Source organism: Dipteris shenzhenensis, chromosome 23, assembly GCF_047967505.1.
Source record: "Dipteris shenzhenensis isolate YYH24624 ecotype China chromosome 23, Dip_SZ_1.0, whole genome shotgun sequence".
Taxonomy (NCBI): Eukaryota; Viridiplantae; Streptophyta; class Polypodiopsida; order Gleicheniales; family Dipteridaceae; genus Dipteris; species Dipteris shenzhenensis.
Genome location: NC_141618.1, coordinates 22,133,398 through 22,205,486, shown reverse-complemented (window position 1 = coordinate 22,205,486; position 72,089 = coordinate 22,133,398). Strand labels below are relative to the sequence as shown.

General features: G+C 41.9%; 1 protein-coding gene and 1 long non-coding RNA gene across 3 annotated transcripts in view; one reads left to right on the top strand and one right to left on the bottom strand.

Annotated features, from left to right (window-relative positions):
- The window catches only part of LOC147887119 (uncharacterized), a 694-nt gene extending 525 nt beyond the window's left edge, over positions 1-169 (top strand). The window contains exon 3 of the long non-coding RNA XR_015543254.1: positions 1-169. This exon is cut by the window's left edge and continues 11 nt beyond it. This is a non-coding gene — a long non-coding RNA (uncharacterized LOC147887119).
- A 14,745-nt stretch (positions 170-14,914) lies between these two features.
- ING2 (PHD finger protein-like protein) lies at positions 14,915-46,611 on the bottom strand. Of its 2 annotated transcripts, none has more exons than XM_087394469.1 (7): positions 46,447-46,611; positions 46,159-46,230; positions 45,856-46,047; positions 29,758-29,821; positions 17,106-17,389; positions 15,536-15,574; positions 14,915-15,411 (listed from the first exon to the last, which is right to left on the bottom strand). In XM_087394469.1, exons 2-7 carry the CDS (start codon positions 46,171-46,173, stop codon positions 15,283-15,285), a joined length of 723 nt encoding a protein of 240 aa, XP_087250595.1. In that variant the 5' UTR covers positions 46,174-46,230; positions 46,447-46,611; the 3' UTR covers positions 14,915-15,282. The 2 variants fall into 2 exon arrangements, with proteins under 2 accessions (XP_087250595.1, XP_087250594.1); XM_087394468.1 differs by having other exon boundaries at positions 45,856-46,043.
- Positions 46,612-72,089: the final 25,478 nt, after the last annotated feature.

Sequence of the window (72,089 nt, the reverse complement as noted above, 5' to 3'; positions counted from 1 at the left end):
TGTTGAGAGCTTCACGACTTGCAGGAAGGCTTTCGTTGGAAGCAGTAGGGAATAATATATAACATGACACTACGAAAATATCCTTCTCTTCAATTCTACATTTTGAAGAAGTTTAATCTCGTTTGAAACTTCATTTTCTGAATGCAAATATAACGAGACTAAACATATTATGGTGACTGTCTCGCCTCAAGCCATTATTGCAATTTCTGTTTTCATTTTTTAAGTAGTGACTTTATAATTATGGTCTTGTAAATTTTTAAGTAGTGATGTTGTCCTTGGAATCGAGTTTAAACCACCCTTCATGGTGTCACAAACTCTCACTAGAAGGTTCAAGCAAAGAAGCAATGTCATGCAAGTACATCAACAACATTAGCAAGTTGGTGGTAGCTACACACATAATTAAAGATTCCAAGTTGAATCAAGTTAGATCCAACCTTCATGGTGTCGTGACAAAGTCCAACCAGAATGTTCAAGTAAAGAAGCAATGGCATCCATGTACATTAGAATCTTAGCATGTTGCATGGGAGTTACACAAATAATGTTGTCCCACAAATGAAGCAAAGAGTCCAATCACAACATTCCCATCCTATTGTCATTGCTCATGTTATGCAATTCACATACTAAAGAAAGTCCGGAATTTTATGAGTTACACAATGAATCCCAAATTTTCTTGCATTCATGATTTATCAAATTACTTTTATGAATGTGAGATCTATGTGTATCACAACCATACCACAAGTGCATGATTGATGGTCCCTTAAGGCCCAAACTATAATTCTACCTTGAGAGGTATTCCCTTTAAAGTGCAATATGATTGAACTTACACAAGTAAATTAGCTGAAAACTCTCAAAAGTACAATAAAGTTAATTTTGAGATAAATTAAAAATAGAAGAAGATTAAGAATAAAATATGATAATTCAAGACAAAAGTTAAATAATATGATAATTCAACACAAAAGTTAACATGGTGTACACTAGTTTAGTTGACATCTTAAAAATCCTCTTAGATTGCCTCCCCATAAATTATACATTTTTGGCACTCCTTATGCCTCTAAGCATGAAAATTTATATATAACTCTTTCACATTGCATCCATACATGTTATTGGCACTTCTTATGGCTCTAAGCATGCAAAATTGTATAACATGTTTATTTATTATTTCCATATGCCCATAATCTTGAGCTTGTGGGTAGCCTTAATTTATGCATAGCCCTTATTATTTGATTTATAGGCCAAAATAATTTTATAAAGAATGCAAACCATAAAGACACACTAAAAGATGGTTTTTTGTTTTTGATAGTGTCGTAGTAAGCTAATCTTTTACTACTACAAAAATGGATCTAAAGTGGCTTCCATCCTATAGGTGGTGTTCAGGGATGGAATTATTCCAAAATTTCAAAATTTGAGTGTAAGAATCCATGCTTTTTCCACCTATTTGGCCATCGTTTTAGAGGTGGTTTGTTTGCCCTTTTTCCCCCACTTTTGCTCAAATAGTTTTGTTGATCTTTTAAGGGCTTGGTGGACTATTCTTTGTTTTCTCTAGATTGTGTTGAAAGGGTGGAGGCATTGATATGCTTATACCATATGTGTATGTTCACAAACGATCATGAAACTTTGCATGGAATTTTTTTAAAGGTCTATGTACTCACAATTTATGGTAAGGTTAGGACATCATTTATATGGTTAGGAAATTATTTATATGGTGGGGGATAAATGTTTTAATATTCTTGATCATGCATGTGACAATTGCATGTGTGTCTTAAAATGCACATCAATATGCTTATACCCTATGTATATGAGTTTGAGACTTTTCATTAGCCTTTGTTTGAGTAGGATCCATATACTCACAAACTGTAATAAGGTTGTACCTTGTTTTTATGGTGGTGCCATTATAGACCTTGTTATGGTTTCCTCCCAGATTCACTCACGCTAGCTCCAAAGGGAGATATTGGAAATCGGAGCCATAGGTTTGTGAAAGTGCTTTAGTTAGTGTCTCTAACTATGTGGGTATGAAGGAGGGTCATTGTTTTCTTGGGTATAGCCATTTTTGGTGAGGTTTAGGGACTTTTTTGTATATAGGTATCTTGCATTACCCATAACTTATGCATTCCTCGATGGAATTTGGCAAACTTTGTCTTCAAGTTGTAGTACACATTCCAAACTTGAACATAAGAGCAAAAAATTATGGAATAAGCATTTAGAATGAGAAAGACAACCATGTTGCTCTAAAATGGAGGAGATTTTTAAATGTCAATGTTGAAGGATCCGATAAAAAGAGATGGCTATTATCATATAAGAGCACCCAACCAAGGGAGCTTGTAGGTCACGTGGTTCAATCCATCCCAAAATATGTGCTTCACAATTTCACGGCCAGATGCATAGGATAAGTAGTTTAGGACATGCCTTGCCAATTTTCCCTGTGACACTATTGTATCTGTCATAGATTTTACAAAAAATTATTCATTTCAAGAACAAGATGAGATACAAAGTGCTCACTGGTACAACAAGCAGATAAAAATTCTTGTGCATATCAAGTACAATCATTTGCTTGATTCTTCCACGCCTGATGCCAATTTGCTTGCTGACTCATAGGATTCCAGGTCAGTGCAACACATGTACCATTTCTACATTTTAGATAATAGGGAACATGACACCTTATTTGCATAGTATGCTTTTCTACTACAATGGGAATGGCTAAAAAAGGAAAATCCCCATTCAAAAAATATAAAACAACATTGGGTGTGGTCAGATGGTGCTACCTCTCAATTTAAATCAGCCTGCAGATTCTACTTTGTCTTCTCAAGGTCCAAATCCTTGGCCGGTCTAGACATGATGTGGAATTTTTTTGGGTCTAGCCATGACAAGGGTGAACATGATGGATGATGTGATGTTATTAAGAAATCTCTATTTAAACACCAATTAGCATGCCCTCAAGAAAAACTCAATGATGCCCATGATGTTATAACATGGCTTACAACCAACCTCTCCACAGGTGCATATTCAACATACAATAAACAAAGCCTTAAGAATACTGTAGTACAAAGAAGCCGACATGATTGCAAGAAAATTAAAGGAGCTCGTGGTCTGCACAGCATATGGGGCTTTTCAAACAACCAACTGATTAAAATAAGAATACTTTCTTGTTTTTGCATTGCGTGCATCATAGGGGATCATGACGATTGTAAGAACATTGCAACTGTGAAGACATGGGAGAGAGTTTAAGTTTTCCCTCTATGTTCAGATGGAGTGACAAACAATGGAGAAACAAATGACTCACCACAGTTTGGGGGGAGTTTTGTTGACCTCACTGACTATCTGGAAGAGGGGAATAACTTTGCAGTTGTCGTAGATTCTAGGGAGAATGAGGAAGATGACCCATACTTTTTATTGTAGTGCACAAAACCTAAGCACAAGGTTGAGGAATCATTTAAGAAAAATTGGGAAACAACCTATGAGAAGTGGGATGTAGTACTCAGAGCTTTTTGGTACAAAAAAACATCCAAGAGAGGCTGCAATTACAAATTGCTACATAAGAGTCCACAAACATGTGTGTACTCTCATCTAGTAAGAGCTATTAAGTTCTAGATACAACCTGTGCCACAATGAAAGAAGGGCAAAAGTGTCTTCAAATTGGATTTAGACACGCATGAGCAAATCTTGGGGTGTCTTGGAGCAATGGATGAGGATGACTGAGATAGTACTAAGAAAATGTATGTAGTCTCATTGCAAGGAAACAATATGTCCACTTGTCCTACAAAATGGAATTTGTATTTGAGACTATGCTTCTTTTTAGTATATCCCAAACAACCACCGTACTAGTTTTATTACATTATTTTTGTGAATCCCAAATGGTAAATCCCATGCTTGTTTTTAGTATATCCCAACAACCACCATGCTAGTTTCTCATAATGAATCCACACATCCTACAAATCCATTAATCTTGTAATAATAGAAGCAAACCACTGCATGCTGGCGATAACTTATCCTGCACTACTACTATGCTATCCCTACACTACTGCCATGCTATCCTAAAATTTGTTGCACATTGCTATACTAAAATAGTGCCCTTTAGACAGTTTATCATTTTGTTAACCATCAAATTTCATCCCATGCTTGTTTTTAGTATATCCCAACAACCACCGTGTTGGTTTCCCATAACGAATCCACACATCCTACAAATCCATTAATCTTGTAATAATAAAAGCAAACCACTGCGCTGGTGTCTGTTAACCACCACGTTGGCAATAACTTATCCTACATTACTACCGTCCTATCCCTACATTATTGCCATGATATCCTAAAATTTTTTGCATAGTGCTATACTAAAACAATGCCCTTTAGATTGGTTATCGTTAACTATCATATTTCAACCATCGGGCCACTCAAAACATTTAAGTACTAACTTGGAAGCAGGTCAATACAAAATCAGGTATTACGAGCACCATGAGAAAGTCCACAAGTCCAAGAAATGTCTGCAAGTTTTTTATTTTTTCAAAATACGATATTTTATGGCTCAAGGAAATTCTAGACTCCCAACTTTCTTATCAGCCTCTCTATAGCAAGCATCTCCCAACTCTTTAAGCCAGTCTGATGCACAATGATAGACCTCTTCACATGCTCAGATTACACACTGCTTGCTTGACTCTGTCGATTTATACGCCCATAGTAACTCATCCTTTTGCTAGGGATCCTCTTCATCCTGGTCTTTGCACTCTATACATCTTCACACCTCTATCATGTCCTACCAAAAGAAACCTACATCATGAGCTTAACAAGTACCTTAAAGGAGCATGAAAAACAATAGCTAGGGAAATTAATATTCAACATCTCTGCCGAATCCAAGTAATACACCCACCACCAAAGCATGTCCTACTTGCAGCTATTTTTCTCCTTCTCCGAGTTTGTTTCTACAAAGATGCCATCCAACATCGTTTTCAGATAGAACAAAAGCATTCCAAAGTTATTTGGATATGCCATATATTTGCTATTACAATAGGTGGATCGGTAGTAGGTGGATCGATGTATAGAGTTTGGATTGGTGTATAGAGTTTTGGGGCTAGATTTCATAATGAGCTCTTAGTTGTGTCTGCACTGCACTTAAATAGGGAGAGAGTTCATTGAGCCTGACCTTCTCAATCTTCAGTCTCATATTAGTTGTCTAATCGAAATATTTCCTTTCACATTAGTTGACTACTCAAAATCTTTCAGTCTCACATTAGTGATCTAATTGAAATCTTTTACCTCACATTACTTGTCAAATTGAAATCTTTTGTCTCATTATTATCACCACGCTTTGCTCAAAAATCCCTTTGAGGGTAGATGCCATCAAGTGCATTGCAACTCCAGTGGGTTGAGATGACAATTGGGATTTGCCGTCGACACAATTCTTCAAATTGGTTAACACGCTCTTGGAGATCACTTGAGAAAGATACACCACATTCTTTCAATTGCTGTACTATTGCTTGAACCTACCAAAACTTGCAAGTTCCTCTCATATTAGGAAAGAAGTGAATGGTCTTTGTTAGCACATCTTGGAGGTCTGTTGGCAAGCTTGAAATATTGACTCCACCATATTTACTTATCTAAGCATTGTGGTATACATATAGAATATCCTATCTCTTCCACTGCTTCTCAAAAAAGTGTGCTTGCAAGCTGCCTCCATAAATTCCTAGAGCAGTTTCAATCACGCTTTCATTGATGGTAATCTTCTGACCTTCACAGACTAGTTGCCCCTCCTTCACGTTCACCTCCTGTACCAAGCTGGTGAAGTTTTGGAGAGAATCCAAAATTAAGCTTTTGAAGAGCGAGAGAGGAGCTCCCATATGTCATGATTTCAAGATCAGGGGAGGAGGGGCTCTCGCAGTGTGCTATAGAGGGGGAGGAAAGATTGTGTGAGGAGCTCTCGGACTATGCAAGGTCCATTAGAGAGGGGATATAAGTTGTAGGAAGAGTGCAAGGGAGATGGAAATGGTCAAGAGAGATAGAAGATGAAACAATGAAGGAAATGGAATAGTGGAGGCTTGAGTTTGCAGTCCGATTGCAAGGGAGAAAGAAATGGTCGAGAGGGATAGAAGATGAAATAGTGGAGGCTTGAGTTTGTAGTCCGATTGCAAGGGAGAAAAAAACATTCAAGCGGGATAGATGACAAAATAGTTAAGGGAATGGAATTATTTGATAGCCCGACTACACTGTCAAGGTGAGAGCCACTATGGTGGTTGGCCTGAATTGTGATTAATTCAAGGCGACAGTACTGACTTGCATGGTAATGAGTGATTAAAGGTGGTGGTATCTAAGATTCCTAGCCACATCTATGGTGGTGGCTAAGACCCACTGGGCTGGCAGTTAATTACTAGCCACTGTAGTGGACTGCAATTACTGAGCTTCCAATTACCACCACTGGGATTGCATGCATGATTACTATGAGTGTAGTAAATTACCAGTCACTAGGCTTGCATGATCAGGAGAGTACTAGAGTGCATGGTAATGAGGGATTAGAGGTGATTAGGTTTCATGATTTATTTTTGTGGAAATTACTGCTCGATGGTGGTGGCTATCATTAGCCACGTCTGTCCTAGCTATGATTTCACTAGGCTGGCAGTTAAAATTACCAGCCACCGCTCACCCACCACTGGGCTTAAGCATGCATGATCACTACGAGTGTAGTAAAAATTACTAGTCACTGGACTCGCATGCTCAATAGAGTACTAGAGTGCATGGTAATGAGTAATTACGGGCCACGTCTATCATGGCTATAATTCCACTAGGTTGGCATTTAAAATTACCAGCCACCACTCACCCACCACCGGGGGCTTAAGCATGCATGATCACTATGAGTGCAGTAAAAATTACCAGTCACTGGGCTCGCATACTCAATAGAGTACTAGAGTGCACGGTGTTGAGTGATTATAGCCATGTCTATCAGCAGGTGGCTACAATTTCACAGGGATGGTAGTTAAAATTACCAACCACCACTCACCCACCATTGACGGGCTTAAGCATGCATGATCACTACGAGTGTAGTAAAAATTACTAGTCACCGGGCTCACATGCTCAGTAGTAGATAACTAGAGTGCATGGTAATGAGTGATTAGAGCTTCATGATTTACCTTTGTGGGAATTACTACTCGGTGGTGGTGGCTCTCATCATCCACGTCTGTCGTGGCTAAGATTCCATTGGGCTGGCACTTAATTACCAACCATTGGACTAGCCTACTCACCTACCACATGGCGCCTACTTCATGATTACCAGCTCGTCTGGGGTGGTGCTTAAGATTCCACCGCAGTGGCTTGCAATTAATATGGATGGAACCCCGGGCTCCAGCCACCACGGTGGCTCAAACTTTATAATATATATAAGATCCATGGCATTTGGCATTTTACTATGTTGCTCTAATCGACCCTTGCTCTGCTGCTTCGCTCCACATGCTCTGCTACTTTGTTCCACACCCCTCCTCTAGCTCTTTTTGGCCCCTGCTCTACTTTGCTCCACACACCCTCCTCCAACTCTTGTCACTCATCTGCTCCCCTGCTCAGCCTGCTACTCACCCACTCTTCACCATGCCTACTACCACCCCCACTTGATGCTCTGTGATACTTGGAGTAGACATGCTAGCACCAGTGGAGACCCTTCGTTCCCATAGTCAATTCCCCACACATCTGCATGTCACCACCTTAGATGACATGCTCACAGAGGGCCTCTTTATGGCTGTGTTGTATGGGCTCCCCCTAGATGTCGACGAAGGCCTCAGAATTTTTAGAGCAGAGTACTCTTGACTTGTTGGGGGGGCCATAATTTGAGTCCTAGCAATGTGCACGGTGGTCTTCGACCTCTCCATTAAATCCTCCTTTGGCTCCCTAAATTTTTTAAATGCAACAACCTAGACTGGCAGAAAACTGAGTTGTACAAATTCCCTCTTACTCAAACGAGGCTCTCAGCAATGGCTAGACATAATCTTTTGGCCTCTAAGGCTCTCAAAGATCTTTTGGCTCACTGGATGTAATGTTTTGGTCTCTAAGGCTCTCAACAATTGCTGAGTTTTTATTACATTTATGTAATCTCTTTTTGTTCAATTTGAGGCTCTCAGTATGCATTGTTGTTAACTTTTATATTAGAATGGTTATGGTTGCTAGCTATAATCTTTTGGCCTTTAAGGCTCTCAGCAATTGTCGAGTTTTTATAAATGTAAGATCCTCCGTTCAATTTTTGCTCAGTATAATAAGTTATTTTTTATATAACCTTTTATTGGACGTAGATGTACATTGTAATCTCTTTTGTTCAATTTTCACTCTATAAATTGTACTTTTGCCCTCATTTATATTTACTACAACAAGGACTCAAATACCAGAAAAGAAGGACTACAATTTCCTTGGTTTATGACCAAAATAGTGCTAAAATAACTCCAACAACCCACCATTGTGGTTGCATGGAGATACATCTAGAAAAATACAATTAAACTTTCAAAAAATGCAATTGACGATATGGCCCTTGAGGGGTCCCCTCTAGGGGCAAGGGCCATATCGACATGCATTATACAATATCCAGGATGCCACTGGACAAAAATGGCATGTTGATATGGCCCTTGCCCCTAAAGGGGACCTCTCAAGGGCCATATCATCAATTGCATTTTGGTTGGTTGCACAACAGAATACCTCTTCCTTGGTATAAAAATATATAGCTCCAAGGTCCAGTGCGGTGGTTGTCATAGATCTCCTTCTGTTTGCCAGTGCGTTAGTTGTCATAGACCTCCTCCTATAATATGTAAAAATAGGTAACGGAGCTATAACTCCAAGAACCAGTGCGGTGGTCTCTCCAAGACAACCTTGAATTCTGGGCGATGACAGGTCTTTAGGCTAGAGACTGAGGCCAGAGATTGTTGTGCTGAGATAGATGCTCAGAATGATAGATTGCGTTTCATTATTACACCAAAAACCAATGTGGTGGTCTCTCCAAGCCAACTTATGATTTGCATGGGATGCAGGCAAAGATGTGGCAAAAGGCTACATGATGATAGGTGGTCAGGAGACTGCACTGCAGCGGTGTTCAAAATGATAGATTGCATCTAATTATTATGCAAAGAACTAGTGCGGTGGTCTCTCCAAGCCAACCTTCAATTTTAGTGATCTACATGGGTGCAGTTTCTAGTGACAGGTGGCCAAGCTACAACAAAAGGCTACGTGATGATAAGTGGTCAGGCAGCTTAGGCCAAAGACTGTGTTGCGTGAAGCAGTGTAGAGATGCCATGTGTCAAGCTATGTGGTGTTCAGAACAAATAGATTGTGTCTCATTATTATGCCAGTGCACCTTCATGACGTCGAAAAAATTTTCGATGAGAGCACGGGTCCATGCAAAATTCAAATATTTGCCCAAAAGCACATCGTGTCGTGGCTCCAAAATGGCCCCGAAAATAGTTTTGTAACTGGCTACACCCAAGCAAACATTGACCCAAGATCCATAGGTCACTTGTGGGGTATTCCCTTTACTAATATCATCTATGATGTAGATTTGTGGAGCCAATGGGAAGGCTTGGGCATTAAAAGAATCAAGGATTCCATATTGGCCTCCCATAGGTGGAGATACATCCCTTGGTCCCCACTACCTACCACTTGCCTCCCTCTTTTCCCCACCACCTCCTTGGGGCATTTACTAACCCCCTTGACTTTTGGATGGCCCCCCCTACCCTCCTCAAATTTGCACTAATTTTTTCCCTAAAAAGGAAAAATGAAAATTTGGAAACGTGTCCCCACCTCTCAACCTATTCCTCTTTGCTCCCATTCTTTCTATAATGGTAAAGCAATCCCCTTCCCCTAGACCAAATTTCTATCTTCAATCTTTTATAGGTCACATTTTGAAGGATGGAAGTGATGTTTGGATTGCTTAAGAGTTTAGGCTAATACCTTGGGTGACAATCATTAGGGGAGAATTGGGGTCTCAAAATGGCCTCATAAGGAATGGCTTAAGAAATGGATTAGGCCTACTGCAAGCCCTATTATGGGGTCCAAGGGAGTCCTATTCACCCCTACCTAGGTGGGTTAAGCACAATTGAGCCCACCTCCTGCAACTAGGAGTGGGCCACCTCTTACACCTCTTACACCAAGGAGGGGGCACCTCTCCCAAAGTCGAAATTTCAAATTTTGAATTTGAATTCCCTTTCTCTCCCTCCTCCTCCCCCTAATATCCTCCTTGCCTCCCAGGCTCTCTCCTCCTTCTCTTCCACATGTCCCATTCCTCCTCCTCTTGATCCTCCATCCCCCCTCCTCCTCCTCCTCCTCCTCCTTCGTTTGTCCATATGCCTCCTCCTCCTCCCTCCTCCCTCCTCCTTCCCCCTATTGCTTTTTCTTGCTCCTCCTCCTCCTTCATGCTCATCCATGCTCCTTTTCCCTCATGCTCATGCTTGCTCCTCCTTTTGCATATCCTTCCTTCTACTCATGCATGCTCTATTGCTTGTCCTCCCTCCTGCTCATGCCTATTCATCTACCCTCACATCTATTGCTTCTCCTCCCGTCTGCTCATGCCTATTCATGCTCACACCTAGTCCTCCACTTGCTTCTCCTCTCTTGTAATCATGCATGGTCCTTCTCATCCCTCCTCATCCATGACACACCTTCTATCATGTCCTATCACACTCTTTGTAAACTCTCTAACTATTGATGGCATCATTTGAGGAGACCTCCAATGTTACCATACAGTTGCAAGACCAATATGTTTTCCATGGTCTTTGTTTTCAAGAAAAGAAGCATCTTGAACCACTGGAGGTGCCCTAAAGAGGAAAATATGAGTAAAATGTTAATTCCCTATTGTTTTAGTGAAATTTATTACTTTGTATTATCCACAGTGGTGTATTGTTTTTGCCAAGGTTCCCTTTGCTCTTCTTTCAGGAACTTCATGGATGATAAGATGAGGATAGTGGGCATGGATGATATTGACTCTTCATACCCAAAGACACAAAGTCATGCATGAGCAAGTTGTTGAGAGGTGATGCTGGACTTGAAGGGAATGGTGATGCAAAGGAGATGTATGGAGCTCATGATGCTGCTAATGTAAGTCTTGAAGTCAACACCTTTCTTTCTGTGAAGAAACTTAGAAGTTGATTCAAGAAGAAGAATTCAAATGATATATTACATTTATTTAGATTTAAATTTCTAAAATGATGTTTCTTCATGTGTAGTAGCATATTCTCTATTTTGGTTATTTTTTCTATAATGTGTGCTACCAAGTATCTCAAAGAAAGCATGCATATGAAAGCCTCTAGTTTTTAGGCTGCCTTTGAAGTTTTGGGATGTGACATAGGGACCGAGGGGACATACTGGGTGTGGACTCCTTGCTTGCCCATTACATGGGATTATTTAAGAGTGACACCCTAGTTTGCATCCACTCAAAGTTCTTGCTGAGTAGAAAGGCGGGATTGTTGAAGGGCAAGGCATAGTCAAAGATGATGTCTCTTGTGCCTTTAGTTCACATGGCACACAAATGCATTTTAATCAGGTGAGATGTGGTGCTCTCTGCATTTGGGCTCAAGCTTTCTAGAAGAATTTTGGCAGATTCAAAGAGGGATACCATCTTACCCATCCCACTAGAGAGAGTACACACATGTACTTTACACTTAGAACTGCGCGTACTATAAGTTGTATTTGCATCTTATTTATGCTTAGAATTTAATTCCATAAGAAGTATCCACACGGTGCATTGCAAAAGCTAAAAAGTTACTATTAGAGATGGGATTCCATGGAGGAAATGTAAAACTTAAGGAGGATAAGTAAATGTCTAGGGCAACACAAAATCTTTCTGCCAAAGTGTCCATGGGTGGAGCGAAGGCAAGGATATATCTATCTAACCATAATCTTGACAAGGACAAACATACATTGTCTCAAAGCAGCTTGGGTTGGAAATACTGATTGTGTGAATGCACGACCAATAAGGCTTCTCATCCTCAAGTAGCAACTTTGAGAGCTAAAGTATGGACAAAGGTAGACGCATTGATAAAATTGCTTTGCCAGGTTCAAATTGATGCGATGTATTATGAGAGGTTCTCGATGGCTGTGAAAGAGTTTATGCAATTAATGGTGAAAGCATGGGAGGAGTTGCACATCATGCATTACATGGTAATCTTGTCACCATCGTAAATATTTAGCACTTGCTTTATTAAAAGTTTCTATTGCTAAAATTATACTCGTCATATTTGCAGCATATTCTCTATGCACACGGATCATGGTTTGTATAGAATTGGAGCCCTTTGTCCATTTGAAATACACAAGGCATGGTCAAGTCGCACTATAGAGCCAGCCTACTTCAAGAACTCAAGGCATGGTGGTGATGTCACTCGTAGCAATGCATTGCATGAGATGTACGATTGATTTTTTAGATGTTTACTAGGTAGGACTTTGAAGTCTAAAAAGGCAAAGGCATTAGAATTTGCAAAAGCAGTTCACATTGCATCAAAGAATAGAAGGCATAGTGCTTGGAAAGCATTCATAGCGAGTCGAGGAGTCGCACGTTGGTTGCAAGCTAGAGTGAGAGAAGGGAGCAAATGGGCCCAACCAACAATAGAAGCTATGATGTAATTGCATACAGTTATGAAATGAGTATCTTGCTTATTTTGACCACAACTTGTGTACTCACTCTTAGAGTCCAAGGTTTGTGTGAGGTAAGGAGGTTGAAGAAGGTGGGGACAAGGTTAGGAAGGCGGAAGAGAAGGGTGGGACGTAGGGCGAGACAGGGGGCGGAGTGGTAGTAAGGGTGGGGGGAAGGAGGGTGGGAGGGGAGGGGAGGCGACGGCGGGAAGGGGGTAGGGGGAAGGGCGACGGGGGCGAGGGCGAGAAATAAGGGGGAGGGCGATGGGGGTGGGGGGGTTGGAGGGATTAGGGCAGGGATGAATGATAGGATGAAACCCTAAACATAATTAAAAGTGGTAAAAAGATGATGGGCCTATATGAAAAGTTTCTAAACACCTAACTCTCATTATTTGATGGCACGACTGAAGAACACTACTAGACCCACAGCACGCCGCCTCCACCCTTCCTCCTCTAGCTCCATCTGCGCACACAAACCTCTCCGGGTCCAGTGGCACCTCATCAAACTCTTGTGAGCCCTCCCCCAACTCTCATGAGCCCTTCCCAAAATCTCGTGAGACTTCCCCCAGTTCTCGTGAGCCCTCCTCCAACTCTCATGAGACCTTCCCCAGCTCCCAAGAGCGTGATCCTTCCCCTATGTCCCACAAGCCCTCCCTTAACTATCGTGAGCCCTTCCCCAAGTCCCACGAGCCCTCTCCCAAGTCCCATGAGCCCACCTCAAGTCTTGTGAGCCTTCTCCTCTACATGAGTCTTCCCCTCCCCATGAGCCCTCCCCTAAGTCCTAAGAGCATGTTCTCTCCCGCAACTCCCATGAGCCTTTCCCAAAATCCCATCAACCAACCCCCAGCCCCGTCAAAGAGGACTCCCCCGAAGGAGCAAAACGTGTTTGAGAACCCCCCTGATATCGAGAGGCTTTCGAAGAGGATTCAACAAACCACAAGAAAGAGTACAATCATCCCTTTCCTGGTGATAGATCCCATCGTCGACATAGTTCATGTGCCCACACACAAGGCAAAGCAGACGTCGAGGAAGCCACATCACAAGGACTCCAAAAAAGGTGAAAGCTCAAGTCATCCATGAGAGGAGGATTCGAAGAAGGATTAGCGCAAAGAAGAGCAGCATAAGAAGTTCAAAGCAGACAAGAGTAAATCTTTGCTTCAAATGTCTGCGCAAAAAGACCAGAACGAGGAGTGGAGATGCTAAGGACGGGGAGTAGAGGGAGGACTGAGGACGAAGGGTGAGGGCTGAGCAAGGAGCAAAAGGCCTGAGCGAGTAGAGGAGGACTAAGTGGAGGCGGGAGACTGAAGGGAGAAGTGAAAGGCAACCAAACGAGAGGCTATAGGCGAAGGTGTTAGGTGAGTTGCACGCAAGAGGAGAGTTGCAGGCAGAAGGAAGGTAAGATGCGGAGCTGCAATAGGATGGCAGAGCAGGTAGGAGGACGAAGCAGTGGACAAGATGACGGAGCAATGAGCAAAAGGATGGAGCAGGAGGGCGAAGCACAAAGAGAGAGAGAGAGAGAGAGAGAGAGAGAGAGAGAGAGAGAGAGAGAGAGAGAGAGAGGCACAAAAAAATAAGCTCGACTTTTATAGTAAAAAGTTGAAAGATTTCCTTAACTAGTAAGCTTTTTTTACAAGGACGAAGTAATTCCCAATTCCCTAAAATAAATATAATCCAAATTAATTCACATGTTGTCCAAGGTTAGCAAACATGTTGTCCAAGGTTAGCAAACATACACCGCATGCATGCCCCCAAAATAAATTAGATGTTACTTGGGAAGCCGACATCAAGCCCACTTAAGACACTTATTTCCTTCGTTACAAGATTAGAAATAAACATCAATACAATTATAGATGTGTCTTAACTGGGCTTGTATAGAATGACTTAAACCCATACTTGACCATTCTACATTAAACCACCCTATACAATGATATATAATTTGTCTTTATAAGTAAAACTAAACCATTTGCCATCATTAGTCAGTATGTTATTGGCAACTTGCATTTGCCTCTATGTATGGAATGACTTGAACCCATACTCAACCATTCTAAATCAACCCACTCTACACAATGCTATATTATTCATCTTTATAAGAAAAATTAAACCATTTCCCTTTATACTTTTATATTGTAATCACAATCATACATCTTAATGTTTTGTGTGTGTGTGTGTGTGTGTGCACATACGTATGTACAGGCACAGGCACAGGCACAGGCACAGGTACAGGCTCAGATACACCCACACATATTGCTTTCTAAGTCATCTTATAGTCATACATCTTAGAGAGAGAGAGTGTGTGTGTGTATCACTCACAAAGAAGGAGATCACAGGATGAAAAAAGGAGCTAAAAGACGTGTTCACACAAACACACACACGTGTGTGTGTGTGTGTGTAGAAGGAAGATCACAGGATGAAAAAAAGAGCTAAAAGACTAATTCCAACACAAGTCACACCACTGTAGTGGCTTTCCAGCTTCAGGACAGCCCAGCTGCAAAATTATATGGCCATGTACAATTCAAGCGTACATTCCTTGTATGAATTTATGAATTTACATGAGTTGACTCTGCATTCCAACTTTATATTGATCCTCTAGCCCAAAAAGGCAATAGAACAACCCCATTTACCAAAAGGTTGGTGGACTTCAGGAGCTCAAGACTCAGCCAAGACAAAGAGACAGCAATTGCACCAAAAAATGAGGGGAAACCCAGCAACTACACATCAAATTGGAGGCTCGAGAAGCCCCCTCCGTTGCAAAACTTTGCAAGTAGGGCAATACCACTTCCCTTTAAACCGGGTCTCAGAACTTAAGCCAACACATTGATAATGGAACCATTCTCCACCTTCACACTGTGTAGATTATTCACAGACCAGGGACACAACAATTAGGATGGCACAATTATAAAATGCAGCAAAAATCCTGGTCACAATACAATCCAAGGCCTATCTAGTAGTTCAGGAAAACTGCACTTACATTTTCATTATCACACGCAATCATATCTCCAAACGATACCTGTAACGCCACATAAATACAATAAGCAGGAACTTAGTCTCAACAAACAGTACAAGGCCCACATCTAGAGTACAAGATCCTTTGAAATTTGCTTTAAATGTAAACCAGGTGTGCAGCCATTCAGGATTAGAAACTGCTTGGCACATGCATCCCATTAGCTGTTAAGTCCTGGGTCGCAGCCATTCTGAAGACTCCTCACAGCCTTCTGACCTATGTGCAACTGAATCATTAAGAGTCATAATGTCCATTGCAACGGAGCACCTAACATGCAACTGGCTCTCCAAATGTGCGACATTGTGAAGCAACACAAAATCTCCCAAGTGGAGGCGGACCGTGAGGAACACTAGTCCTGGATATGTTCCTCTCCACCATTGTTTACCTTGGTTTGTATCATCACTGTGCCCCTCTGTTGAACATCGCATTAAAATGCAGGCCCACACTCTGCTCCTAAGTGTAAATGAGGGACACACGCTTGCTGAAAAGAATAAATTCCGCAAAAAAAAGGAGGGGGGGGGGGGGGGGGGGTCGCCTGGATGGAAGACTTATAAAGAATGTGAAAATAAGAAGGTAAGAAACAGAAGTGCCATTTCAATAGAGGACCAAGAAGTTCTCTGAGGTGTCCTGTTAGTGACTTTCTTCAGTAAAGAGCTCTCTCCATCTTGAGGCGAGTAATGATGGCTACCAATAATGGAGAATTATGCAACAGGTTACCATCCCCATGGAAGGGTATTAGCTTTACTAAATCATGCACAAGGAGTTTGCTGGCCACAAGACTTAAATTGCTCTCGAGAAATATTGACTCCCCCGGACAAGGGCACCAGCTACAATGGCTCCTTAGGATGCTCAAACCATGAAAAAGAAAATGATAATGGAAACTACTCCCACCAATAGGATTGAGAACTAGACCCCAGTTGCCAATGAGACAGCGGAGGGTGGTCAGCTGGCTCAAAGGGTCCCAAGGTATCCTAGCCTAGTGACTCGAGATCCATCCATACAAATGAAAATAAAACTCCACTGTCATGTGCAGATGTATATGCAAAGTCATATTTCAATGTTGTATCCCAAAGTGCCCTGCAAGTCTACAGCGTGCCTAATTCATGCATAGGCACTGGGCAGTTGCCCTTCTCAATCATGTGGTCCCAGATTACCCACAGCTAGTTTACATCTTTCCAAGAGCTTGCTTAAATGGATGATTTAGCAGTCTATTGTCCCAACTAACTGACATGTAGAGTGGCCACACAATCAATGGCAAATATATATACCAAATCTTTTGAAAACAAGTACAGCAAGTGCATGGTTTGAAGGGAAAATCCAATGCATGATTTTTTTGTGATTCCTCCATTGCCGGGTTTTCTCTTCCCACATTTTTTTATTTCAATGTGTTTTTCTTTACAAAACAAATCACTTCCCACTTCTTAAAGGTATACACATTTTCCAATGGGGTGCTACTTGGTGTAAGAGTACGTGCCTCAGGCATTAGAGGGAAAGACTTTGCAAACAAAATTGGAATACTGAATTGACATGGACTGACCTGACCACAGATGCAATACGTAGGCTCATTTGGGTCAATCGGTTGGTCCTCCCCATCTACAGGAGCCGGAATGCTTTTCTTCTTATGGCTCCCAGGTGGAGGCATGAGCTCACTATCCCTATCCTTCTCGCGATTGTTCTCCCAGTCCTTGTCGCGGTCTCTTTCCCTTTCTACACGCATTTCCAACCTCTTTCCTGGAGGTGTAAAGAAATATCCCTTCCTTTTTTCGTCTCTTAAGCTGGCAGGTGGAAGAATCGCAGGTTCATCATGAGCTATCTTTCCTTCTGGGGACACGGCATCTCTGTTAGCAAGCGAGCCTTTTGAGGCAGAAATATTTTGTACTGGAAGACCCTTTTGAATGCATACTGTGGCATAAATGATTACACATCTTGCTAACAGAAAATTTATACACATCCTCCTTCACGTCTTTCAGAAAGTACATAGCATAAAGCTTAATTATTCCACCCTTGCCAATCCTGCTATAGAGAGAGAGCCTGCAGTAGAAAAGCATTCAAATTCCAACAACTTACTCATCGAATAGGAAAAGATAAAAGTTTTAATTGTATCAGCTTGGACAGGAGTATAATGCCATGCTAAAAGAAACCCTATGCAAATCACTTTACTGGTGAAAATGCAAGCAATGATAGGGATACTATGTCAGCCTTAACGAGTTGCAAGATCATGTAGGTAGTCCTCACTAGGCTTTGATTTTTCCTCCTTTAATCTTTCATGGGCAGTGTTCATCATGGAAGCAGTTAAAAGAAAAGGGAAAGCATTATGATCACGAATATTTCAGAATTGATACGTGGGGTGATGTGATTTATACTCATAAACCAGCATTCCAAACCTGAACACGTGACCTAGTGTCAAAGTTCAGTGAAACATGTTTATTTTCCCTAAAAGAGAGAACCTTCTTGAATCTTCCTCTTAAGCATGCAGAAATAAGCACTGCAGGTATTGCTTTGTAAGCATGGATCAATACTTGCGGATACCCCACATTGAGCTACGTGAGCAGTTTTCTCAATTTGCAGGAACTTTTCAATGAAAAGAGAACAAAGTCGCATCAAACAAAGAGAGAAGGGCAGTTATGGTTATGAGAGGTTACGTGAGAAGTAAGAGCAACACAGCAAGCCATATGATAATGAAGATCAGAAGTAAAAAGATGAAAGGATTACACAAGGGGGAAGACTTGCAGCTTGAAAGAGAGAACTAGAGAAGAGACTTATAAAGGAGAGAGCTGTATGGTAGGGTGACAGGAAAATTGAAATTCTTACTTCGAGATGGAATGAGAGACCATGGTCCAATCAATACTACACTTATGTTTGAACTTCTCTAAGACTATCCATTTGTCTCTTTCCTAGCATAATTAACCAGTTGCAATGTTTTGGAATGTGACCAATGGCTCAGTCCATCATAGGCAACCATCAAGGGCTTCCGAATGATAGTTATGGATTATAATAGTTACAGAATGGGTTAGAGCATTTTAGGATATGGTTGGTTCCCAGTCTCAGAGGGGAACAACTGGATGTACCTATAGTTGTACCACGGTGTACTAATGTGCACGGTGGCATGGCAACATTTGACAGTGTCATTAGTGTATCTGCATAGATGGGGCTGTGGGATATGGTACGTGCAATCTTACCTGGGAGTATTGTGGTCCAGAATGCCTAGCCTCTAGCTCAAGGATGATCCTGGTTGGGTTGCCATGCACTAGGCTACACCTATTGTGTCCCAATGTTTGTGTCCTGTTTGCAGATATACGCAAGGATAGTCAGTCCTAGACCCTCCAAGCTAGTTGAGACTAACTTTTCAGGAGGTGTTTCATTATTCACACCCTCACGGCCACTTGGGGCAGGATTCAGGGTTTCTCACGAGTCGCAGTGACCAAAAGAGCTTCTTCCAACAGAGGGGAACCGTGGTTTATTTTTCACAATATACTGCCACATGGCACTTTCAATCTTCAGATTGGTTCCAATTCTTTTCTGCATAATTTTGAATGAGGCTCTCACAGGATTTTATCTTTGATTTTTTATTTTGGTCATACCTACAGGCTACATAGAAGTTCACGTTCTAAATGTAAAAATAAAAATGAGATGCATGTGCTGGCCTTTGCAATGCCTCGAAAATCAAGCACTACATGGCCCTTTGCCATGTACACGCCTTAGCCATAGATGCTTGAGTGCTTCACCTATCCTTTTGCTCTCTAGCTTCTTTTCATGTGGGAAGTCTCACATGTTGAGCATCTAGAACAAGGTGTCTATCCAAACGGTGGAACATCGATTCTCTGACACATTCTTCCCCAATGGTCCGAAGTTCTTGTGCCTCAGTTTGAGCTGCCGTCACTGCAGCAAGGAAGGTCTAGAACAGCAGCAAGAGTTCTTCATCATTGGCTGCCCACACAGCCATGTGTCGGGCCTTTGCAATGCCTTGAAAATCAAGCACTGCATGGCCCTTTGCCATGTCGACGCCATATCCCTAGATGCTTGAATGCTTCATCTATCTTATTGCTCTCTGGCTTCTTCTCGTATGGGAAGTTTCACATGTTGAGCATCTAGAACAAGGTGTCTATCCATAGGGTGGAACATTGATTCTCTGACACCTTCCCTATCTATTTTGATTAGCTTCCATTGCGAGGAGCGTTGGCCTTAGCGAGCGACCTCCACTCTTTTCTAACACTACTATCCACTCATCCCACATCCAAGTACACTGCCACTTGAGCAGAAGGGACAAAGGGGGGATGGAAAAGGAGAACAAGAGGGATGGAAAGAGGAAAAAAGGGGGGGTCTGCAGCCTACAGCACCCCAAAAAACCTTCCCCACCAACTGTCAAAGGGCAGCTTAAAGGGTTCGAAAATGAGGGTTGAGGCCTTAGGGTAGACCACTTGATAAGCCCTTTGCAGGTCACTAGGGTAGTTGGGAACAGCTACTAGGGCTGGAAGATGCTATTACAGCAACATCGGTTTTGAGAATATGGTTATGGTTGACGTGATGCTATGAATTTCAGACTTGAAGATGTTATGTATATGTATATGCATTGAAATAGTGTGTACTCACTTGAGGAACAATTATGTGTTGTACATTAGTTTATGCAAAGTCTGTTGAAATCAGTTTGTTTCTCTGGGAGTTGCAGCAAGTTGACTCCAAGACTGGGGGAAGACACTTTGACACTTGATATTTCAGTGAGTATTGTTGAATAATTCAGAAAGGGTAACATGAGTATTCATCCAAACTAAGATATTATGTACCAAGATGGGATGCTCATATGATCACCTGATGTAAGAAGCACGTTTGGCCAAATGGTATTGAGATAAGTATACTTACGACAAAAGTATTTATCAAGGTCTATGATGAGGGTATCCTAGAGAATGATTCTCATGATCATAATTGATCCAGTACAAGATCAGAATATTTAGTAAGGCTGTCACATATTATTTATTTGGCTCTAAGGTAAGAGAGTTAGCAAGCAGTTTCTATATCTGCTCACTGGGTTCTAGACTGATACTTTGTGAAGAACCGGACTTTTCGAGAATGCAAATGTGTACAATGCATGCAGAATTCTAATTCTCGAAGAGTCTGGTTCTTCACATTTGGTATCAGAGCGGCGACGGTCCATGACCGGGACGAGAAGAAAGCGGGAGAGCAATGCACGGAATCACGGAGGGCGTAACCGCGAAAGCACTCACGCATGGCAAGGAGAAAGTACGGAGTGACGGATGGGAGACACAGCGCCAGACGGAAGACGCAAGCAACAACCACGGAGTGCGGAACATCGAAATCGAACGACTGAAGATTTGGCCGACGCGCAATTGCTGGAACAGTCTATTTTTGGTACTCTGAACACTGCGATTTTGTTTGGGGCTGCAAACAAACTTATCCTCCCCTCCAAACCCTGAATTCTTGAGGGTTTGAGACAAGGGATTTCTTGAAAATTTTGCTCTTGAACAGTGAACGGGGTGTCCTAACGGGGTGAACCCCCCCCCCACCCCGTGTGAATGCACCCTTAAAATCCTTAAACCGTGAGGAAAAGAGACCCCCCGTTCTCCCAAACAGAAGTCGGATTGGAACAAGATTTTAAAGGGGTGATCCACCCACCAAGTACTCCCTATAACGGTATCTAGAGCTCCAATCAACTCAAAATAAGTAGCCCAAACGGAGTGTACAAGTTTACAGCAGAAATACGAGAAGAAAAGCATAAAAGAGAGGGAAGAAGGGGTCATTTGAAGAGGTTTTGGACCCAAGCGACGCAGGAGTCGGATAAGTATCACCAACTCTACAACACTTAACATTTGCTGTAAAATGAACCCTTTTTTTTGAAATTACAGCAAGTCATTTTCTCTCTTGTATTACTAAAAGGAAAGAATGGAAGGGGAAGGGAGATATAACAATGAGCTTATTCCTTTTCCTCCTTTACCCTGAGGAGAGAGAGAAATAACACCTTCACCCCCTCCTAAAGAGGATGGATTAGGTGAGAGTTACACACATCTTGAGTATGATAACCCGCAAATAGATTTATAGCAATCTCTCCTTCAAGAACCTCTTGATAGGGAGTTCTCCTTTCGTAATAAAGAAAGAAATGAGACCAACTAAGAACAAGGTGATGAGTTTATGCCTTCAACTCGAAACCCAGCACACATGGATTATAATCCAAGTGTAAGAGGAAGAGAGGAGACTCCTGTTGATAAGCTGATTTTCCAGCTTAGCAATATGATTGAGCAATCCATTGTGACAAAATTAGGGACTAAGAGGACTTTAAACTTTGGGAATGAAGAGTTGAGTACTCCTTCTAAGAGATCCAAATTCCAACCACAAGAGAGAATCGAGTTACCCAAATATGATGGGACAATGGAGGCTCACAAAATCCTCAATTGGATTCGCCATTTTGAGCTATACTTTGCCCATCAAGACAAGACCAAGCAAGAGAAGCTTGCTCTTGCCACATTGCATCTCCAAAAGGATGCTCTAATGTGGTGGTCTTTGTCATAAACTAAAAAGAGCCTATTCATAAATGGGCTAAGTTTGTGGAGCAATTGAAAGCCACTTTCATGCCACCGAGGCATGAAGAGAACCTAACCTTTCGTTGGGAGAGGTTTAGGCAGTTCGATAATGAGAGTAATGCAGATTTTACAGCCAAGTTTTGGAAACTCTCTAGACTTACTCGAAAAGAGTGAGGAAGATAAGAGAAAGAAGTATTTAGCAGCCTTAAGCCCAAAAGTGAGGTACGAGGTTGAAATGTTTAACCCGACCACGCTTAAGGACCTCACTAAGCTAGCTGAAATAGCCAAGAGGAAATTGAATCCTCGTAAACCCTTCAATAAGGAGGGTGGGTCAACATCTAATCTTCTCCTCTATGTAGAGCCCCATACAGGATGAACAAGATAGAAATAGATGAGGTAGAAAAACAAATTGAAGATCTATTGTAAAAAGGCCTGATTCGACCAAGCAGTTCTCCATTTGGAGCACCTGCATTATTGGTCAAGAAGAAGAATGGATCATTCATATGTGTATAGATTATCGTGCTTTGAATAAACTTACAATTAAGAACTGGTATCCGATTCCAAGAGTGGATGATTTATTGGATATGCTTAAAGGTGTTAAAGTTTTTAGCAAATTCGATTTGAAATCTGGTTATCATCAACTTCGGATGAAAGCTGGAGATGAACATAAGACCGCTTTTCGCACTCTCACCAGACATTATGAGTTTTTGGTCGTGCCTTTTGGCCTAAATAATGCTCCAGCCACTTTCAGTAGGCTGATGAGAAGGGTTTTGCGACCCTACTTGGGAAAATTTGTCATAGTCTTCTTTGACGACATTTAGTTTTTAACCAAAATGAGAAAGAGCATAAGGATCACCTTGCTAAGGTGATGGAGCTCCTAAGGAAGGATCGATTGTTCCTAAATACCAAGAAGAGTGAGTTCTTCAAGACAGAAATAGAGTATTTGGGACACATTGTGTTTGCTGAGGGAATTCGGGTTGACCCTAAAAAGATCAAGGCCATAATTGAATGGCCAATACCCACAAATATACATGAGCTGAGATCCTTCCTAGGGATGTGTAGTTATTATCGCAGATTCATTAAGAATTTTGCACGTCTTGCTTCTTCACTAACAGATTTGTTGAAGAAGCATTCCTCCCCAAACTCCTGGTTGTTGAAGTCCCCTCCATGTATGAGTGGGGAAAGATTCACCAAGTAGCTTTTGAGGAGCTTAAGAGAACATTGGTCACTGCACCAATGGTAACACTTCCGGACATGGACAAAGAGTTCTTTGCTGTATGTACGGACGCGAGTGGTACCTCGATTAGGGCAGTGTTGATGAAAGGAGGGCATCCCATTGCTTATGAGAGTAGAAAACTTCAAGGGGCTGAATTGAAATATATCACGTATGAGAAGGAGATACTAGCAGTCATTCATGCTTTGAAGTTATAAAAGCATTATCTATATGTATCAAGCACTTATTTTCTCAACCCATTGTTTCTTCAAGGCAAATCAAATGGGCTGAATATATTCAATCCTTTGGGCAACCAAATATTGAATATCAGCCAAGAAAGGAGAATTCAGTAGCTAATGCTTTGAGTAGACGGCCCAAGTTAATCACATTTTTGTGATTAAGGAGAAATCATTAGGAGCGATGGTTGAAGATTAACCTTTAGATGAGGATTTCGCAGAAATTTATGGGAAGATTCAACGTAACGAGGTCAGGGGTTTAGAGGCTTATTCCATCGTGGATGGATACTTATTGTTGGGACGTGCCATATGTGTACCCAAAACATTTCGGTATCTAGTCATGAGTAAGTTACATGCGAGTCCATATTCTGGACAAAGAGGCATTAAAGGGACCATTGATAATATTGAGAGGTACTTCCATTGGCCTAACTTCGCAAAGAAGTTTCAACTTCTGTTCAACAATGTGACGTATGTCAACGCATTAAATCTGACACAAGTAAGACTGCTGATCTTTTGCAGCCTTTGCCTATTCCCTCTGAAAGGTGGGAACACATTACAATGGATTTTGTGTCAGGTTTCCCAAAGGTTGGTCAGTCTGAGCAGATTTTCACTATTATAGATAGGCTGAGTAAACAGGCTCATTTTCTTCCCTGTAAAAGGAGTTGTTTGCTCCTGAAACAACAAGGTTATTCATTAGGGAAATCTTTAGATCTGACACAAGTAAGACTGCTGATCTTTTGCAGCCTTTGCCTATTCCCTCTGAAAGGTGGGAACACATTACGATGGATGTTGTGTCAAGTTTCCCCAAGGTTGGTTAGTCTGAGCAGATTTTCACTATTATAGATAGGCTGAGTAAATAGGCTCATTTTCTTCCCTGTAAAAGGAGTTGTTTGCTCCTGAAACAACAAGGTTATTCATTAGGGAAATCTTAAGGTTACATGGGTTACAAAATCTATTGTATCCGATAATGATGGCCGTTGCATTAGCAACTTTTGGACAGCCCTATTAGAGAATCTCGGAACCAAACTGAAATTTACTACAGCCTTCCATCCTCAAGGAGATGGACAAAGTGAGAATGCCAATCAAACCATAATTACTTTACTTCGAGCTAATGTCCATGACCAACCTAGAAGGTGGCCAGAGTTCTTACCCATGTTAGAGTTTGCTTACAATAACACTATGCATACTTCCACCAAGAAAGCCCCATTTGAAATCATCTATGGGCAATGTTTACCCACTCCAATAACACACTTGGGGGAGCGAATTTTTGCTGCTGACCAGTTTGTTGAGGATATGTCACAGGTTATTGAGCAGGTAAAAGAACATATTAAGAAGGCCTAGGTTCAACAATCCAAGGCACCCAATAAAAAAAGAAAATAAGTTTATTACAAGGAGGATGATTGGGTTTTACTAAAGATTGATAAAAGAAGAATCAAGTCAATGAGAGGAAGTCCCAAACATGTCAAGTTAGCACCGAAGTTTTATGGTCCATTTCAGATTTCAGCAGCTTTATATCTAGAAGAAGGATCCAGAGCGTATGAGCTGAAATTACCAGCCCACTGGCGTATGAAGAATATCTTTCATGTGAGCAATTTGAAGAGATACCATGGCGATACTTCTGCGTTTTTGGATACTCCGCATCAAGAAGAACCTGAACTTGACGATGGGACTGAAGTTCTTACTCCGGAACAGATTGTGTACCATAAAGAGAAGAGTACTCGTGCAAAGAAGAGACATATGTATTTACTGAAGTTTAAAAACCAGCCAGCTAGTGATGCACAATGGATGGAAGAAGAGTTCTTTACATATTTTCCACATATACTCGCAGATTATAAAGAGGCGATGCAATTGCAGAAGTAACAAGAGAAAGTGCACGTAAGAGGAAGAGACAAGCAATAATCCAGAAGAGGACTTCTGCTCATTCAAGCAAGAGGGAGTGTCATGACAAGAGAAATGTTTATTTAGTTAATGAATAGTCATTAGAACCTTATTATTGTTAGGCGCCAATTTGATGGTGCGGTTATATGTTTGTATTTATGATCGATCAAGCGGTGTAAATAGTACCGCCAAACTATGTAACATTAGCCAATGATTAGTAATAAAGATGTGCACACACGTGTCTAGGTCCTAGGGGCAATAGGAAAGGGAAGGGTGCATTAGAGTGCATTGAATGGTAGGTGCATGGGTCGTAGGATAAGGGTAGGTATAAATGGAAAGATGGAACTTGAGTGATCTCAAGGGACATTCATGAAAGGGTATCACCCTTTCATTGTGAATCTCACGTAGCATTCTCTCTACCACATTGCATTCATCTGCCATCTCTCTCCCACCTTGCATGTAGGTCGAAAGAGAAACAGTACTCTCACGAGGGCACTCTTCCCCATTGGCGGGCCAATTGGCATTCAAATTCTGCATGCATTGCACACATTTGCATTCTCGAAAAGTCTGTTTCTTCACATACTTCTCATAACACCACAGAATTGATTGGATGATTCCATGCTTTTCACACATACTACCTTGGAATCCAATTCATATCAAAGTATAGTAACATATTGAAATATCACAACACTTGTTCTAATCTTCTACCTTAACTTATGAGGACATAAATCTATTTTAAAGGGGGAAGAATGTTACGTCCCTGATAGGACTAACCACAAGCTAACAATCTATGGATAAGACTAGAACTAACCTAAGATCTAGATTGGCTCTAGGGTTAATGGTAATCGAACCCGATGATGGCCATGGCCAAGGTTAAGACTGACTAACCCAATATCAGTGATGGCAAGGGTTAGGGCACAATCTAATTGGAAATCTGGATTGACCTAAGATTGAGACTAGAGGTAGCAAGGATGAGGCTTACATCCTTTGCATAGAGTCGGTCCAACAAAGGCAAAGCTAATCCTAGAAAAGCTAAAAAAAGCTTGGTTTTAAGGAAGCGGGTGTTTTGTGGAAATTGACCCAGTTTAGGCATGGAGTTAGGGCCAAGCCAAGCTAGGCTTATAATAGAATGCTAAAAGCTCGGTATCCAAGACATCTAGGAGACAAGTGTTCCTTAGGAATGTGGAGTTGTTAGCTTAGGAGTAGTACCTTGATGGAAGGGGCATGTGGTATGCATGACCTAATCTTCATGCAGACTAGCATCCATAATGGTCTCAACCATAGGCTCGAGGGTGGATCTGAAACAATGAACATATGGCTAGGAAGTAAGCTCGCTAGCTCAACCTTGCGGGTTAATATTCTTGTACTACTTCAATCTATCTTTGGTTCGATTAGCCAAAGGATTCTAACTGAAAGTGATTACCTTGTGTGTAGAACCTTAAAGATGTTGAATAGGCACATGACGCATTTCAACTCATTTGCCCGTCAGCTCCAAAAGCAGTTACTAATGCTGGCCCCAAACAAAAATCTTTCCTACCAATAAACTATACAGCTCGAGACTCGAAAGCCAAGTTCGCATAGGTTACATGCAACCTTTCCCTTCAATCACGAAAACCTTTCTCTTCAATCAAGAAAACCTCATTGGATCCATGGCTAGACTTATCCACACTTTTCAAGGTCTTCAAGACTACCCCTTGATAATCTTGAGATGTACACTCGCATTTATTACAAAGAATAGGCAAACCTCAGGGCAACACCATATTGCATGTGGAATGCTTTTTCGTAGTCACGAGCCAATACCATCTCAATGAGAGAAAGGATTGCATCAAATCAGCTATACCTATGTTTTTTTTAAGGATCTCACTTCTTAACAAAAGCAAGATGAATAGAGGGTTCTTCCATCACAAGGTAGCTATTGAATCATAGACATCATATCAATTAGGCCCATTAGTACTCAGCACACATCACGCTTGCGTTGACTTCGGAGTATGAATTAAAGGGGGTGTGTTCTTAAATCTACATTGGTACTTTGTGCACATGACGCTTGCTACCTACCCTTGACTTGGAAGGTGAATTGAGGCATTGACATTTATTGCATAGATGTTTACGGTAATTTTCTCCTCTTGATTGATGGAGAGATGTCCGCACGAGATAAGTGCCCATCAAGGTTACATTCACCACTTGCAATTCCCTCATCACCAACCAATCACTAGATACATTCAACAAACCAACTATGAAGGTTAGCTTTTAGCACCTGCAATCCCCATCATGATCCTTTCCTTGGGCCAAAGCACTAAAACATGCATTGTCGGCTTGATCCCATAAAGCAATACCTCATGTGTAACTATGGTGGGCATCCTATTCATAATGTGGACTGCCGTGTGCACAGCCTCTGCCCAAAAGCTCAATGCATGTACATTTCATTCATCATCGCACGAGCGATTACAGAAATGACAGTATTCTTCCTCTCCGTGACTCCTTTCTACTGTGGCGTGCACCTGCATGTGACCTATCTCCCTATTCCTTGCTCACGCAAGTATGCATCAAGCTCTCCTGAGAGATACTCACCACCACCATCTGTGCGCAAACACTTTATGTAACACCCAAGCTCCTTCTCAGCCATCATTCAGTAATTGCAAAACACTTCATAAATGTGATGTAGTACCGTGCACCTGTTGGCGTCACATGCTCACATGGTCCCTGAATATTTGATTTAACAATTTCTAAAGGATACTGACTAACTTTGCTCCTCTTCCCCCTCTTTTGAAACGGGATACGGGATTGCTTCCGAAACAAAAGTGCCTCACATACATACTCAAGATTCTGGGACCACATCGGGGTCACTCACGCACTCTCTCTCTCTCTCGACTGCATAGATTTCAACCTTACATGACCAACAGTGAGACTATCCACGAAGTTATTGCCAGTCTGTACACCTGGCACATTCTCCCATGCACTCAAAGATCATGTAGGTTTCAATGCAAGACAGAGGTTTCCAATGCTAGGACACCCAAGAGGCTCAATGTCCTTTTACTGATTACATTCACACCTTCATGGTATTTGGGGCGAATGTCAAGGTATATCATAGGCAGCTCAAGCCCTAGCATGAGGCTTTCCTTCTTCCTTGAATATAGCAATTCCTATTTTCCTGAGAGATACTCACCACCACCATCTGTGCGCAAACACTTTATGTAACACTCAAGCTCCTTCTCAGCCATCATTCAGTAATTGCAAAACACTTCATAAATGTGATGTAGTACCGTGCACCTGTTGGCGTCACATGCTCACATGGTCCCTGAATATTTGATTTAACAATTTCTAAAGGATACTGACTAACTTTGCTCCTCTTCCCCCTCTTTTGAAACGGAAGACGGGATTGCTTTCGAAACAAAAGTGCCTCACATACATACTCAAGATTCTGGGACCACATCGGGGTCACTCACGCACTCTCTCTCTCTCTCGACTGCATAGATTTCAACCTTACATGACCAACAGTGAGACTATCCACGAAGTTATTGCCAGTCTGTACACCTGGCACATTGCTCCCATGCACTCAAAGATCATGTAGGTTTCAATGCAAGACAGAGGTTTCCAATGCTTGGACACCCAAGAGGCTCAATGTCCTTTTACTGATTACATTCACACCTTCATGGTATTTGGGGCGAATGTCAAGTATATCATAGGCAGCTCAAGGCCTAGCATGAGGCTTTCCTTCTTCCTTGAATATAGCAATTCCTATTTTCCATCAATAGATTGAGTGGACAATATCCTCCACCATAATTCCTTCTTGACAGCTCAATGTGTCCCACTTACTTTGGCTTGACACGCTGTGCAGTATTTTTTTGGCATTCAGTGATTTCTCGCGTCAGCTTGACATAATACTCTTTCATGGTTGTCAGAAACGTCAAGTATGAAACGTTAGGTACGTTTTAGGGTCGAGTACCTAAAGTACCTAAACTTAAGAAACTTTAGAAACGTATCAATATATATATATATATATATATATATGAGGGGAAAGTCATCTTGGTTGCACACTTTTGGCCTAAAAGATATTTTATATATATATATCCTAAGTGGTTACCTCGTAACTCTTCCCTAGACCTATACTATCGAATGCTCATATGGGAAAGTGCGCTCCATATATATATATATATATATATAAAATATCTTTTAGGCCAAAAGTGTGCAACCAAGATGACTTTCCTCTCATATTTTTTGTTTCAACTAATAAAGAATAAAGGACAAACCGTTCTAATATACATGCTTGTCTGAGCAAGGTATTCTATAACATATCAACAAGTGTTGTCTCTTTCACCAAAGAAAAGACTATACCTTGCTTGAGGTCCTCAGCAAACTGATTCAAATCTTCATCAAGCCGTTTCAAGTGGCTGTCAATCTGCAAAGGGTAGCTAGAGGTTATTTTACATTAATCAAAATCTGCTCAAGCCTAATAATATGGCATGAAAAGATCAAAATATTTAGACAATCCTTCATATTACCTAGCATAAAATGCTTGTACCTTTTCATCAAGATTTGAGTATAGAGGCTAAGTGCAAGATAAAGATGCAACAGTGTCTTAATTATAGCTCTTAAAGTAGCTCCATTTGTTAATCATTCACAAATAAGGTGAGTATAACACATTTATTATCAAGCCTACCAAGCAATGATGGAGGTTGTGAAGTGGAATCAATAGCTTAAAGGACTTTGCACACCAGATGGTTAAAAAGATTCTTACCTCAAGTACCTCAATATACCATATATTGGAGTGACGATTTACTTATTAATAATATGCCCATTTGATCAGCTCACACAAAGTAATTCTCCCTTTTGTTTGTATGAACATGGTCTCATTGTAGCAAGCAACTTCCCTAGAGCCTTGAATCAAGGTCGTCCCTTCAGCAAGGTCACTGCCGTCAAGCTCTCACACTTGTGAGCCTCCTATCTCGGCTCTGATACCATGTTAGAAATCAACCAACAAAGGGTACGCACAGCGGAAGACTGATAGAATAGCCCACGAACACACAGTGTGTGGTGTGGGTGGAATCACAAACTTCTCTACTTAATGTGCTTCACATAGATGTGCTCCACCTCGAGCGTATGTAGACTCTCTGTCCAAAGATCTCAGCACCTTGCTGCCCTGGTAGACAACCAAGGATTCAGCCCTATGAGCTAAGTCTGCAGCACCTCTGGTCTCTCCTCCTTCACCTGGATGTAGGCTCAAGGAAGGGGCTCCTGCTGCTCTTTCCTGCTCAGCTTCATGCTATCCTGCTGGATGTGAAATGAGGCCACAAGGACCTCCTTTTATAGGGGCAAGCCCCCCTTCAAACTGACTGACCGGCACCCTTGCTGGCTGACTTTTCTGCCCTCCAACCGACCCCACCAGCCCTATTTTATGGGGCTGTGTGCTGGCCGACCTGGTTGGCCAGATGACAAGCCAGCCCAGCCCTATTTAAGGGCAAGGCACTGCCCTTTTGCAGCTCTCTTGCTGCTCCACCTGGCCACCTGGGTGCCCTGCATACCTACCCTCCTGCCAGGCCTATTGCAGGCCATAGATCTGGCCACAACCCTGTCCATAGGCAGGTGCCTTACCTGCTGCAGCATCCCGCCATGTGTCACCAGCCACCAGCGCAACTGGCCCATGTCCCAGGCCCCAGTCCTGCCCTGACATGCTGCCACATGCTTCGCATATGCTGACGCCACTTTAGGTCCACTCCTTCTATGAACATCCTCTTTTCTCTGGGCAGTTCTTGCCCTAGGTCTCCCTCCCCCATGCTCTCCTCATTTGGGGGCTGATAGATGGGGAGGTGACCTTTCCAACAGTTACATGATGGTTTATGGAACATTTATGCTTGGTGAAGAGTACGTCATTCCCATCATCACACATGGTTGGAACAGAAAGCAAGCTCTTGTAAGACCTGGCACATATTTGATACTTTTTCCCATTTTTCATGGGAAGCCATTACACATTTGATATGTAAGTGTTTAATAGAGAAACCACATGTTCCTCATCTGAACAGCTCAATAGAGATCTTTGGCATAGAAGAATGGCTCACATCTAGCTCTTCTACTTCAATTCAGTCTCTTCCTGAGTTGTTGAATTTTTCTAGGGCCCAACGCTTGCTACTACCATTACCCACTACCAAGTAACTCTTGCTCCCAAGAGCCTGTTCTAGCTTTTAATACCATCTGTCTACTGTGATTGCTAGGAGGGACTGATTGTGCACTTGTGCAAGTGATTTGTTGAACCCACAGCTGTCTACTCTTTCCTACACCTGCAGAGATCCAGCCATATGGAAGCCACCTACATCCATTTTCTGAACCTGTGCCTAGCCTAGAGAACCTAGCAGCCAGTTACAGCCTCCTGCTCCAGTTTTGTCAGCTTCCTACATCCCAAAAACTGTACCATGGGCATGTACTCGAGAGGTGCACACATACATGTAAATGTAAACCACACTCGGATCTGGAATACACAGCAAGATATTGCAAAATCAATAACTGAATAAGAACGTCCAAGAGAGGAACCAAAATGTATTACAAAACAAACCACACTACATGGCTGCGCACCTCTGATGAGGTCTTCGGCAGTTATGGGAGGAGCCCAAAACTCTGTCTGACAGTTCACAACTATGTTCCGCTTACTGGATGAACCCTACATGCGTGCTAAGGTCTACTGCTAATGCTGGTTCCTCAGTCACACCCTGCTAGAACCTCTGTCTCCACCTTCTCTAGTGCATGGATGTACTTCTGGAAGCTGGAACAGATGGCAGACTGCTGCACCCTTGCTACTGCCAGAGAACCGGCCTTTAGTTAACTAAGGGCAGTAAACCGTAACTATCATAGCATTCACACATTCTACAGCCACATTGCATCATTCCCAATCACATCCATTAATTAATTGGCACTGAAAAACACTTGGAAATAAACTGAAAATAGCTGGATGGAGGCTAGAATGCCCTTGCTGAATGAAACAACACACGAGACACCCACCGGCCCCAAATGCCTTGGCATCCCTTTCAGTATTTATTTAATTCTTCTAGGAATGGAAATTGCTATACAACAAGGGTGCACCCTTATACTGTTCTGCTTGCATTTGTTTCTACCACCAGAGCCAACACTTGGCCTCTGCTTGCATCCAGATTCCAAATTCCAGTGCACCATAGTACCCCATTGCCAGGGTCAAGGCTAAGGCATAACTCAACAATTGTGTCACCTGTCTATGACAAAGCATCAAAGCGAATCCCCGGAAATGCTCAAATAGCCTCAACGCATCAAACTGCAACCAATCTGTTCCTCTGGCACCAACCAGGCATACCCTCTGTGACTGGGTATCTACTTACAGCCCGTAAATGCCCAGAAAGAACTCCAAAAGCAACGAGTCTCCAAGATAGCAAAAACAAACCAGATGGAAGACAGAATGTCCATACCCGCTTTCCATGGAAGAGGGGCAAGCCCTATTGCTCCCCTGCTTTTTGCAATTGCTGCAGATTCACTAGGATGGCTTATTCACAATGAAACTGAAAGTCGTACCATTAAAGGCATTGAGCTCCCCTCAGGTAAGCAACTTAGCAGCCAGCAATTTGCAGATGACACTAACTTCACTCCTAAGAACACAAGACAGGACATCAAGTCTGGCAAGAGACAGGATTGGAACATAGCTTCTGCTTAAGCTCTTCGAAAGCTGCAATTTCCTTAGTACCCCATCTGAAAGACACTACTTTCTTCTGTAGGGCAAAATAGCAAATAAACGGCCTGTAGTGAGATGACCCAGTTGCCTGCATGGCAGTCCATGGGCCTGACACCATGGCTATCTGTACTATAACATATCTGTCCTGGGTCTTTAGTGGCTGCCCTGTATGTTGCCCCACATGGCATCCTCTCTTTCCCTCCTTGCTCCCCCTTTAATGCTGCAAGTGTCACTCCCCATACTCCCCTCATTTTGGGGCTTACAAACGGGGAAATGACCCTAATTCTGTGACATGGCTTAGGTGCTGAAGGGAGCTGGAGCTCTTGACCAAGAAGTCAACGCTGTCTTTTGACTTGTGTTTGTCAACTACTGGTTCTGCAAGACCAACTGACGTTGTTACTGTCCAAATCTGCATGATTATTATCCGCATGACCTAGATTTAAGTGTGACTGACATCAATCTGCTTATGGCAGCCCTTGTAGTTGCCCTGACATGGCTGAATAATAGGCAGATGCCCATGGCCTGTAGCATGCTCATGACAAGCTTCCAAGCTTTAGGTAGATCAGCCCTGGTTCCCCTGGCTCTCTATGTGGAGTCCTTGGGACAGTTATTTTTCAGCCCATTGCCATATTTATTGGAGCATGGTATGAAGCTCTTTTGCTGCCTGCTTTGCTGTATATATATTCAAGATCTGAGTAAACACAAATCCAGCAAATCCTAAACACCCTTCTTGAATCAAATCGTAGCAACTTCAGGGCTTTGGGGCAGATCGCAGCAGAGACAACGCCTCCAAGAATAATTCACAGCAAGTCTAGGGCTCAATGGAGGGCAAGAAATCCAAATCGCAGTAGGTATAGTGGTCCCAAGTGGCTGAAAACAGTTCGCAGCAGGAACTCGCCCTCAAAACAGGTCCCGCATGCCAAGAACTAGTACATATGGCACTGGAATCTGCTGTGCAATACCTTGAGAAGAGAGCAAGAGTAGAGGAAGTGATTCGCAACAAGAAAAAGGGTGCTGGAAGAGAGAAGAAGACAATACATAGCACTAGGGCCCAGAAATAACGGTTGGACCCCCCCGAAGGTCTATTGCAATATAAATAAACTTTGTACAACTAGCACTGAGAAGAGCATGAACCTGAGTACAATCTTGAATGAATCTAGGAGCTCTGAGGGGCCTTCTTTTATAGGCTTGGCCTAGCTAAAAGCTAGACCTTCTTTTCTAAAGCTACTTTTTACAAAAGCCAAGCTTTCCTGCTTTTAACCCACCTACGGACAACTTTTATGTTCTCTTTAGAACCCCATGGGTCCTTCTTTAATAGTGCCGTCTCCCGGGTGCTTTTTGCCTTGTGGGACCTGCTTTTTGCCACTTGCTCCAACTTTTTGAGCCTTGTAGCACTCTTCCGAGTCCTACACAAAGTCTAACACTTTAACCCATTAAAGGTTAGCGAAATGCATGCATTCCTAGTTCATGGACTAATCCTAGTCCCTTGTGCTCAATTATTACTTGTGTGCACACTCGAGGAGAGAGATCTAAGAGCTAGTGTGATCCGTACCCAATGAGATGAATGATGTCCATTATTGTTTTCAAGAAAGAGACTTCTATAAAAACCCGCGAGAGCAAGCTCAAAGCGGAATACATTATGAAACCATGAGGATAAATAAACCCCCTCAAAATGAGGTGGAAAACAACCAACGCTGAGGGTCATCAACCCTGTAAGAGTCTCAGAGAAGAAAGGAGAATCCTTCCATTCCCTAAAGAAAGAAGCCCTCCTAGCTGAGGCTACATGAGAGTCTCCCTGCATACTCGTCCATACGGCCATCAAGGTATGTATGGTGTCTGTCCAGATACTAGTAGCCAATGTGTGCGAGGGATGAATCTGAGTTCCCTCCAATGCCTCTGTGCATCTGGCTCTCCAGATATGCCAGGCTGCTATGCTCGCCAGTATCTCCCAAGAGGTATCCACAGAGGCATGTACAACTACAAAAGGAAGGTGTGGTACCACATCCAAAGAACATGACTCAACCTGATGACGTCGATATTAAATAGCCTGAGAAGAGTCAAGTCTCTCATAAAAGACCTGAGGCCCCATAAGAGAAAGCTAAGCCACTGAGCCCCATGTCATAAAGAATAGGGAGTGCACAAAGTGACTAAAAATCCTGGCTACCCCCATCCAAATCATCCTCGCCTGTCTGCAATCCCATAAGCAATGTTGAATCGTCTCCAAAGCAAAGAGGCAACGAGGGCAAGTAGGGTCGGCTCCGAATCTCGATCTCCAAAGATTCACTGCAATCCCACCATGGATAGAAAGCCAAAAGAAAAGAGTGATCTATCTATTCCTGTGGGATTTCCAGAGTCTCTTCCAAAAGTACCTCTGCAAATCCGCAGTGATATCAAATGCCTCCCAATGAGGAGCTCTGGAAGGTCTCCAACCTCTACTACTGAGCTGGAATCTCCTGGCATTACTGACATGTAGCGAATGAAGGGGATGCTCTTCTCTCGATGCCCTGCGTCAATCCACTCCCACTCTCCAAGGTCCCACTGCAAGTACCTAATGGGAACTCCCTCGTAGAGCCAAAGTCTCCAAGATCCAGTGGAGAGAAGCCGAGGGTCTAGGTCAAGGAACCATTCTGAATCTGATCCTTGCACCAAAAGACCTACAACCCTAATAGGCTGAAAGGCAAACTCAAGCAAGATGTCCTCTGTGGACCTGAACAATCTGCCACCATCATGCACATCAAAAACCAAGGCATCCTCATGTGCATCTCGAAAGGCCAAAACCTGAAGAGGAACACCCCCTCTTGTAAAAGCACCTCCCCAAGTGGAGCAAGTGAGTGACATGTCATCTGTGTCTACCCAATCCGCTGGAAGGGCTGCCTCAATCTGCAAGATCCTCCCTACACTCCCCCTGAGATGTCCTGTCAACTGAGATTTGGTCTCCTTTGGAAGCCTGCGGAAAGCTTTCCATGATCCCAGAGATGAGGCAGCTCCCCTCTCCCATCTGGACCACTGCATGTAGAGTGAAGCACCAAGTGGTCTACCAAGATTATCCAATATAATGTCATTCCACATGACCGGTTGCCTATCAATCTCTTCACGAGAGGAAGGGGGAATCCTCCGAAGAGTGCTCCTGAAGATGCCCATGCTTTCAGGATGGCAACCATGAGAGGGAACGAAGGAGACCTGAGGTGTGCTGCGGTGAAGATCCATCTAATACTGCCCATCCAGTCTCCTCCTGAAGAAGGTGTGCACGTCTGTATGCCGCTAATAAGAAATGCCTTCCACAGCTCTTGCCCTGGCATAAGTCCCCGCACCACCATCTTGCAGAGTAAAGCTCTACACTGTAAATCTGGATCAATAATATTGAGACCCTCTTCTTGTGTAGGGAGGATGAGGGTCTCCCAAGCCACCCTAGCTAAAGCATCTGTTGTGCCATCAAGCCCACTCCGAAGAAAATTTCTGACCGGTCTCCTGAGCTGAATGATGCAATCCCTAGAACGGCACCAGCAAGAACAAACCTACCAGGCTGTGGCCAAGAGGACCTTGTTGACCACCACAACTCTAGAGGCAAGGTCTAGCTTGGCTGAGCTCCAAAAAAAGGAGCTTCCTCCTAATGCTCTCCAACACGAGAGCAATTGTTGTGTGGAGAAAATATCCAAGCCAATGTAGCAGCCCAAATATCTGACTGGCACACCCCTCTGAGCCCAAGTGAAACCTATGTCAAGCCCCCAATCTGGAGTGTCCTCGTCACTAATCCAAAAGCCATTGGATTTATGCCAATTTATATGCATCCCCACCGCCAAGCAAAATAAATCCAATGTTGTCCTGAAAGAAGTGAGCGTCTATGGTGTGGCATCTAAGTAAACTGCCGTATCATCTGCCAACTCACTGTCCCCTGCTCTTTGATCGAGCAATGTCTGCTAATGAGCCCTTGTTGCAGCAAGGCGCTCCTAAATCCAAGCATCTGAAGGGCGTTTCTGCTCTTCCCTTTGCAAAGCTGCCAACTGCTGGCGAGAATACCAATCTCACCTCTAAGAATATCTCGTCTCCTGATACTAGCAACTGAGTGGTATGAGGCCGAGGAGCAAGTGCTGGACCTGTACCACCCCCTGTCGAGGCCGAGGAGCAAGTGTTGGACCTGTACCACCCCCTGTCGAGGCCGTGGGACGGTAGCTGTACCAGAGGGCTTCTTGGGCCTTTTCTTCTTCCTGGGGCAATCCCTGGCAAAGTGTCCAATGGTCCTGCATATCCTGCACTAGTCCTGCCTGCCTGCAATCTCTACTCTCTGACCAAAAAAAGAACCATCTGGGTGCTGAGGCATAACATGGTCCATCGTGAGGTTAGGATCCTTATGGAGGACCCTAGCTCTAGGTACCCCATCAGCCTTGGTTGCCTCTGTTGCAGTCAACGGCAACCCAGGGAGGGGTGGGATCTCAGCAACCACGCCAAAATGCTCCGCAATAATAGAAAGAAATTGATGGTAAACCTGGGGAAGCCTGGGAAATCTGATGAAGAGTGAAGAATTTTCCTTGTCTGCTTCCACTGGGTCGAAACCAATATTGAAGGCGTCAAAGAAAATCTTCCTGTGTCCCAAGTGTAAAAACTCAGCTTTGAGCACGGTGCTCACAGCGTCTGGAGTGTCAAAGACAACCTGGAAAAAACCTTGTCCTAGAAGACGAACATCTAAAAGTCGTGGAGTGAGGTCTGGGGGAAGAGCCGCAAGGATGGTCCTCCTCAGGGTGATTGTGGCACCCGCCGCATACCATTGGGTTCAGGTTCGTGTGCAGATTCCACCTTCAGTTCACGAGGATGCATTAGTTGACTCTGCTTCAGCTCAGGCTGTCCCTCCAGTCTCACCTCACACAGTCCAAGACGCTTCAACTTCGACCTCCTCCCCTGGACCCAGCGGATCCACCTTTATTTGGTTTGGTACCAGACACTCTCCACGAGGCAGGAGAGGTCTCCACGACCGTGCAGACACAGGGTCGTCTTGAGCAGTCCTCACTTCCTCCCTTGGATAGGGAAAAGGGGATGGTTTACACTATTGATCCTCTTCCCCAATAGGGATCCTTCGCACTCTGGTGTCTGGCCTAATTCACAGGAACTCATTTTCAGCTCTGATAGATGCTTCAGATTTCCCAGAGGAGTTTGTGCCCTCTACTTTTGGTGAACCAGTGATTGGGTTCCTGTTGACAAGGCTTCTTCGTTAGGTGGCAGGGTTCTTTCCCTTGTTGATTTTCCGCCACTTGGTTCCATTCCTCGCTCCTCGAGCAGGAGGTCTTCCCCTGTTGAGGGGTTTGTTTCCGCCACTAGGTCGGGTAAGGTGTTCCATTCTACATCTTCCTGTCAATGAGGATTGTTGGCTGGAACATACAGGGCCTGGGTGGCGTCTCCGAGATCAGCTTCATCCAGGTGTTACTAGGAGTTCCATTGATGTCTTATTTATTCAGGAGCACAAACTGCATTCTAGGGATTGTGCCAAGTCAGGCAAGTTGCTTTCTGGCCATACGTTTTGGTCGCTTGTCTTGGGCACTAGCGGAGACACTTATATTTCAGTTTCACAGTCGCGTTCTCCCCTTAGTTGTTGGACACAGAGTCATTATCCCCTATAGAGCTTAGTGGATTATTCTCTTGATTGGAGGGCGTAAGGTTGGTTTCCTTAACCTGTATGCCTCCAATATTGAGGGGAACGTATCATTATGTGGAAGTATTTGCTCTCTTGGGCCCTCATTGTGGATTCATGGGTGATTGGAGGTGAATTTCACATGGTTGAGTTACTGTCATACAAAAAACAGGGGGACTTCACTCTTTGGAGAGAGCAGCTTGGGATGCCTCCCTTTTTTACTACTTTGGCTGAGATACTTGGTTGGACGATGCCTTTCTTATTCAGCCACAGTCCCTCCTGTGCACTTGGTCGAACAGGAGGCAGTAGATGCCTATTCATGCATGCATTGATAGATTCTATGTAGATGATTGGGCACTAGACAGAGGTGGATCGGTATGCATTGTTGCTGGGGTTTCCACTTCATACCACTTTCCTGTTGTGCGGGCTATCTCAGAGCCTCACATGAGAGGTTGGTCTGCCAACATCAGGATTCCAGATGCCTTGTATACAGAGGAGGACCTTACTGAGGCAGCCTTGCACATATGGGTTTCTCATATCCAAGGTGGGCAGCCATCTCCATAGATAAACATGGAAAAGAAAATATTTACAAAGTAACTTAGCAAATGACGGTTGGTCAATATGACAACTTATGTGCCTTGTAGCACAGCTCTAGTAAGACCCTGAGCTGCTGCAACTCGTCTTCAAAAAATGTAATAGTTTTCGCGGCCAGTGGAGGTAAAATAGGATTGGCTGACGGAATATCCATCGCCAATAGAGGTGAGGAGGCCGATTCGAACACTTTTGAGGTTCCGGCCGCTCCAAAAAGCGCTGCGGGAGAAGGAAAGAGGGGGGGAGCAAAGAAGGGGATGGAAAGAGGAAGGAGGTAGAGTAGAGGGCTGAGGCGGGGGGATAGGGAGCGGGGGAGAGGAGAGGGGGGTAGATGAGAGGGCTGAGACAGAGGGTAGAGGAGAGGGCTGAGGCGGGAGGTAGGGAGCGGGGTAGAAGAAAGGGGGTAGAGGAGAGCAGGGTAGAGGAGAGGGAGGAAGAGGCAGGGGGGTAGGGAGCAGGGAAGAGGGGGGGTAGGGGGCAGGGTAGGGAGCGGGGAAGAGCGGGGGGCTGAGGCGTAGGGAAGGAAGCGGGGTAGAGGGCGGGGTAGAGGCAGAGGGAAGGGAGCGGGGTAGAGGGTGAGGTAGGTAGCGGGGTAGAAGGCGGGGTAGAGGGCGAGGTAGGGAGCGGGGGTAGAGGGCGGGGGTAGGCAGGGAAGGGGAGTGGGCTGAGAGGGGAGGGGTTGGGCTGAGAGGGAGAGGAGAGAAGGGGGAGTGGGCTGAGAGGGAGAGGAGGAGAAGGGAGGGAGGGGTTGAGGGAGAGGGAGGGGGAGGGGCTGAGGGCGAGGGAGAGGGAGGGGCTGAGGGAGAGGGAGCACCAAGGGAGCAGGGACACTAACCCAAGAAAGCAGTCATGATGTCCATTATGTCTACCACTATCATAGGAAATTCGCTATCGACCCCGATCATGGAAAGGTCATATGTTATGCTCTAGCCGAGATAGCATGACCTCGGATAGATCGGTGGGCATTTTCTCTAAGATGACCAACTTTTGTAATAATTAATGCGCGTAATTAAATGGTCAAGAGAAGTAACTGCCAAGGTCCTAGGTGAGGGCGTAATGGCATTGACTAGATAGTTCTAATAGGGCTAGGGCCTAGGTGCATCTAAATGTGCAAATTGCCAAGGGGCAATTGTTTTAAAAGGGAACCCCAAGAGAGGGGTGAAAAAGGATGCATCTAAGTAAGGGCCTAGAATGTGAACATGTGGCCAGGAACTATCTAGGGAGATGTGGGTCTCAAGGATAAGGATGAGAAAAAATAACGAAAAAAAAAAGGGAAGATACGTAATGAGACGAATCCTATCCTGAGAGTTGGCTGGGAGGAAAAACGAATTGCCATCGCCCGTAACTGCCCGTAACTTTGGAATGGTGTTACATTTGGTATCAGAGCCCAGGAATTCAGAGAGGGTTCGACGGACTTATGACTTACGACGGACAGACGGGATCCATGCTGACCTGTGACGTGTTCGACGAATAGTATAGGGGTGATCACGAAATACGACGGTAGGGTGGTTGTTGCCACTGCCGTGATTGCGACGTAGAGATTGGTGCTACTCGTGGACTACGGAGGGAAGCCATTCGTGAACGGGGAGACCTTCGACGAAGATGGTCCGTGACTGACGCCAGCAAGGGAGAGTCGACGGCCAGCAAGGAATTGATCGACGAAAAAAACTGACGGGCTCATCCTCACCTAGACCAAGGCTGTGCGGGAAAGGAAGTCGTTGAGACTGGAGCGATGGGAAATAATCAGGCGCAGCTTCTAGAATAGACCAGCGTCGGAATTGACGATCTAAATGGTTTAACACTTGGTATCATCACGGCGAATCAGATGAAGACATGGGATAATCGGAACTGACGAAAAGCCCAGGGAGCATCTTTTCCGTTCGCTTGAGTTTATCGTTTTTCACCAGAAAAAGGAGGCAGTATATATTTTCCTTTAAAAAAAAAAATTTCCCTTTCAACAAAATGGAAGCAGAAGGGCAGAGTTCAAGGGTGAATCCTAGTGAGTCTAGAGCTCAATCTACACAACAGATGTCACATCACGTAGCACCTACATTGATTGGTAGGATTTCAATATTGGAGGATGCTTTACAGCAGATTATGAACCAGCAGCTTCAGGTGAATGCTGGTCAAAATGAGATTAGGGAGATGGTGCAAGCCTTGTCGGCTAGACCGTCTAGGATATGAGATGGCCAAGTTGGCTAATCTTATAACAGAGGAGTTCTCTGAATGTTTTAGGGATGAACTACCTTATGGGTTACCTCCAGAGCGGAAAGTTCAGCATAAGATTGAACTGATCCTGGGGGCAGAACCTGTAAATAGACCTCCCTATAGAATGAGTTTTACTGAAGAAGCAGAGGTGCGTAGGCAACTGGAAGAATACCTCAAGTTGGGGCAGATTCAACCAAGTTTCTCACCTTTTGCTTCACCAGTGATATTAAAGAGGAAAAAGGATGATACGTTTCGTCTCTGTATAGATTACAGAGCATTGAATAATATCACTGTTAAGCACAGGTATCCGATGGCTCGGATTGATGATTTGCTAGATGCATTACATGGAGCCGTGATTTTCAGCAAGATAGATCTTAAGTGCGGCTATCATCAGATTCGGATTAGAGCTGAAGATGTGCATAAAACCGCTTTTAGAAGCAGGTTTGGTCATTATGAGTTTTTGGTAATGCCCTTCGGACTTACCAATGCTCCAGCAACCTTCGTCATGCTTATGAACGATTTACTACGTCCGTATATCGGAAAGTTCGTAGTACATTTTATTGACGATATCTTGATATTCAGTAAGAGTGTTACTGAGCATTGTGAACACTTAAGGATAGTGTTCAGTACTTTGAGGAAAGCCAATCTTTACGTGAATAAAAAGAAAACTATACTGTGTATGGTTAGGCTTGAGTATTTAGGGTTCATAATTACTCCACAGGGGGTAGAAATGGATCCGAAGAAAGTGGCTGCGATACTAACTTGGCCAATCCCTCAGAGTCTGACCGCGTTGCGATCATTCTTGGGATTTGTCCAATTTTATAGAAGGCATGTCAAAGGATATTCCGAAATAGTATCGCCATTGACTGATCTGACCTCAGATAAAGTACCTTTTATTTGGGGACAAAATCAACAAGAAAGTTTTAACACCATAAAACAAGCTGTGGTCTCAGGACCGGTGTTAAAAATAGTTGATCCCCAGAAACCGTTGTTCCTAGAAACCGATGCAAGTGGCATTGCGGTAGGAGCAGTCCTCCTTCAAGAGGGAAGGCCAGTAGCCTTTGAAAGCAAGAAGCTTTCTCCCTCTCAAAGGAATTGGCCAACTCATGAATTGGAGTTGTATGCTGTTATCCATGCTTTAAAAACATGGAGGCATTATCTGTATGGTTCAGAGTTTTATGTGGATGTGGATCATGATACTCTGAAACATTTCTGTAAACAGCCTGACTTGAGGGGCCGCCAAGCTAGGTAGGCAGAGCTCATGCAGGAGTTTAATCTAACGATTCGGTACCGAAGAGGAAAAGACAATAAGGTAGCTGATGCGTTGTCTCGCATTATGCACAATCTGAGTTTCACGGTATTAGAGAGTGCTCTAATGACCGAGATCAGAGAAACTCAGAAGGTGGACGAGTTTGTCCAGAGCTTATGGCCTAAGGCTCATGTGTTAAAACCCGGGGAAAATGAAAAGGATGACCTGGCATCCAGAAAAGGCCAAACTTATGCAAGATATACCATAAGGGATGGTATGCTAGTTAGAAATGGCAAGGTTGTAGTACCTGGTCAGAATGATCTCAGGCAGAGAGTCATTCGACAATGCCATGATAGCCCGTGTGCGGGACATCCAGGAGTCGAGAAGACATATGATCTCGTAAAGCGAGATTTCTTTTGGCCAAAGATGAAAAAACATATTCATGAATATGTGACACGGTGTTTCTCGTGTCAGGTAAGTAAGGCCGAGCGGGTGAAGCCACCCGGACTTTTACAGCCCTTGGAAATACCACTAAGTAAGTGGGAGAGCATTTCCATGGATTTTATTGTAGGACTACCTGCAACGCAAGGAGGGTATAATTCTATCCTTGTGGTGGTTGATCGTGTAACCAAGATGGCTCACTTCATTCCGACTAGAGAGTCTGTTAGTGCCCCGCAAGTAGCGGATTTGTTTATTAGACATATATTTCGTCTGCATGGATTGCCTAGATCCATAGTGTCAGACAGAGATGTCAGGTTTACCGGTCATTTTTGGACAGCGGTATTTGAGACACTAAGGACTGAGTTGGGAATGAGTAGTGGGGATCATCCTGAGACGGATGGTCAGACGGAGAGAGTCAACCAGACTTTAGAGGATATGCTGAGAGCATATGTGTCATTGAGGCAACATACATGGGACAAGTCGTTGCCATTGTTGGAGTTTGCCTACAATGATCGAAAACATTCATCTACCGGGTTCAGTCCGTTTGAGCTGAACTATGGTTATAGACCAGCCAATCCGACTATAGTTGGAATACCTCAGAAAGTGCCTAGTGCCGCGAACTTTGTAGTTCAGATGCGGGAGATGCTAGCACTTGCGAGAGCTAATATCCGCCAGGCTATGGATAGAGCCAAGGTGTATGCGGATGAAAATCGGTCTATAAGAGTATTTGAAGAAGGAGAAAAAGTTTTTCTCAGAATTCCTTCGCACTCGAAGTCGTTGACTTCAGGAGAGTGTGCTAAGTTATCACCTCGATACTGTGGGCCGTGGTTAATTCTAAAGAGAATAGGCAGTGTAGCCTATAAATTAGAATTGCCACAGGGGTGTAAGGTGCACCCGGTTTTTCATGTTTCACGCTTAAAGAAATTTTTGCATTTAGGTGACTCACTAATCGAAGGTGTGGTTTTGTTTCAGGAGATAGAGGATATTGCAAGGCGCAAACCAACAAGAATCCTGGACCGAGGAACGATGCAAATACGAAATCGGAAGATACCCACGGTGTTGGTTGCATGGCATGGTCAGCCTCTATCGGAAGCTACCTGGGAATCCGTATACCAGTTGCGGAGAGCATTCCCAGATTTCATCATCGAGGACGCTGATGCTTGAAGAGGGAAGGAATGTTATGCTCTAGCCGAGATAGCATGACCTCGGATAGATTGCATGGCATGGTCAGCCTCTATCGGAAGCTACCTGGGAATCCGTATACCAGTTGCGGAGAGCATTCCCAGATTTCATCATCGAGGACGTTGATGCTTGAAGAGGGAAGGAATGTTATGCTCTAGCCGAGATAGCATGACCTCGGATAGATCGGTGGGCATTTTCTCTAAGATGACCAACTTTTGTAATAATTAATGCGCGTAATTAAATGGTCAAGAGAAGTAACTGCCAAGGTCCTAGGTGAGGGCGTAATGGCATTGACTAGATAGTTCTAATAGGGCTAGGGCCTAGGTGCATCTAAATGTGCAAATTGCCAAGGGGCAATTGTTTTAAAAGGGAACCCCAAGAGAGGGGTGAAAAAGGATGCATCTAAGTAAGGGCCTAGAATGTGAACATGTGGCCAGGAACTATCTAGGGAGATGTGGGTCTCAAGGATAAGGATGAGAAAAAATAACGAAAAAAAAAAAGGAAGATACGTAATGAGACGAATCCTATCCTGAGAGTTGGCTGGGAGGAAAAACGAGTTGCCATCGCCCGTAACTGCACGAGTGGAAGGAATTAACTTTGGAATGGTGTTACATCATATAGAAGTCTAGACAGAACTTCAATGATCAATGCCTTACTACCAAAATAAAAAATGGTTACAACTTCATATCAAACCCTAGTCCCAAAAGCAGATCACTCGTTCAAAAATTGCCTGTTGTTAGAGAGGAGGTGCAAAAGGACAATATGTACTTAGTAAAGCTTCAGTTGAACACCCCTGTAAGTTGCTCATCTATGCTAGAGTAATCGATTGCAGCGAGCAACTAAAAGCATGCCAATGGTCTACAGATAGTAGTTCTTTATGAAACTTGACTCAAATGCCGATCATGCTAAGTGTCCTATCTTGCTTAGCCAATCAACCTAGCTGACCAATTTGCTTTCCAGACAGTGGCCAGACTGGCGTTGTCACCCAGCTAGATACTTCCCAAAATAAGCTGGGTGCTCTCAATGTCCCATTGAGCTTTGCAGAAGTGGTTCATTGCTTCTATAGACGGTGAAATCTTTGATGAGGTATATCACAAAGCATGAAACACACAGTGTAATAATGAGAAAGAGAAACCCTTTTCCGATATCTGTAGCCTAATTTTTTCTATAAAAACTTCCCCACAAAAAAGGACGGTTATTTTAATTTACAGCACCGATGTATCATTGATGCACATCAGAAGCTGCTTGTGATCGTGATCTAGAATTCAAATTCTATCCTCAACAATTAACTTTCCTATGGCTTTCATTCTTCAAATCCATACAGAAACCTATATTTTCTTTACATACATTTCATCAGCGGATGAGTGTTGTCCTAAGAACACATCCAATCTCAGCATTTGTTAAGACACAGCTTTCGGTCAAGTCAAAATGTCAACACAGGGAAGCATTTCTTACCAAGTCATAAGCTTGTTGTGCTAGTAGAACCTTCTCTGTACAGAGACTCAATGCATTCTCCTGGTTAGCCTCGATTTCCTTCCTTAATTTCTCCACTATTTCCTCTTGATCCGGAGTAGTCTTTTTAGAGTGTTGAGAAGGAAAACTCAAGCAATATTTCGTCTGCTCCTTCGTTTGACTGATCATAGCTGCCTTTAGAAAAGAATATAAGTAGAGATTCACCAGACTTTCTCGTTTTTGTGCAAATCTGTTCGATCGGTTGCGGCAAACCCAAAAATAAATAAAATAAAATTGGAACCATACTTTGCGATCGTTCATCCAATTCTCTCATTGTTGACAAAAGTCTCTGAAGGTCGGCGGGAAGGGAGCTAGAATCTGTAAAAATATCTCGAAATGTAACGTTTGCCCGTCTGCTATGAATTGAATCTCGTTTAAGACGAAAACTCAATCCTAAGGGTAGCAATTCAAGCAGAAGTGATGCGTAGAACATGTACACTCGGGGTAGGCATTGAGACAGGAAGCCAAAAACCCTAATGTAAAAAAAAAATACAGGAATGAAACCAAAATGCGAGCTGAAGATAAGGAAGCTACAATCAAGGTAATCGTCCACGAAGACGCCAGTCCTTGCAATAGCCATGACTCGATCATCAGAACCACAACGCTAATTTCATAATTTAAAATCGCTCCATCTGCTGTTGCTTATTTCGTTTGACGGCACAAACGAGGAAATGGCACCTCGAATTTGTAATGTTTATGAGATATGAGATGAGATGGGTTATAGTACACTAATTTAGCACTCGTTTGGTAGAACGACATAAACACATATGTCCTAGGCCATTTCTATGTCCTCTTAACTTAAGGGGCTTAGCACATGGGAAGAAATAGGATGGGAATGGGAAAAGGTGGTTCCAAGCCCTCCCTTGCATATTTCTATCCTATTCCCATCCCACCATGTGATAACAAAAAAAGAATCAGAGCTAGGTTTAGGAGGACACATGGTATCATTTCATGTGTTTAGGAGGTGGGGACCACGTGGGGACAAGGACACATGTCATCCTTCCATGTTTTTAAATCCCTAAAAAAGGGGAACCCATTCTGATTGCTAAGGTCTAGAGGCCATGGTCTAGGATAGGAGAAAAAGTGGCTACTCCCATTCTAAATCCATCCTAGACCACTAGGTGTAAGATGGGAGCAATGATGACAAAAAGATTCTCATCATAAACCCATGCTAGTCCCATCCATGTGCTAAGGCCTACTCTTGTAGGGTGTTGTGTTCCCATTATATGGCCTCCCTCCATCCACGTTTTGGGTGCTTTGTGTCAAGTCTCCTACAAATATGCTTAATTGTTCATTGTGTTGTAATTCATGCTAAATTCAAGATACAAGAGTCAAAGGATATCATAAGAACCTTCAAGACTTTAAATTACACTTATAGAGTGCACCATGTGCTCAAAACTTTAGTTGTTAATTGCCTAAACCTATAAGCCCCTACACAAGCGTAAGAAGAGGCACACAATAAGCTTTTTTAGCTAGAAGGGAGGCACATGCACATATGAGTAAATGCCAAGCTACGAGCCCACCATGGGCCACAGATTTGTGCAATTGAGACACTAAAAAACCTAACTCAAAGAGGCGGAGTGATGCAACCATATGGTTAAGCAAAGTGGGGGTGTAAAGTCTAATCATACCAAAAGGTCATATGTATAGCCAATCCTACTTGTAGCTATATAAGGAGCCTTTGTAGGCCATGTAACGAGGCATCCCCCCGCATAATGTGGATGGGCATTCTAGATTGCCCCTTTGGTGTGGAGGTAGCAAGTGTGCCACATCCCAAGGAGCAAAGCTTGTTGATCTTGGCTCCAATCAAGAAGGATATTAATCGAGTTCTTTAGCTAGTTCACATGCAAGGGCCCCAAATGGTTCCAATGTCCAAAATCAACCCTCCACGGACTTATGTCATGATTGTTCTACTAATGGGCAATCGAGCTTGAGCCCGCACAACAACAAGCTAAGTAGATCATCAAATGGAGTTTGTATGCAACAAATGTGGTCCCTTGCCATGGATGTCCGACACCCTCTCCTATACATGCTCTTTATCTTAGGTCCCAACGTAAGTCCTTAGTGCATGAAGTTAAGCTACAGTGCAAATAACATGTGTACATATTTTACATTGTATTTGCATATAATTTATATAATCTTATATATTTAAATACCATGGTTTTTTACATGCTATCTAAACCTTCATCCAAATTAAATGAATTTCAATGAATATTTTACTGTGGAGGAAGACATTGAACTTAGATTATATATTACCAAAAAATAGTTCCTATTTTGTACTTTAAAATGCATAATGAAATAAGGCTTAACTAAAAGAATAAGGCATAGGCAAGGGTTTCTTCGTATTATTTAGGGCCTCATCTATTGAGACATTGGCTTGTTTAACAAAATTGAGTTGAAAAAAGTGTGTTGTGCAATTCAACAACAAGAAGCCTCAAAGAATGCACATCATAGTCTTTTATATCCAAACATGGAGAGAACAAAGGGAAATACTATAATTGTGACAAAGGTCACGAGCCAAGAATAAAATGAACTACTATAATTGTGGCAAGCTAGGCCACATTGCCAGATATTACTACAGTAAACCTAAGAATGGCTAAGTTAATAAAAAGAAACAATTTTGTGCAAATGCAGCAAATGCTAGGAAGCATCATATAAGGGGACACATCTGATGAGATGTTTGAGCAATGGCAAGAGGGCTCATTCATCCAAATAAAAGCCTAGTAGATATTTGAAAAAAATTCCATCAAATTATACACAACATGCTTGTAGCATGTGAATCTAAGAAAAACATTGGCATCGTGGATTCTAGAACTTCACACCACTATATTGCCAAAAACATTGGTCAAAGATACTTGATCTAGTCAAAGGTGCTCCAAATGTGCATTTTGGAGACATCCATGTCCAATCAAATGCATTGGTGATATATCAATTCGCTTGCCTAATAGTCGATACGTGATGTGTTGTATTGTCTAGATTAGCCATGAATTTCTTATCCTTACTCTAATCTATAGATCAAAGTTAGTTTGAGTTCTCTTTGATGATAATAAATATTTCTTTTCACCAAGGAGGGAATCATTGGTCATGATATTACTAACATCGTGTTTTACAACTTGCAATAGCACTGTTGGGTCAAAAGATATGCATGTTAGTGTATAGTGATTCTGTTTATGCTTATGAAAAACACATGATTGATTGGGGTAGATTGATCTAGTTGGGGTGTGGCACCAAAGGTTTGGACATCTTCACTTTAGGGCTATGAAGATGCTTGAGAAGCAAGATATCATCCATGTTCTCCCATCTGTCGAAGGAACTGAATACATGTGAAGGATGCCACCAAAAGCAGCATAGAGAGTCATTTCCCAAGAATCAAGCCACAAGGGCTGAGAAAGCATCGGAATTGGTGCACCATAACATAGCAGGCTACATGACATATACATCTTCACTTGTAGGAAACAAATACTTTGTATCATTTATCTTCATTTGTAGTCGGCAAATACATATAAGTCTTCAATTGTAGGCAACAAATACTTTCTATCATTCATAAATGATTGCATATGTAAGCATTTATGGCATATACATTTTCACTCATAGGCAACAAGTACCTTCTATGTTTCATGAATTATTCCACATGCAAGTTGCTTGTTTATTTTAGGAAGAAAAGGTCTGAGCTGCTTGAAATTTTCAGTTAGTTCAAGGCACTTACAATTTGTGACAGTGCACAAGAACATAAAGCTAAAGCCTTTACAAATTTTTGCAAACAATGGGTCTGCAAGGAGTATGGCACATCATATTTTGCCAAGGACATTGTATTTAAAGATTGAGCAAGTACATAGGTGTACAAGCAAACTTTACCACTTACAAATGTGGCATGCAATGCATACAACATGATATAGAATTCATATAGATTGCATGTTTTGGGATAGGGATTGCATACATGCAACACGATACATCATGCATATTACTTAGAATGCAAGCATATATGCCTGAGAAAGTTTTGCGCAAAAGCGACATGCATAGCACTTTACTAGGAAGATCACCAATTAATGCTTTATGGGATGTCACACTAGAGGAATCATGGATTGAGGACACAAACTTATTCTCAACATCTTAAATATTTTGAATCAATCGCCTACACTTATGTTCCAAAACCTAAAAGGGGGTTTGATGCCAAAAGTGAGAAATGGATTATGACTAATAAGCAAAAAAACATAACGCATACAAGCTACATAATCTAGCAACCCATAGGATATTTGATTTGAGAGATGTGATGCAATATTTGATGACATACATCTATTAGCAAATAGAAAAAGTAGTGATTTGAATGGGAGCATTTTCCCAAGATAGTCTACAAACTCACATTCAAAGGATCCATCTCATGGTCATGCACATGAAGAAGCCTCTCCGTCCAAACCAATGGAAAAAAGGGTTAAGAGGTCAGCAGATAAGATAGACAACATCGCCAAAGACATGAGACCTAGAAAACTATAAGCCATCTATAGGTGTTGTGTAGAGGAGGTGAAACAACCCATCATCTTCCAAGAGGAGGAATCCAGAAGACTTTATAATCATTCTCAGGAATGATGCTTGGGAGTTTTTAGAAATACCCAAGGAGAAGAATGTCATTGGCTACAAATGCATCTACAAAGTCAAGCATAAGGTGACCTAGCTAATATTGGTTGCAAAAGGATATGCTTAGCAAGACATCATTGACTTTGAGAAGACATTTGCATTGGGCACAGGGATGAAGACAACCTGGAGATACTTTCTTTTACTTGTAGTACGTGATTTTCTCAACAAAGAGGTCATTGGATGTTAAGTCCACATTCTTGAATGGATGTATAAGAAGAGGCCTACATGAAGTAGCCATAAGGTCTTACTGATATGGGATTTGAATATCTAGTATGTGGATTGAGGAAATCATAATGTGGTCTCAAGCGAGTCTCAAGCAAGTTCAAACGGCTTAGTACAATAAGACTGACGCATATTTCAAACAATAAAAGTTCACAAGGAATGAACTTGCTCATGGGGGGAGTATGAGAATAGGAATATAGATGCTCGTACTATCATTGTGTTACATGTGCCTAATGTCATCATAGCCAGTAGTAGCAATAAGTTGATCAATGAGATTAAAATCAATCTTTGAAAATAATTTGAGATGTATGATCTTGGATTCTTGCATTATATCTTAGGTGTTGAGATAGTAGATAAATGATGGCCTGCTTATGAGTAAAAAAAGGCACATGTTTAAGGAATTCAAGATGTTGGTTGCAACACTAGTGAGAATATAACCCAACATTGAGAGTAGCCATAGCTTGTAAAAGCTAGAGAATACTCCATTCTTAGATCCCACGCTTTACTAATAAGTCGCTAGTAAGCTGATTCTACTTGCATAACTGGACACTTCCTATGTATTAGGACTTGTGAGCCAATTTATGGCAAAGCCATGTGTTCAGCCTTGGAATGGGGTAAAATGTTTTTTTCGGATATAAAAGAGGGATGAAAAGGAGTGATGTTATGCAACTTGGAGAGGTGGTGAAGCCATGTGTTTACACTTGGAATAGGGTGATGTGGACTTTTAGATATCTCAAAGGGACAAAAAGCCATAAATTGTCACACCTCAAAGGTATTCAAGGCATACAACCATGATTGACTAAGTGTTGTGATGCATATTGGAGAGATGGCCATAGGGAGAGTCTATCTCTCTTGCTTGATGTGAGATGGCTTTTAGAGGACCTTGGAGCAATCCAAGATGATCCCATGGTAATGTTTTGTGACAATAAAAATGCCAGTAAATTGGCCAAAACCCAAGGGATCATGAAAGCCAAAATAGACTAGCATCTACCATCAATGAATGCAAACATTACATAGATGAAGGGATTGTTCAACCGATCCATTCTTTCGCTTTGGTTTACACAACAAACTTGTTCACCAAATCCCATACGAGAAGTTTTTAAAGTTTAAAGCTTAACTTTACCTATTCAATGTAGAGACCATCCAATGAGGTATGGTCATACATGATTTATTGTTTCTAGATGGTTTATAAGGTTATGAGCCAGAACAATTATGCAAATTATATGGTCTACTGACACTATACTTTGAGGGTAGGATGATCAAACTAAAAAAGCACATAAAAGACATGATCTTATGTTCACCCACACCATCCTTAATAAAATATTATGATTTTCTCACACCATGTCTGGCGACTAGAATTCTTAGACATAATAAAAAACAGGAGCACATATATTTGTAGGAATCGCAATAAGTCTTTTATCCCCATAACTAAAAATCAATTTATCAAAACATATATTGTTATTTTAGGCATAGAATGTGGGATCAAAAGGGCCCCTTTCAATGGGTCAAAAGAGGTCAAACAAGGCATAGATTGTACACCCCTTATTACTTCTAAGCATTTTTTCCAAGGAATTTGAATATTAGTGGGTTAGTCAGGCCTATAGGAAGTGATATTTAGTCAATGGTGCAACCTTTTGTGGTTTAGGCATGTCACTTTTGGGGGGGGGGAGATGTAATGTAATTGTCTTGACTTTTGAAGTCATGTTTGTGCTATGTATCCACCTATATCCACGTGTCGAAAAGTATTCATAGCCTCTTGCTCATTTTATCACATTTACTAGCCTTTATTGAATGTTATATGAGTTTTCTAGCAATGCCTTATTTTAGCATTGATTTGTACACGTATTGCCATTGTTGTCACTTTGCAAAATTTCCATAATGCTGTTGCCTTGTTGCCTTTCTATGCAAGGCAAGACACATGGATCATCCTCAACATGATATACATGGTTAATGCATTTTTGAGTCAATATTGAGCACAAATCACTTCTCTTTTATGTTTATGAGGTCTACTTAATTCTATAAATAGTCTCACTAACAACCTTTTTGGACAATTGGATGCCCTTTATGTTCTTGCTCAATTTCTATGTATGTCTACCACTTATTTTGAATCTAAAATGAATTTTCATGATTTTTGACATTGTGAGCCACGTTGAGGTCTTTAGAATTGTTTGTATGCTTTTTTTATATTTATATGTTCTCATTGCATATTCAAACATTTCCAATATTACATAAATCATTATAATTATATAATTTTCCTACTAGAATAGCTAGACTAACTCATCGTGCTTGTTTTGTTTCATCCAAAATCCATCCTGTGTCATTTCGAGTTTTATAGATCTTGATGGTTACATTTGTGACCTTAAGTATCCTCAGGGGAGCTTATGGATCCTTGTGAGACCTAACCTAGGGAAGTTAGATGACTCACAATTCCTTCAATTACACTTATTACCATCAATTACTCTTATTTCCTTTTTATTCCATTTCATCCACAACTCAATCTGCCATTTCGTTCTCCTAGCTCACTCACCTTGCTTCACCTATTGTTATTTCTTTGTTCTTTATCATTATCTTAATATCTTTTAATTCCTTCACCACCTTGCTTGGCTTGGCAGGTCCCTTGTTTTTCCTTTGCATTCCATAACTAATAATTAAAATCCTCATATTCACTTATCACCCCCGTTTATTGTTACATCCACCAACACCTCTCTACCTTCCAACCCCTTGTGAGTAGTATAATCGATGAATACACTAGTTATGTTCTTCTACACGTTGGCTAGTTACATCCCTAATTCTTCATTTTGGGCTCCATACATTGGAAACTAAATCCTCACATCTCAGATCCACTTATCTTCCTTTGAGCTCTATCATTAGAAACTAAATCCAGATATCCACTTATCTTCTCCCTTTTTGCTTATCATCTCAACATGTATAGTTGAAAGCAACTAAGGTTCCAACCAAGACACAAGCATGTCATAAAATATGGTTGGTATAATGATGAGTTCCATTCCACTAGGAGTACTATGATTAGGATCATGATCCATTCAGAAGGCACTTTTTGCAAAGTCTACAACTCACTAGGAGTTTTGTGAGAAAAGGCTATAAAGTTAAGTGTTGGGTTTAATATTAATATAGGTAGAGAAGAGGTAGAGAGGGGCAATTTTGAGACAATGTTGTATGTGTTCTTCTATGTAGAGAATTATATACATGTTCATGAAGGTTATGTGAGACAGACTAAGTGTAGATTTGCAAGGCCATTTGTATGTGTGTGTGTGTGTGTGTGTGTGTGTGAGAGAGAGAGAGAGAGAGAGAGAGAGCCATCAAATTTGTACGTGTGGGAAGTCTCTCCATTCTTGTTGTATAAGTTTAATCTTGTGTTAGTGTTTGTCTTCATAGCAAGTAGAGATGATTAGTGTCAAGCACATATAAGCATCTCGATGAGCATTGTTTGAGTAGAATTCTATGTGAAAAAATACATATTAATAGGCTTTGCATAGTGCTTGCATTTTCCATTGTATTTATGAAGTTGAGTAGTTTGCAACCTAGCCACTCAGCCCAACTTCAATAAGTGACTCAAGTGGGCATGCTCACATGCTATCTGCTTTGAATTAGAGATGGATCGCTACGTCCACTATTTTACCCAAGCTTGATCTTGACTAAGGTACCTATTTGATGAGTTTTCCTTCCATTGAAACTCCCCAAGCACTATGGAGGAGAATAAAGATGATAATTGGTAGGCCAATTAAGGAACGATGTAATTGAAACCAAGGGAGAAAGCCACCATCAACATTACCAAATTGGGATACTAGAAGTAGCCTGATACTTTTGATGAAGGAAGACTTGTGAGCATTTTCAAGTATAGCCCAATGTTTTTTAACTCCAAAGTATACATGTGCTACTAAAATCTTGATCGACCATTTTAGGGATAAGAACAAGGATCAAATTTAAGCAATTTGGTGCACATAATAGTATCTCATAGATGATAAATGTATAGTTTAAAAGATCCTTGAGGTACTTAGCTCGATAGGATTAACTCTATTAAAGTGTGGCTGAGCTAGAATTTAAATTGATGAAGAAATTAATATGCCACGAGCGCTATAGGGGTTAGTATACTATAATCTAACCCACAACAACAATACAATAGAACCACAAGAGTTGATGAAGAGATAAGGGGAAAATCCATCACTCCTAAGAAAAAGTAGAGAGTCGCTTTAACGTGATACTAGTTAGGGCTGCTACATCTCAGCAACAAATTCTCCAACTTCTATAGCCGAAAGGGAAGTGAATTTATTGAGAAGGAAGGTCATTAGGGATGAGGCGGCCCCTAAAGAGAAGTCAATTTATTGAGATTGAGAAGGAAGATCATTAGGATGGGGAGGCCCCTAAAGAGAAGCCAGTTTATTGAGATTGAGAAGGAAGATCATTAGGACAGGGAGGCCCCTAATGAGGAGCCTATAAAAGACTCCCAAAGAATTAAAGGAGCAAGACAAATTTGACAAATTTTATTGCAAGACAAGGCCATAATTGACTTTGATGGTGGAGACCCCATATGTGATGGAATTTATCCCATTGAGGAGGATGAGGCTTTTATTGGATTATTTTTTTAATGACTTGCTCTTATTGGATCTTTCTCCAACATACTTGAGACTTTTGTTTAGGTCCTCTTTCCAACCTAGACTAGCTCCTAATCCCTCTTTGGCAAGTTGCTTCTAGTTATACGAGAGATAGTTCCTTTAATCATTCCACTTTTGATTTCTTATTGAGAATGGGATTATAGGGGCATTTAGGCTTGGGCTGATAGATCTTGGTCTCTCCATTTGGATGGGAGCAAGTGAATATTGCACAATACTTTGGAGCTTTGAAGTAAGGGGCCTCTTGTCTTGATGATGTTAGAGAGGGTTGCTCAAAATGGTAGATGAGCTAGGATGCTTGCTTCATGGGGATCATGGATGATGCAAGAGTGCGATCCTTGATCTGGGTATGAAGACATGGGGCGCTTTGCTAAGGTGATACACTGGCAAGGGGTCCTTTTGACCACGAACTTGGCTAATGTTGATGATTAGGACTCCTTGGAACCTTTACAAATTGATGTCAAAAGAGCAAAATGTGGTGAGTGGGACCCTTATGAAAATACAACATGAAGAGTCCGTTATGGTGTCTTTTCTAATGGAGCTCCTTTGACCAAAGAGTAGATCGTGATGTCCTTTGCTAGGTAGCCAAGGTGCCATGCTTGGAGTGATGAAATTCTTCTCGAGGTTGTTCCTAGATCTAGAACCATCAAGGATAGGCTTTCCATGGATCGTCCAAAGGGCTAACTAACTGCCACCTATAAGGACTAGACTCGTTGACTGGGGGATGGAAGTACACATTGATTGGATTACAAGGGGATGGAAGTAAAAATTAACAAGCTAACTAGGGGATAGCAGTAAAATGGCTCTTTAGAGCCAAAGTGCTATTGCAAAGGTGGCTCCTTAAGCCATGTATGCTCGGGTCTCACTTTGAGTTTTACACATAGGTGCAACTCAGTGGTGGAGGTGGCTCCAAAAATTGACAAAAATTTGGACTATGGGATGCACCATAAACACTGGAGACCTTGTCAAATAAGTTTCTAGAGGTGATTCATGGGCAGATAGAAAGTACAAAGAAGAAGAGTGACAAGGATACTCTCAATTGAGGCTATCATTAAGTGTTGGTCAACAATATAGATAGGTGAGATTGAAGCTCTAGAATTCTAGGGGGAGGGGTGGTTCCTTAAGGCTACAAAGACCTTTTGAGTGAGGAATTGTAGCTAGCTTAGGGCCATAGAGGATGGAATACCTTTCTTTTGTGCTAATGGAGCTATTATGGCTCCTACAAGTCTTTGTCACTAAAGATGATAATTTTATGGTGGAGTTGTTGTGATTCCTTGTACAAGACTCCTTCATTAAGGCAATGAAGCATTGTCAATTGAGCAAGTTATTTAGATGGAGCTTGGAGATGATGATTGGGCTCTTTTAACTTTACATCCTCTTTCCTATGACTAGGAAATGACTCCCCTTTGAAAGACCATCTAGAGGAATGAGGCAAACCACTCATCACTTGGATAGAGGCACTCTCCCTTGAGGTGAAAAGGGCAATGTGGTGGAGTAGATGGTGTGTACGGGATGAGGTGGTTGTGATTATTTCCCACTCCCACCTACTCCCTACTAGCTTTACTCTTTCCCTCTTTATTCCACACTAATATTAAGGGATACACTTAGGATATATCTAGCTCATACATTCCCTTCATTTCTCCTAAAAAAAGAGGAGGGTTTGTGCATGTTAATCTCTGTTGAGTACAAGTCTGTGAATTTTTTAATTTGATATTGGTTGGAATAATTCACTAAGCTCCAAAAGTGAACATTTTATGTTGCATGGCCTCATGAGGGTCATTCATGTCTATTTGGTGATGATAAGGATGATGAAGTGATAAGCCTAATCTGCTAGTGTATCTGTGTGTGCTAGGAGATCAAATGTTTACTTTTTGAAATTTCATTGAAGGAGAAATCATGACTTTGAAGATGAATTGATGGTTTAGAAATTGTGAATTTTAGGTCTTTGTAAGTTGATGAGCAAAGGGTTACCATTGAGATCTGCTCTTCCAAGTGCTTGATTTTGAGCTCAATGGTCCCATTTAGCTTCTAACTCTATTTTGAACATGTGCTCTAAACCCATGCCATCAAATGGAGGTCCAAGTTGGGTATGATCATTTTGCCAAACTTGATCATTCAATGATGTCCATGGAGTGTGGCTTTGGAATTCCATTGCACTTGTTCTATCTTTGAATTTAGTACCAGCCTTAGCTCTAGAATTGAAAAAAAGTCCTAATTTCTGATAGATGCTTCTCAAGTTTGGAAGATCGGAGACTGACCTAGTCCACCCAAAACGACCGACTGAAGGTCGATAGGCCACTGACCACTCGATAGAACCGTGGCGTAGAATAGACCAACTAACCTACGGACTCCGTTCAGCCCAGAGCCATTCGAGATCATCTAGGGCTCCAAATGTGCCCCGCAACTCGAGAGTGGGCTACTTCGGGAAATGCTCCATCTACCCTCAGTGTGGTCAGTCATGGGATGCCTTCCCACACTTGCATGTAGCCTAGTTGGCAGTGTGCCAACTCTATCTAAAGCCATTCAGCCATCAAGCCACACATGGCCCCCATGTGGTGTCTAAACTAGGACCTATTCGATAACCGAACTCATTCTGCTTGTGCCCTACCTTGTTGCAGTAGAAGCACTTGATCTTCTTCTTTCTCTTTTTATCATCAGAAGAAGATGGGTTACCAGAGTCCTTACCCTTACCTTTCTTTGATCCAGTCGAGAAAGCCAAATCTTCTCCAGTCCTCGTCTTTTAACTCATCTCCTCCTCTAGAAGCATCACGCCGAAATCCTCAAAGTTGAGGGGTGGATTTTTGTTATGTGTATTCAGCGCTGTAACAAGACCGTCGTACTTTGGTGGGAGAATCCATATGCACCTTCATGCTAGATTCTCGCTGGTGATGATGATGCCAATCACAGTCATCTAATCGCACAAATTCTTCACCCTGGTGATGAACTTCTCTACCGTTTCAGATTCAGACAGTTTCTCGTTCGCGAGTTGAGTCTCCAGATTCTGAATCCACATCTGATTCGTGGTCTCATACTAATTTTTCAAAACCGTCCATGCCTTCTCCGCTGTGGTGACATGTTGGATTAACGCCATGACAAAATCACTTATACTGCAGACAATAGAACATAGTGCATCTCCATTTCTTCTTGTCCACATGAGAATCTCATCCGCAGTTGGTACTATCTATTGTCCTGCATTGGCTGGATTCGGTCTCGCAACTAGCTTCACATCCACCCCAATAGCAGTATCCCAAAGCTTGTATGCACTTAGGATTGGTCTTCATCTTGAACTTCTAGAGTGGATAGTTAGTGCCGTGCAACTTTTCGCTTTCGCCGAATGGTGGGATTCGCAGTCTTGTGGGCTGGGCCATCTCTCACAATCTGCTCGCAAACAGAAACACACTACCAAATCTTCTTACTAGAGCCCAAGCTCTGATACCATGTAAGAAAACAATACAATGTCTGTGCTCAACAGATAATAGGATCTCGTATGCAAGAGAGAAAGGCAGATAGTATGGAGAATCAAAATTTTGATTACTATAAAGCTGATACAATAGATGGTGCTGCCTCCCAGCCGTGCACTTCTGTGTGAGAAGCTTCGATGGCATGCTAGAAACAGTAGAGGACGGAGGCTGGATGCTAAGGAATCGGGTTTGCTGTAGCCAGTGATGATGATGGGCTTCATAGGCTTGCTCTTATATAGCCACCAGTCAAACCTACAATCTACGTTCCAGCCCAGAGCCATCCGAGATCATCTGGGGCTCCAAACGGGCCCCACAACCTGAGAGTGGGCTGCCCTAGAAAATGCTTTGTCTACCCTCAGTGCGGTCAGTCATGGGATGCCTTCCTGCACTTGCATGTAGCCTAGTTGGCACTGTGCCAACTCTATCTGAAGCCGTCCAGCCATCAGGCCACACATGGCCCCCATCTGGTATCTAAACTAGGACCTACCGGATAACCGAGCTACTCAAATGCCTTCTCCTCATCTGGGGGGCTTACAAGTAGAGTTAGCTAGTTCCCGTGTAGTTACATGAGAGTGGATCATTGATATCTAACACTATTGAGTATGAATCTCAGTAGGTGGAACTTCAACAGTACGTTGTTCTACATTCATGTTCACTGTGCATGAGTTGAGGGCTTTGAATAGTATCTTTGGTCATATCCTAGCTCTCTAATTCTAATAACTCATAATTAACTAACTAGACAACTGAGACTTTATTTGACAAATCCACAACAATGCTATCGGGTGCGGTGACCTTCTTTCTCTTTAGAAAAAATCTATCAAGCAACAAATTAATGGTGTCTTCAACATGTGATAAAGGCACATTTTGCTCTTGTTTAACACTATGATACTTTTCCTTTACAATGCTATCTTTTGTAGCCATAAGTAAAATCTATTCTGCATGGGCATCCTTACTTGTTTCTAGATCCTCTATTCCTGCGAGCTCAAACTTGATAGTAAGATTACCAAATTCATCATTAAAAATATTAAATTTTCACTTGATAAATTCATTAGGAGACGGGAAAGTAAAAATTTTCACTTTAAATCTCTTTTTTAGAGCAAATGGTTTGTGGAAACCCATTTGTCCCTCCCTTTAGGGAAATAGTATACTCAATTTGATCTGTCTCAAAGAAATGTTGGATATGGACTCTCAAGTCATAAACATTTTGTTAGACTTCCTCAAATTGGGTTTGAAGTACAAATTTCTACGAATTTTTTTCATCTCTAACATACATTTCAAAAGTTTTATTATGCAAATTGAGCAACCTAGCATGCTGTCAGTTGAGTTTGCATCTTTTACAATTCTATATTGCTAATGAAACATCCAGCTACATCCACAAGATCTTCATCAACCATATTTCAGCTGTGCTTTACTATTATTTGCAAGGTTAAGAATTTCTATTTTAGTATAGCATTTTTCAGAACTATTTGGCCATTTGTTAGTGCAATGTCTTGAAGTTCACTAAAGAATTATTTCTTCATCTCGGATACCCAAGAAGTAATTTTGTGATTCCATAGACTCTTTGCTCTAATCTCTCTTTCAATCTGGAGGGATACAGTTCTCTCTCTTATTTTTGTCCCTCTAGCTATTCAACAACCACAAAATCTAATTCTAGTGATCGGCTTTCCTATCCATTTTTGAATTGGTTTGACAAACTCATGAATCATGAGCTCATCTAGAAACCTAGCCGGGCTTTCCTTAGAGCATTAGAGTGTAAGCAAGCTTAGAATCCTATGAGATACAATTGAACTGTGATGGGCATATCGAGTGTCAAAAAAATAGTAACAATGCTCTTGGTCAATGATTGCATCACCAACTACGATGAATATGAAACTTCATCACTAGAATCATCATCCTCATGTCAGCACATCTCAACTTCATTTTTGCAATCCATAGATTGCAACATCCCATTGTTGCAATGGATGCCCAATCACACTCTTTGGTCATGTTCTTGATCTTGAGAGGCATCTTTGTTCACCATATTTGATTGAATCTTTGAGCTTGCAAGATTGCTAGTTTAATGGGCTATAAGTCTTCAAGAATATATGAATCAAAACAACATTCAAAATGGATAATATGCCTATTCAATAGAATTTGGAACTTGATATCTCAATTAACCAAAGCAACATTGTAAAGACATTCAAACTATTACAGAGAATAGTAGAATTAAATGAGATCTATCATAGATTGCATAACTATTAAGATATGAAATTCATATTCTAGAAAAAAGAACTCTAAAACTCAAAAGATGCATATGTGTGTGTGTGTGTGTGTGTGTGTGTGTGTGTCCTACTTCAAAATATGCTCAATACAACTGATTACAACTTGAACCATTAATACTCACTACATGTGAGAATTCAAGAGTCACACCCCAACAATGGTGGCCCTTCACATCTGAAGATACAAAATTGTTCTCATCCATTAAGCTAATATACTACTTAGGAATATCTGAATGGAAGGACGATGATGTTGATGATGGTGTCTTGATGAGGATGGAGATTAATAGCCATGGTTATGAGAAGTGTTTTCCCTTTTTTAATTGTTGGATTGACCACTGTTTCTCCCTTTTCCTCTATAGAAAAAGTCCTCTCTTTTGCTAAAAAGGCATGGTCATGACTTTTGAAATTAGTGTTGACAACTTTTGTCATGTGCTCTTGCATAAGCATATTGCATCTTTTTCTTTTCTGTTCTTGGGCAAAAAAGGTTTTTGTATTATTCCTTAAAAGGGGTAGCCACTTGAAGTTCCAAGTACACATGGTTCAATTGAGATCCTTAATCAAAGCCATGTGAGACAACCCATCTACCTTCTTTTCTAGCCACCTTCACCTTTGCTAGCTTTGAGGTTTTATTCTTTAGCTCAAATTTTGTGGGTTCCTCTAAATCCACACCCAAAGACCTTTCAACTTGTTAGGTTGTCTAAAGATTTGCATTCTTTTATCTCTTGTCTTGAAACTAAGAATACCATATGCTCCTTCCTAACCAATCTCAAAGTCTACATCTACCAATTCAATGTAGGGTAAACTTTTATTGGGTTTTTTGCAGGTCTCTTCCCAAGAATCTTTTGCTGCATTTGAGTTGTTTGATATACCTTCAATGTTGAGCTTCTTTGAGCCTTTTAAGCTATTCCTTTACTTTCTTCTATAATCATGCAGACACCTATGCATTTAAGGAGATCTTTGATTCTCCTTTGAGCTTCTATTCATTCTCTCCCTTAATCTTCTTATGCATCTCTTCCATTTGAATAGGGAACTCATCTAAAACTGAGTGGGGAGTTGTCGTGTTCACTTTGAGCTCAGCAACTTTCACTCTCTCCTCTAGTTCTTGAAATAACCCATTGTTCTCTTTTAAATAAGGTGAAGTTACTACTGGAGAAGAAGAATCACTTAATTTTTCCTAGTATTAGGTAGAGGTGGTGCCACTATTGTAGCAGAGGAAGGCTTCTTCTCTAATTTCTATCACTTATTATACAAAGAAAAATAATGGTCTACAAGGATTCCCCCTTCGTGTGATGTTGATGCTGCCTAAATGACATAGAATATATCCTTATCCTTGAAGATAAAAATGTAGGTTATCTCCACCAAGGCATACAATTTCTTTTTAGTTTGTAGTGATCTGAGAAAAACTTGAAAACGTGTCATCGTTTCTTTGCATGTGTAAAAACCAATCACGCAACAGTCTAGCAAAACTTCAAGATCGATTGAGAGGATGAATGATGACCAAAGAGGGTCCTCCTAAGGTTTGTTTGTGGTAAGATTAGCTTTTAGAAGGCTCCAAAATGAGATCTAAACCCCTACTCTAGGCCATGGACTTCAGATGAACAAGGACTAAGAGCATGGGTGTTACAAGAATTGGGATTATCCCATTATTTTACTAGGATAATCCTACTAAGGAGCAAGATATTCAATCACAAATAGGAGACCTTTTGGCTCGAGACCTGATTTGACCTAGCAATTCACCATTCAGGGCACCTAATTAGTTACTCTTCCCCTGAATTCACAACATCCATCAATAATGCAAATATTTCAAGCATAAGAAACCTTGGAATCAATCACCAATATTATTCAATCTTTTAGCATTTAAGCGATACAAAATCAACATATCACGGATGGATGGTGCACACATGCGACACATACCATCGCATGGTGCACACATTGTTGAGATATCGAGCTCCACTCGTGATATGCTAGGGTGACCGTTGTCACCGACTTGTTAGCTGTAGATGCAGTTGGTACACCACCCATGAATAATAGCTGGATGATAGCTATCCTTATGTACTCTAGTTTGTGGCTCAGTTAGTATGCCACCTTAGTTAGCTGAGTTTGGTTTGAGACCCACATATAGGGTTCTTCTATTTCTTTGTACTAGAGTTCTTTTGGCTTTCACAACTAAGAAGAGGAAAACTGTTTTCAGCCTCCACCTCTATGTGTATTCCCCCATTGTGTATGTGAGAAAGCCGTAAGTGAGACTCCTTTCTTCTCTCCCACAATCTTCACATGGTATCAGAGCTTGGTTCGTGGTAAGAACCTCAAGAAAGCAAACCAAGTTCGTGGTGTCCTGGTAAGAGGACCAGTATTGCTTTCCTTTTTCGAGTTTGGGAGCAAATCTCTGCAGGTAGCACAACCAGAAAGTGCAAGAGTGCATTGTCTCAGATTGAGACACCCTTCACGGTGTGGCGAGAGGGTAGTATATGATGCAAGCAAGGGCAAAGCCCTTGATGACTTTATTTTTTTGATTCGAGGCCATTTCGGGGCCCATTTTGGAGGTGGAAGTTCTCCGCAAGCACTGAGAAAAAGGCCCTGTTTTTGCTGTGCGACCACTGCTCTGCAGGTCGGTGAAAAGTTGCCACAGAAATTGCATCGTATGCCTGTGTGCAGAGATATTAGGAGTTGTAGAATCATCCTTATTTCCTGTTGATGCAAAATCGTCACTAGGAAGTGACTGTGTGGTCAAATACCACTTTCATCAGTTTTGTATATTTGCCCTTGTGACGCAGAAGCTGTGTTTTTTGAAGTGACAAAATATTTCGCAATGTTTTGTAATGGTGTCTGATTCTCTTTCACAGATTGTCACTGAAAAGCTTGACAAGAACAACTTCCAAGCATGGAAGTTTAGAATGATGAATTTCCTTATGGGAAAAGGCTATTAGGAGTCCATTATAGGAAATGAAGAAGAACCAGTTCTTCCTAATGTTCCCAATCAATAGGAAATGCAGGCATTTAAAGGATGGCATGAGAGAGCTAGAAAAGTTATGTACTGGCTATCTATCAGTATTTCGGATTCTATGATTGTGCATATTCAGGATGCAAGTACGCCAAAGGAGGCATGGGATATTTTGACAAAAATGTACAGCACAAATACACAAGCCAGGAAAATGCAGCTCAAGCAAGAGTTGCACAATGTGTAGAGAGAAAATATGAGCATCAATGACTACCACATGAAGGTGAAGAAAATTACAGATGCACTTGCTTCCATTGGGTCGCTAGTGGAAGATGATGATTTAGTTTATGTGACGTTGAACGGTCTAGGAAAGGATTATGCATAGTTCCAGACATCCATTGCCATCCGTGAAAAATTTCCTGACTTTGAGGAGTTGTTTGCTCTTCTAATTTCTGAAGAGTAGAGAAATGGTGGTGCATCTTCTTCAGGAGGAACTTCAAAAGAAACTATCTTCTACTCAAATGTTGGAAGAGGTAGAGGCAGAGGTAGAGCAGGCCAATCTGGAGGCCATGGTAGAAATCAAAATATGCAGCAAACTCAAGAAAACCAGTCCTATGAAGGAGGACGTGGTAACTCTAGAGGTAGGGGGAGCCAAAGAGGTCGTGGTGGATGGCAGAGAGGCCAAAATGCAAACAGCAATGTTGAATGCTACTACTGTGGTAAAATGGGTCATATGGCTAAAGATTGCTACAAAAAGTAGAATGACATTATGAATGGAAAATTGCAGCAAGGCAATTATGCATCCTCTAGTAGACAGGGTGATGACAGAAATGAGCATTTATTTATGGTGCAGCACATGACCAATTCTGTGACAAGTGTAGAAGAAAGCAATGATGTGTGGTATGTTGACTCAGGTGCATCAAACCACATGACAGGTCATGCAGACTAGATGCAGGATGCAAGGAAAATGGAAAAACCAAGATTTGTGGAGATTGGTGATGATACTACACATCCTATTGTGCAGATTGGTAAAATTTTTTTGTCTATGCAGGATGGGAAAAAGAAATACATGTCTGATGTATTTCATGTCTCGAATATCACTAAGAACCTAGTTTCTATTGGTCAAATGGTTGAGCAAGGCTTGCAAGTCAGATTTAATCCTCATGGATGCTTTGTTGAGCATATGAAAAATAACAGTTGCTTGATAGCAAAAGGAAAGAAGAAGGGCAGGATGTTTACATTGGATGTGGACATGCTTGAATTGAGTGCAACAATGTTTGCACATGGGGCTGGTGTAGTTGTAGATATTGATATCTGGCATAAACGCATTGGTCACGTTAATGTACATCGACTTAAATCAATGCAGGCCCAAAATATTGTTGCAGGATTGCCTAAATTCAAGGTTGCAAAAATGCATAAGGTATGTGAAGCCTGTCAATTTGGAAAATAGGCAAGGAAACCATTTCCTAGACATGTTCAAGAGAGTAAGAAGCCATTGGAATTGATCCACTCTGATGTGTGGACTACTAAAGCTGCATCTATCGGAGGCTGTCATTATTTTGTCACTTTTATTGATGACTACAGCAGAAAAGTTTGGGTGTATTTTATGAAAAAGAAAAGTGAAGTGTTTGGGCATTTCAAAGCTTTTAAAGCTATGGTTGAAAAAGAAACAGGCCTGCAAATAAAATGCCTAAGGGGTATCTCGGGCCATGCTAAATGAAAAAGACCTACCAGATTATTATTGGGCTGAAGCAGTTGCTACAGCAATTTACATAATGAACAAGACTCCCACTGCAGCAATACATGGCATGATGCCAGAGGAGATGTATACTAGTAGGAAACCAGATATTTCTAATTTGAAAATTTTTGGTCGCATTGCCTATGTTCATGTGCCGAATGAGTTGAGGCCCAAGTTGGATCCAAAGTTGAGAAGTGCATCTTTATTGGTTATTCTCTACAGCAGAAAGGGTATAGATGCTATAACTCTTCTCCTCGTAAGTTTACAATGAGCAAAGATGTTGTTTTTGATGAGATGAGCAGCTGGTATAAACCAGTAAATGTGATAGATGATGTAGATGCACAAAATGGTAATGTTGCACAGAATTCACAGCAGCAATCACAAAATATTAGTGGACCTATAGTGTCCTCTAGTAGTGGTTCACATACTTTACCATGGACATGCATATTGAGATCAGGAGAATCTCCTCAAAGCAATGTAGATAGTGGTATGCAGGTATCACGAAAAGGAAAAGAGAAGGTAGATCAGCCCATGTTTGATGTGAATGCAGGTCACTCTTATGTGGATGGTGAATCCAATGGCTCAGAACAGAGCATTGATGATGAGTTGGGTATTCCTTCTGCTATTACACCTGGAGTAAGGAAGACCAGGGATGTTTTGAGAGCACCTAGAAGTGAGCCTATTTTGCGTAGGTCTACTAGAGCTAGCTATCCTGTGGATAGGCTGAAATATGATGGATTTATAGCCATTCACTATGCCTATATGGTCAAAGTGATACAAGAACTAGAACCTAGTTCTTTTGAGCAAGCCATGGGAAAAGAAAAATGGGAGAAAGCCATGGATGAAGAAATGGATGCCTTGGAAGCAAATGCTACATGGGAATTGGTGACTTTGCCTAAAGATAAGAATGCAATTGGCTGTAAGTGGGTTTATAAGGTGAAGCACAATGTAGATGGTCCTGTGAATAGATACAAGGCAAGATTAGTTGTCAAGGGGTATGCACAGACATATGGCATTGATTATGAAGAAACATTCAGTCCGGTTGCAAGGATGGCTACCGTAAGAGTAGTCATTGCTAAATGACTATGGATGCATCAAAGGGATGGTCTTTACATCAGATGGATGTAAAGAATGCCTTCTTGCATGGTGATTTGCAAGAAGAGATCTTTATGGAGTAGCCACCAGGTTATGTTCATGCTGTTCATCCTGAGTTTGTTTGCAGGTTGAAGAAAGCATTGTATGGCTTGAAGCAAGCACCTAGAGCATGGTCTGACAAGATAGGACAGTATCTTGTCACTATTGGATTTCAGATTTCCAAGGCAGATTTCTCACTTTATGTGAGAAAAACAGAGAAAGGTATTATGCTGCTTGTCATTTATCTTGATGATTTGATCATAACAGGTGATAGTCATGAAGATATCCTTCATGTGAAAATGCTATTGAAGCAGAAGTTTGAGATGAAGGATTTGAAAGAGGTGTGTTATTTCTTGGGCATTGAGGTGATTAGATCACCAAGTGGGATACGGCTCTTGTAGAGGTAGTATGGATTGGACATGCTATCCAAATATGGGATGACAGGCTGTAAGCCTATTTCAGTTCCTTTGGAGCAGAATGTGAAGCTAAGCGTAGATGCAGGTGAGCTTCTGGAAGACCCTACTATGTACAGGTGCATAGCAGGAAGTTTGATTTATATGACTATTACCAGGCCAGATTTGAGCTATGATATTGGATTGATAAGTCAGTTTATGCAGGCTCCAAGGAAACTGCATTTGGATGCAGCTAGATGCATACTCAGGTATGTGAAGTCCACATTGCAGTATGGACTATTTTATGAGGCTAGGGTTTAGATACAGTTGCATGGATACATTGATTCTGATTGGGCTGGTAGTATTTTTGAGAGACAATCTACCAGTGGATATGTGTTCTCTTTTGGGAGTGCTACAGTCACTTGGAGCAGCAAGAAATAGCCTACAGTTGCCTTGTCGAGCACAGAGGCTGAGTACAAGGGTGCAGCAATGGCTACATGTGAGGTAGCTTGGTTGCATAAGCTACTTTATGATATGCATTGGGCCAGTTGTCATTTATTGTGACAACATGAGTAGTATACACTTGGCAAATAACCTAGTCTATCATGCTAGAACAAAGCACATTGAGGTGCATTATCAGTATGTGTGGGAGAAGGTTTTACTAGTTCTTATTGATCTAGTTTATGTCAGCACAGAGGATCAGGTAGCTGACATATTCACGAAGGCATTGGGTGCAGAGAAGCTGCGCAAGTTCAGAGACCTGCTTGGTGGTGCAGGAATTGGGATTAAGCTTGAGGGGGAGTGTTGAGATATCGAGCTCCACTCATGGTATGCCAGGGTGACCATTGTGCATTTATGTCACCGACTTGTTAGCTGTAGATGCGGTTGGTACACCGCCCATGAATAATAGCTGGATGATAGCTATCCTTATGTACTCCAGTTCGTGGCTCAGTTAGTATGCCACCTTAGTTAGCTAAGTTTTGTTTGAGACCCAAATATAGGGTTCTTCTATTTCTTTGTACTAGAGTTCTTTTGGCTTTCACAACTAAGAAGAGGAAAACTATTTTCAGCCTCCACCTCTATGTGTATTCCCCCATTGTGTATGTGAGAAAGCCGCAAGTGAGACTCCTTCCTTATCTCCCACAATCTTCACACACACTGCTACACATGCATAAAATCATACGGATGGTGCACACATTGCTACACATATCATTGGTCATCGCATAAATGGTGCACACACTTCTACACACACATCACATAAGTGGTGCACACTCCTACAAACTCATACAAAGAACAACGAGCACACACTGCAACAATTGTGCAACAAAATGCTAGATCCCACAACTAAATATTGAAAGATTAAAACATAATGGGATAATCCCAATTCTTGTAATAATGGGAGGAGAAGACAAAGGAAGGAGCAGGGGAGTCACCAATCATAATGTTTTCCTAGTTTATTGAGAGTAATTCGGACTAGCCTTTCTTAATCTCTTGAACTATTGAACTCAGTTGGTCACCAATGTCTTGCAATGTAACTAGATAGTTTGGTCCTATTTTAGCATTTGTAATTTGAAACTGGTCTCAACTAGACCCTCAAAGTACCTATGTGCACTACTTCATCAACATTCTAGGTAGCCTTCTAGACTTTATCTATGGTAATTCATGAGATTGACTCCTAACATTTGCTGCAAGTATTGGAGAACTCCGTTTTCTTATTTTCTCATGCTTGAGTCAAGCATGGTGTCTCATATAATAGGATTTGAGGTCGTGCCCCCATCATTTTCATCTAACGTGTAGTCTTCCACGTTTCACTAACCATACCACACATTTTTTGGATGGGGTTTGATCTAGGGAGATACCAAAGGGTACCACTTTTTGATGCTGGAGCTATCAGGGGTACTTGCCTTTTTTTTGAACTCTAGATTGGGGCAATCGTGCTCTCAAAATTAGAAACTAGTTTATGGTTACCAAACTGATTGGAACAACACTCTTGGTCAATGATTGCATCGCCAACTATGCTCAATATGCAACTTTATCACTAGAATCATCATCCTCATGTCAACAAGTCTGGATTCATTTTTGTGTTCCATAGATTGCAATATCCATTGTTGCAATGGTGGAGGCTAAATCACACTCTTTGGTCAATGTTCTTGATCTTCAGAGGCATCTTTGTTCACCAAATATGATTGAATCTTTGAACCTATAGGATTGCTAGTTTAATGGGCTACAAGACTCCAAGAATATATGAATCAAAACTTCATTTGGAATGGATAATAAGCGTATTAAATACAATTCAGAACTTGATATCTCAATCGAACCAGATCAACATTGTAAAGACATTCAAACTATTGAAGAGAGTAGTAGAACTACATGAGATCTATCATAGATTGCATAATTATATGAAATTCATATTCTAGAAATAAGAACTCTGAACGTGAAAAGATGCATACATACATATATATATATATATATATATATACATATATGTATGTATGTATGTATGTATGTGTAAAATGAAAGCCCGAAAGCGACTATCCACATCTTTCCAATGGTTACCCTTAAAGCTCCATACTGTAGCAATGTAGGTGACTGATGCAGACAGAATATGCTTCACTACTATCAATAGTCTTGCATTCCAACCCAAGACTGTGCAGTGTCTTAACTTAGATTTGATTTTTTCTTTGAACAATTGGAAACGTTGATTAAGAGAAACACCTAGCCCAATGGAAACCCCAAATACCTTACTACTTCCTAGCTCCTATCCATTTAAGTAGTAGTGCACTCAGCCAATCTGTGGGGGCATTCTCCTAAAAAGACTTCTCCCAACAGCACATGGGCCTAGAAGCCTAGTAGAGTAAGGAAATAGCCTGCATCTGAGCCTCCACCGACCCTTTCTCCTCTTGATTAAGAGCCATCAAATCATTTGAAAACGATTAGGACATCAATTGTTCTCCATTCAGGAGAGTTAGCCCATGCAATGTGCCTTTCGAAACTATTTTCTTCAACAATCTTATAAGTGGCACAGACCCTATTGCAAAAAGGGTTATTGGGCATCCTTGCCTAATTGATCGTTTCAAATCAAATGCTCCCACATTACCCCCATTCACGCAAAGCACTGCGGATGCATTCCCAAAGAGGGTACCTACTTTCTTTAGGACCAACAATACGTAGTCCCAACATATACGATCATATGCTTTGTCTATACTGACCCCATCTTCTGAGCCCCCAATTGGAGAGGACAAAGAGGTAGTAGATGTTATGAGGCTAGGAAGGAACTACAACAACAAATAGGCTTGCAAATAGGGCTTGCAGAGGGCCTGGAAGAGGGTTGGCTATAGGGCAACACTAGGGCCTTATATATAGGTCTCTATCTATGAATGTTTTGTAAGTATTTCTTAGTATACTTTGAGTTGAAGGTCGAAGAGGGGTGTGAGAGATTCTATCCTTCTATTTCCAACATGGTATCAGAGCAAGGTTTCCAGCTCTGGAAGGGAGTTCATTGGCGAGAAGGCGATTTTGATTCACACTTAGGTTTGTTGTGTGGTCAAATTTTCCACTACAAGTCCATTTTTCATATTCTTGTGTGTTATTACAACAAAGATGGAAGAGAAAGAATTCAATCATTGCTTGTCCTTCCTCCTCCTCTTCTCATCTTCCTTCCTCATTTATCCCGAACTTTGGTTGGTGAGTTTGGGAAGTTGGATGGGACTAACTATTGCATATGGAAGGTGGAGATTCAAAGCCATCTCGTGGCTGGAAAACTATGGAAGCTTGTGATGGGCATTGATGAAGGACTAGAGGATGAGCTGGACAAGAAGGAAAGAATTCTAATTCCAATAGATGTGGAAGATCTCGCAATGGGGGAAGAGAGGGATCCCCAAGACCTAGCCATGGTGATAGAGATGACGATAGACATAGTAATTCCAGATATTCAAATGGTGGAGACGTCTATAGAGACGTGGGCCATACTAAAGGATCTCTAGAATATGTCTATAGAGACGTGGGCCATATGTCAAATGGTGACGCCTATAGAGACGTGGGCCATACTCGAGTCAGCTGGAATTGCTGACACTTCACAAGCTACCTAAGAGGTTCAAGAGCTTTGTGATGACAAATCACTAAGGGACAAAGGACAAAGCCTCTCACATTCAAAGAGCTTGGCCCGTTACTATCACAAGAGGAGCCTCGAGAGAAACCATTCAATCAATCGGATGATAATGCACTTGTGGTGAGGGACAAGCTTGGTAATGGAAAGTCCAAGGATTCGAGGATGCAGAGAAGAAAAAGAAGATGAAAATTTTCTACTACGAGAAGCTTGGTTACACAGCTAAGGATTTAATACCCGCATCTTTTGACCGCCATTATGCTGGAGCTCTTTCACATGCCTTTGGTCTTATTGCTTAGCTTGCCGATTGATCCAAGGCTATCAAGTTCCCTCGTAATGTTTTGAAATGCATCACTTGTTGGGCTGCCTATGAATCAGAATCATGCGACATTTTATATAAGCCATACATCATGCATTTTTTATAAGACTTCCCAACATAGTCCATCGCAAGGCTAATATCTAGAATATTTTGAAAGATATCTCTATTTTTTACAAATCCACATTGCTCTCGATCAACTACTTTAGTGAAGATGTTCTAGAGGGATTTGGCAATCACCTTGTATGAGGTGTTTAGCATTGAAATCAGTCTCCAATCGCCAACATGCAGTCTGCTTCGAAAAAAGCTTGATAAGACTCGTATTCACATCTTATGAGATGTATCCTTTTGCC

What these genes read in the sequence shown, in the direction of transcription:
- ING2 (XM_087394468.1), bottom strand. Translation starts at nt 46,492, where the DNA reads ATGGCTATTGCAAGGACTGGCGTCTTCGTGGACGATTACCTTGATT. An exon ending in CGTGGACGATTACCTTGATT is followed by an intron (nt 46,231 to 46,446) that starts GTAGCTTCCTTA and finishes ATATTTTTACAG; the next exon opens with ATTCTAGCTCCCTTCCCGCC. An exon ending in CACAACAAGCTTATGACTTG is followed by an intron (nt 29,822 to 45,855) that starts GTAAGAAATGCT and finishes TACCCTTTGCAG; the next exon opens with ATTGACAGCCACTTGAAACG.